Source organism: Dendrobium catenatum, unplaced genomic scaffold (assembly GCF_001605985.2).
Source record: "Dendrobium catenatum unplaced genomic scaffold, ASM160598v2 fragScaff_scaffold_186, whole genome shotgun sequence".
Classification (NCBI taxonomy): domain Eukaryota; kingdom Viridiplantae; phylum Streptophyta; class Magnoliopsida; order Asparagales; family Orchidaceae; genus Dendrobium; species Dendrobium catenatum.
In genome coordinates this window covers 481741-544979 of record NW_021318648.1, presented here as the reverse complement: position 1 = coordinate 544979, position 63239 = coordinate 481741, and the positions used below count along the sequence as shown (strand labels likewise).

At 33.3% G+C, this 63239-nt stretch overlaps 1 protein-coding gene across 1 annotated transcript; it reads right to left on the bottom strand.

Annotated features, from left to right (window-relative positions):
* Positions 1–27078: 27078 nt before the first annotated feature.
* On the bottom strand, positions 27079–34356 carry LOC110096291. Its single transcript, XM_020822162.2, has 2 exons — positions 34132–34356; positions 27079–27606 (listed from the first exon to the last, which is right to left on the bottom strand). The coding sequence occupies exons 1-2, from the start codon at positions 34148–34150 to the stop codon at positions 27290–27292; spliced, it is 336 nt and encodes a 111-aa protein (XP_020677821.1). The 5' UTR covers positions 34151–34356; the 3' UTR covers positions 27079–27289.
* Between the last annotated feature and the right edge of the window lie 28883 nt (positions 34357–63239).

The window sequence follows — 63239 nt, the reverse complement described above, 5'->3', positions numbered from 1 at the left end:
CCAACATAGCTCGAGCGGCTTCTATTAATGTTCTGTTTTTCCTTTCGACTACCCCATTTTGCTGAGGGTTGTAGGTGCAGAAAAATTATGATCAATTCATTTCTCTTTACAAAAATCTTCAAATATCTTATTTTCAAATTCTGCTCTATGATCACTTTGTATAGAAATAATTTCACACCCTAATTTCCTTTGAATCCAAGTCGAAAAATTTCTAAATTCCTCAAATGATTCACTTTTATGAAATAGAAATCTAACCTAAGTGAATCTAGAGTAATCATCCACTATAACAAATCCATATACCTTCACTCCTAGACTTACAGTTCCAACTGGTCCAAAAAGATCCATGTGTAAGATTTCCAAAGGTTTACTAGTCCTAAGATCTTTATTGGACTGAAAAGAGGACTTTACTTGCTTGCCTAATTGACATGCATTACAAAGGTGATCCTTATTAAAGTCTAGTTTAGGTATACCTCTCACTAAATTCTTTTGGGAAATCTTTCTAAGATTTTTCATGCTAGAATGACAAAGTCTCCTATGTCAAAGCCATGACTAATCAGAAATAATTTTTAAATAAAAGGCAGGAGTATGAATGCAATTTAAATCTAGCATATAAACATTATTTACCCTTTTTCCATTCAGCACATCTTTACCATTTATGCTTAATATGCAGCTAGTAGGAAAAAAATTTACACTATAGCCCTTATCATATAGCTGACTTATACTTAGTAAATTATGCTTTAATCCATCAACCAACAACACATTGTCAATAAATTTTTTTTTTCAAATTTCCAATCATACCTGATCCAACCACCTTCTTTGTGGTGTTATCTCCAAATGTCACCTTGCCTCCACTCCTGGCTTCCAGCGTTATGAATTGAGCTGTATCTCCAATCATATGCTTTGAACATCCGCTTCCCAGGTACCATATGCTCCCACGAGGTCTTGTGTGAGAGCGACCCTATAAAAATATTAAATGTTAGATTTGGGAACCCAAACAAGTTTGGGTTCACCTTTTAGCAATTTATAATCAGATGCATGTATGATATGTATAATTTTATGCATCTTAGGTCTCCAAACCGAATAAGATTTCATCTTTAAAGTATAGGTGTGTGTTATATGTCCAACCAATCCATAATTATTACATTTAACATTAGGAAAAGTATTCCTAAGTCTTCTACCATTTGTTTGTCTTCTAAGGGATTCCATATATTTAGGATAAAATTTAGGATTTGTAAAATCTTCAAGTTTGCGGGGTATCCTACTATCCTCGAGAGCTTTTATTATCAACTTATAAAATGAATTCATGTCTTCCAAGATTCAATTTGTATAATTGATTCGATATGTTTTGCTCTCTGATTCATCCTTAAATTTTTTAAATTCTTTTTTAAGATCAGCATAGGATGATTTTAGAATCTCATGATTTTTATTCAGATCATCATATTCATCCAGTAATTTCATGTGATTGTCATTTTTTAAAGTATGATCTTTCCTAAGGATTTCATGTTCTTTTTTAAGCTCTTCCAATTCTAAACTTATACTAGCATGCATCATTTTTATTTTCCTATATGCATCATACATATGTTCAGAAACTTTAAACAACTCATCATAACTTAAGTCACATACCTCTTCTTGATCTGATTGATCAAGATTATCTGCCATCAAGCAAAGATTGGTGACTTCTTTTTCCTTTTCAGTCTTTGATGAATCTGATGCTGAGTCCGTCCAAAATGCTCTTTGAAATTTCTTCTTGCCCTTCTTTACATTTGGTTTCTCCTCTATCTTTTCCTTACTAGGAGTGGCTTTGAGTTTTGGGCAATCAGTCTTGATATGACCTGATTTCCTGCATTCATAACAAATCACTTCATTAGAAACCTTACAATTTCTGTTAAACTTACCTCTATTCCATTGTTGGCGTCTCTTCTGCTTCCTCTTCAGAAAACTTCTAAATTGTCTAGTCATTAATGCAATATCATCTTCATCCTCAGGTTGTGAGTGTTCACTCTCAGACTCTTCCACTTTTAGTGTTATATTCTTCTCCTTTCGTGGTTCACCTACATCAATCTTTCTTTGACTAACCCCTTGCTCGTAAGCAATGTGTGAACCAAGAAGATTATCGATAGAATAAATGTTTAGATCTTTAGACTCTGTAATTGCAATAATTTTAGCATCATAAGCAGTAGATAAATAACGAAGAATCTTATTAACCATTTCAGCATTCGTTAGTTCCCTACCAAGTGCATCGAAAGATGTGACAATTTGTGTGAATCTTGTGTACATATCAGAAATGGATTCATTTGGTTTCATGCGTCATGTAATAAGATATTATGTTATGATTGCTTAACCTCATTAGTCCCCTCATAAGTTATACAAAGTCCATCCCATATGTCCTTTCCACTTCTGCAAGTAGAAACCCGCATGTAGTCTTCGGATTTTAAAGCACAAAAGAAACTATTTAAGCATTTAGCATTTAGTTGTGCTAAGTCACGTTCTTCTATAGTCCAATCTGCAAAAGGTGTTTCTACCCTAACTCTATCAACGAATCTAGTTGGTTTTGTATAACCTTCTTGGACTAAGATCCACATACGATAATCAAGTGACTGTAAGAAAGTAGACATGCATATTTTCCAAAAATCAAAAGGTATATTGTCAAACAGTGGAGGTCTAGTAATAGAGTAACCCTCAGGTGTGTTTCAGTTTCCAAATGTAGCAATCTACGCTAATCAAAAAGTAGTTTAAACTTATGATTTTGAAACAGAGCTCTGATACCACTTGTTGAGTCTAGTAAATAGGTTATTAGACCTAAGTTAATGTCCCAAAGCTACCAAGAGGGGGGGGGGTGAATTGGAATTTAAAATTTTTCCCTCTTTTGATAAGTTTAACCGAAATTAAAATTTAATGAATTTTTATAAAAAGTTTTTCAACCACAATTTTAAAATACTAAATTAAATGTGGAAAATAAAAAATTGTAAAATAAAAGGACACACAATTTATAGTGGTTCGGTCTAAACCAGACCTACATCCACTCCCTAGAGGCACCCTATGAGTATTGCACTAATATCAATAGTGTCTCTCCTTTTGCACCCACAGCAAGGCGGAGAAGCGTTTACAACCACTCTTTTCACTACTGCCCGGTGCGGCAGAGAACCGTCGTCCTTTTACACTTTCCCTAGTGTTGGAAGAGAACCGTCATCGTTTTACACTCTTCTAGTGAGGGAAGAGAACCCTTCGTCCTTTCACACTCACCTAATGTGAGTAGAGAACCCTTCGTCTTTTCACACTCTGCTAGTGTGGGCAGAGAACCCTTCGTCTTTTCACACTCTCCTAGTGTGGGCAGAGAACCCTTCATCCTTTCACACTCTCCTAGTGTAGGCAGAGAACCCGATCTCCTTGACAGATCTTCTCACAATAAATCTAGAAGGAAGAAAGAAAAGAGTGAAGTAATCCCAAATCACAAGTAGAGATTCTTACCTTTGAACACCAAGTGAAGCCCTCACTCTCCAGTGATAGGAATCCTCCTTTGAATGCTCTCTCACACTCTCTCCTCGACTTTTCTTTGAATAGGCATGAAGATCAAATGGCAAAAAGATTGGGTGACAATATAATATGAAGTATATATACAAAAGATAAGAAAAACTGCCCAAAAACTATAAGTTTTCATTTCTGTACGCAGTGGATCGTCCCGTACGATCGTGGATCATCCTGGACGATTTTACTTGAAGTGTCGAAAATGATCCTAATGTATATTTGTACGAACTATGTTCATACACGCTCATCGTCCCGTACGAACTATGTTTGTTCGGTACAAAACAGTTATTATATAGGTCAGTTCCCAAAATTCTACAGGACGTAACCAACTGACGTAAGTCAGTTCAGTTCATCCTGGGATGAACAGATTTCATCCTGGGATTATTTTATACAGAGCGTTTCATCCAGGAACAAAGATTAATTTCATCATGTACGATCGCATACAGAGAGATTTGTCCAGGGACGAAAATTAAATTTGTCCTGTACAATCTCATACAGAGAGTTTCGTCCCGGTACGAACCTTATTTTTTGTCTGGACGAACAGTGCAAGTGAGAATCCCGAGAAGTTCGTCTTGGGATGAACATTAAATTCATCCTGGACGATTAGGACTTAGAAAATTTTCTCCTCGCATGTTCAATACATTGCTCTTCTGAGGGGTTAATTGACATGATCGTCCCATACGAACCAGGTTCGTTCCGTACGATCAGTTCACAAAAATTGTCCCCTAAGAGTGTGTGTTGTGATTTTTCACTCAATTACAATCACTTCCTTTCATTTAAAAACTTATGATTTACAAATGAATAGTTTGAATATTTGAAATCATCAAAATAAAACTTCCAACAAGTGTTAGGAGATATATAAAAACAATAATATTTGAAATCATCAAAATAATACAAGTTGCAAGAATGTAAAACATACAAATAGCAACTCTTTCTACAATTGTTTCCCTCCCTCTAACCTCTTTTAGTGGTATAATTTTTTTTATAAATAAAAATCTTTCTCAAATTAACAACTGGACTTTGTAATTGAGATCTTTTCTATCTTTCTACAATAATTTACCTTATATATAATGTTCAAAGTCTTTATTTTACTTTCAAGCTCTTTGAAATCTTATCATTGCATTTATCATATGATTTTGAGTTTGGTTTGTAGCTTATTCTTCCTTATATTAGAGAGTGAGTTTTTTTTCTCTAATATCTGGAAGATATACTAATAACTGAGAATATTTAAGAGTTTTACAAAGGGATATAGCTTGCAAAAACAAAAAAAAAGTGGCCAATGGCACAAAAAATTAAAAAATACGCAATGATCATTTGCTACTGTTCTGACCTGAGAGAGCCAAGAGGAGAGGGAGAGCAAGGGAGAGAGAGAGAGGATCTTGTGAGGGGGAGTTTGTAAGGGGTTTCACAAAGTTTGCTCCAAGCAAGGATCCATCATTGTCTTCTCCGGTCATCATCCCTAGTTCCTTAGGGGTTCTAGAGAGGTCTACTTCATCATCTAATCGAGGTTCTCTGCCTGCTTTAGGAGGAAGAAAAGGAGTTAGGTTCTCTGCCTACTTCTGGAGAAAGAAGAAGGAGTTAGGTTCTCTGCCTCACTGGGGTTGGAAAAAAGGAGGTTTGTATAGGCTTCTCCGTCTTGCTGTGAGAGTAAAAGGAGAGCAACTAAGTTTAGTGCAATACTCAAAGGGCTCCTCCAAGGAGTAGACGTAGGTTGAGTTGACCAAACCAGTATAAATTTCTGTGTTCTTTATTACCGCTTCCGTATTTAATTTTTGCACTTTGATTTCTATGGTGAATCTTAGTTTTGATTTAAGTTTGTATTTTTGATTAAAAGATTTTTGAAAATACCAATTCACCCCCCCCCCCCCCCCCTGTTTCCCCCCCCCCCCTTCCTGTTTAGCCTTGGGACTAGTTCATTAGGGCTTAACATCTCTATAGAACTTTCAGTGCTATCAGAGCTCTTTCACATGGGAATGATGGAAATTAATAAATAGAAAAAACTTGTTGGCCACAACTACTCAAGTGCTTGGTGAATTTCTAGACATTACAATGTAGTTAATTTCAATGAGAAAAATTATTTTGTAGAGTCCTTTTGGAGAAATAAACTGGTTAATTTGATAAGTTTAGTCTGATTGAAATGGCTAGTAGCTTTGAGTTATTCATGACTTCAATAGTAGAAGTTCGTGTGTGAGTGACTTTAATATACTCTAAGCGAGTATATTAGCCAAAAGTATATATTAGGCAACTTAATGATTAATTTGATAGTTGGTTTTGTGCTGCTGACTAACTAAACTTTGTTCATGCTTGACATATGGATTTTTAACTTGACCCATTTAGTTATGGGGACTTAGGGAAAAGCTTCTCCTAGGCGACTTGATGATTTGACAGTTGGTTTGGTGTTGATGACAAAATGAGGTTTATTCAAGCTTGCAATATGACTTGATTAACATGACCAAACAAATTATGGTAATGAAGATTGATTCCCCAATTCTCTTATCACATTGAATAGAACAAAAAAATAAGAAAATAAAGTCAACATGACCCAAATCAGTTTTGGTGAACCAGCACATGATTTACGGTTGGCGAAATAGTAAGCTCATGTATATCCTTTGATTATGGTTCTTAGCATAAAAGAAACTTGGAATTCATTGAGCTATATGAATACTTTAGAAGTTTCCCCAAATTAATAAGTTTTGATAAAATAAATTTCAAGAGATTATATGTTATAATTTAAACTGAATTTGCTTGAAAGTAAGGTTGAAGCTAGGAGGCAGTGGTAACTATTACCCAAGCTAACATTTACAAGATTGGATATTTTAACTCGGAGAATATAAAAATCTCGCTTACATAATAGATTGGTCATTGGTGATAGTTTGTTAGGGATATTAAGCCATATGAACGTAGTCCCAAGCTAACCAAGAGGGGGGGGAGGGGGGTGAATTGGTATTTTAAAATTTCTTTTCACAAAGAATGAAAATCACATAAACCAAAATCACACCACAAAAATAAATGCGGAAATAAAAGTGTGGAAGTAAGAAAATAAGAACACAGGAATTTATAGTGGTTCGATCAACTCGACCTACGTCCACTCCCCGGAGGCGCCCTCCGAGTATTGCACTACAAACGTGACTCTCCTTTAGCCCCCACAGCTAGGAGGAGAAGCCTTTACAAAGCACCTCCTTTTTGCCACCCCGGCAAGGCAGAGAACCTATCTCCTTTTGCTTCCTCCTGAAGCTGGATATATATAGATAAAATTAAAGAACATATAGTCGACATCAACTTCAATATTTATATGCTTTTATATTAGAGAACGTAAATAATCTTCTGATGCTAAGTGGCTCTAGTATTTTTCAATCTAAAATGCAAGGGGTGATAAAAGTACAATCCATCACAAGTGGTAAAAGTAGAATTCTCACTATCAATAGTGCGCATTTTTATTTAAAGATAATTAAAAGTTGAATTAAGAAAACTAATCATGAGATAGCTAGCTATTGATCATTTAATTGATGAAATGTATATTTAGGACAAGCTGAATTGATATTCATGATGATTAAACAAATTCCCTCTTTTTTTTGAAAATATCTTTAAGAATATTAAGCCTAAGTGAAGTTAACCTTAGGCATAACAAGAGTGGGGTGAATTGGTGAATTTAAAAACTAATTTCTTACTTCAAAAATAAAAATGATATTTTTGGATCTTTCAGTTTTTGAAAAACAAGTAATAAATATCACTTAATGCGGAAAACAAATGAGTTTTTCAAAACATCAAAAGAACGATCATGATATTCTAATTAGTAGAATGATGCATTGATCGCAATTATCACCATGCAGTTACCCAGGAATTAAAATGCAAAAAGTAAAAGTGTGAGAATAAAAAACCAGAATAAACACACCAGATATTTATAGTGGTTCGATCAAACAATGACCTATGACCACTTCCCAGAGCCCACTCCCGGTATTGCACTATCACTATAGTGTCTCTCCTTTTTCCCCCACAACAAGGCGAAGAAACCCTTACACAAATCACTTCCCCCAAACCTAGTGCCTTGTGAGCAAGAAGCTTTGTCACCCTCTAGGTGACTTCAGCAAACCTTCAATCTTTTTATCCATTCTGGATAAGGCAGAGAACCTTGAACTTCTTTCTTACCATCTTGGTGATAGCAAAGAACCACATCCTTGGGATGAAAAATTTCTTCCCAGAGCCACCCGAGAAACCAAGACAAAGTCATGGAGGAACAATGCAAGACACTTTCTTGGAGCAATCAATGAACCCCTCTCACTACTTCTCCCTCAAATACAAGCACTCCCTCTTCTTCCCAAAGCTCTCCTAGATCTTCTTCTCAAATCTTCATATCAAGAACACTAAGCTACCAAAGACTTGAAATAAGATAATGATAGAGATTAAATAAGCCTCACGTGAATCCCTAAAATTTTATTCTACGACTCTGATCATACATTATGATAATCGATCGTTCATTATGATTAGTTAAAGTACTCCTATTAGTACTGTACGAAGGGCTAGATATTGTATGATCAATTCAAAGAATTAATTTAATCGTCTAGGATGATTTAGAGCATCCTCTACTACGATTTGCTCAAACGACTTGGAGTATCATCCTCTATGATTGGCGAAGATAAATTATCATCAAACGAAGGAATCAGGTTATATTGTATGATTTATCAAATCGTTCTGTATGATTTGTCTGGATAAATTAATACATAATCATCCCTTAATCATAAGATTAATTTAAGCAAGATTTAATTACATCGTTCCATATAATACCTATGATATAGTATGATTAGTACAAAATTTGAATTTTAAGATATTGCCTAAATTGTGATTGGTGACTAGGATCCTAATTTTAATTGATCATCCTGTACGATATTCATCATACAGTATGATTAGTTTAACTTGCATTACTTATCACAATTAGCTATTTTAATGATTTTCTAATTAGATAATCATGCAATACGATATGGATCATATAGTATGATTAGTTCAAAAAATTTAACTTTTTATATTATCACTAACTCACTCCCTTTAGTGTTTGTTTCCATGATTACCAAGCTTAGTATCCACCAAATAGATCATTTGACTCAAGAAAAGAAAAATACATAAGAATTTAAAATACAAGCATTTCATGACATAGTAAATCATAGTTTACCCAATCTTGAGCTGATAAAACTTGTAAGCGTACTGTGAACCTGAAATATTAGTGCACAAGAAAAAATAAATATGCAATAATATAAATTAACAAGAGATAGCATAGTAAGGAATTCAATAATATTTGTTATTATGAAAATCATATGACTTTGGTCTAGATTTACAATAATCTCTCCATTTTTTATGATGGAAAATTTTGTTGGTAAATAACTAAAATAGATCTTTACTATTTTATAAACTCCCCCTTATTAGGTGATTCTTTCAGAACTAGGGATGGTTTTTTTGTTTTTATTTATAAATGAAATAATGAATAAATAAAGTTCACACAAAAACGATATCAAATGAAAAGATAAAATTGTGAATTAATCATTCCAACACAGAATGTGCCCTACAAACAAAAATATTAATCCCCCTTTTAATATCACAAAAAATGAGGAAAAAACAAAATAAAAGTCCCCAAAATAAAAATATACATTATAAAGTAGAGGCAAAATTAATACTAACATAAGAGCAAACATATAACAAACTAAAATTTTGAAGGATCTTGACCAGGTGGAGGAGGTGGTGGTGGTGGTCAAAAAAATTGGTGGATTGAAGTGAATTGCTCTCCAAACAAAGCCATATCATTTTCATGTTATTGGTGTTGTTGTGTAACATAGTTATCAAACTGAGCCATGTCATTTTTGTGTTGTTGGTGTTTCTCTGGTACATATGTGTCAAAATGAGCATCTCATTGGTCAAACCTTGAACCAGCATATCATACTAAGATTGCTGGTGGACAAGTGCTAGTGCTGGAACTTTTGCTGGTGCTTGTCCTCCCCCTCCTCCTCTAGTTTGGTGTTACAATAATGAACATTATGGTTAAAGGCACTGTAAAAGATTTAGAAGGAAATATTGGAATATAAATTTGGGAGATGATCTTGTAGTGCAGGGAATTGAAGTTATATTGGGAATTAAGGATGAAGGCAATTATGTGACCTAAGGCAAGATTTGACTTTCTTTTATATTTAAGACCTCTAATGTAAGTTAGATTCTCAAGATATTGGATAATTAAGTTAGCTACAATGTAATTAATTTTGGCCATTATGAAATAGGTAGTTAGGGATAGAAGAGGTATGATATTAATTTGATCCCTAGATTTTGGAATTAAAGAGTTGTGAAGGATATGCTGAATAATTCTCACATTTTGCACTAAGGTATTGACATGAGTAATGTGATATCTAACATTTGATTTCATAAGCATAGTGTTAGAAACGGTCCGTTCATAATTAAAGCTAGATGCTACAAGATGGACTTTTCCACTAGTAGTGGACAGGTGGAGGAATTCATGAAAGATTTAAAAAGGCCTCCTATTTATGTAAGACTGGAGGGTAGTACTCTCATAGTTAATACGGAGGGTAGGAAAGAATCCAAAAAAGATTTTAGAATTGAACGAGTATGTGAGAGTGAGAATGAACGGGAGAGTGGTGCGGGTGAAAAGATTGAGTACCTCAAAGTTGAGAACTTCCTAATTTATTATTTTTGATGGGGTTATCTTGGAAATTTGTTATTGATTTTAAGCCTCTTCGTTATCAACTTTAGCAAATTGAGGATCTACTGGTCGTTAGGAGAAACTTCCTATGAGAGCTTAACAGTGCTTTCCTCTGGAAATTTCAAGGATTGAGATCTTAAAAATGAGGGGAAGAATGGCAGAATAAGAATTGAGTGAAGTAAAGACTGGATTTCCCTCTCCTTAAATTGATTGGGCATATTATACAGTACAATAGATATATCATACAGTACGATTGAGTGCAATCAATTTTGTCTAGTCTGATCAGTCAAAAAGGTGGCCTCATCATACAGTACAATCAGAATTTTACTGGATTATTAGAGAGAAGATGTTATTCCTAAGACGTCAGCTTAGACTATCGTTGACTAATCAGATCATCCTATATAAGAAGGTGTTCATACACTACAATATGATGTTAAAAATCATACCAGCGAAATTCAATTCATGCAACATCTACTACCTCGTGTAAAGTACAATATGAAATAGGTGTTAGTATAATACAATCACCAATGATTGACCAATCAGAGCTGTTGGATATGCTACGAGCAGTGATTTGGTGTTTTTGTGAATATCATACAATATAATGCAAATTCATACGATACTATATAAACAAAATTCATAAAGTGTTATGTGATGATCATGAAAGCTTTATAAAAAAATATAAAATAAATCATAGAAATAAAAGAAATAATACGAACAATCATAAAACAAATTCAAAAGAAAAACACACAAAAACATTTTTTTTTTCAATTTTTAAATCATCCAAATTCAATCATGAATATCCATAACACCTAGTCTAGTCCTTAAGTTACTAAAGGTTTCAAAAGCTATGGTTTTATAAATATATATGTCAATTGATTTACAGTAGCTACATGATGTAGCTATATATCCCCTTTTGTCACATGGTCTCTGATGAAATGGTGCAAGAAGCCTATTTATTTGTGAAAGTTTGTTAGGGATGTTAGGCCCTATGAACTGGCCCAAAGCTAATTAAGAGAGAGGTGAATTGGTAAAAAAAAATATCTTTCAATCAAAACACAAATCAAAACCAATGTCACCACAAAGAAAACCAAATACGAAAATTAAATGTGGAAGTAATAAAGGAAAGAACACACCAGATTTATAGTGATTCGGTCAAACCTTGACCTACGTCCACTCATTGGAGGCACCCTACAAGTATTGCACTAAGCTAAGTGTCTCTCATTTAGCCCCCACAGCTAGGTGGAGAAGCCCTTACAAACTCACTTTCACCTTCTCCGATGTGGCAGAGTCGCCGGGTCCTTTGACACCAAAGAGATCTTCTTCTTTGGTGAACTTCCCTCGAGACAAGCCTTGAATCCGATGGTATTCAGGTGTGAGCTTGCCAAAGCAACCGTGTGGAATCCCCTCCACACTCCCTTGAGTCCCCCCTCACAGGGTCTTCTCCCTCTCTCAAACTCCACCCTTTCCTCACTCCCTTTCAAGCTCTCTCTTGAAGTATCCCCCAAAAGAACGATGCTACAATGGCTACCAAAGACACTTACAAAGTGTCATGTCATAGCTTAAATATAAGATCTCAAAAAGAGCTCATTAATGCAAGTTACCGACTTTATCATCCAGGGTGATACTAATATCGTCCTGTACAATCAAGCAAAATAAGCCCAATCAACCGGGACAATTTGAGACGATCATAAGAAGTTTGTTCAAAATGTCCAGGATGATAATATATCATCCTGGATGATCAGAACAAATCATGGAATATCATCCTGAACATTGCCGTAAAAAACTCTCTGTCTGATGTCCAATCATCCAGCGTATCGGCCTGGACGATTTTGCAATCGTCCAGGATGATTTGATCGTGCAATCAAGTCATAACTGCTTTCCTTAAATTCTAGATAAATTTTGGAAAAATTGCCCTGGATCGTCCTTGATGATATTTTATAGTCCTGGACGATCCTCTGGACAATGTCCAAAAATAAGTAATTTCTAAATAGATCTCGTGTCAAATTCTTTCTGTTTTGAGCCTATCGTTCTAGCCGATACAAAATCATCGAGGATGATGTTTTTTGCATAATAACGGATGCTTTAATGAGGTTGCCTTAATTAGGGTTTCTTCTTTTTAACTGATCATCCAGGAAGATATAAAATCGTCCCAAACAATGTTACCAAAACAGTAAACTCTAGGGAATAGTCAGAAATCTTCCAAGTTACAAAGCATAAGGAGCCACACCAAATATAATAAACTCAAGAAAGGAAAAAGGGTACAAACTGACTAAGACCTAGTCTACCCAATCTTGAGCTAGTTCCAAATTGCAATTTGATTGTGTGGACCTAAAATGTCAGTAGATAAGGCAGTCGTAGAGAAATAAGAGTGTTTGCTAGCATCAAAATCATAAACCATGAAAATAGAACTGCAACAATTTGGTCCTTGAATGTTGGATAGGATTCTTTGATATGCAAATGGCACTGGTATTATCACACATAATTTGAATAGTGCCTATAGGTAGTTAAAGATCTAGGATTTATTATTTTGACAGTAGGACTTGTGCAATATAGCTCCCTACATCTATATATTCTACTTCAGCAGTAGATAGGGATAAAAAAAATTATTTTCTACTATACAAGTCCTATGAATTGGCAAGTTTTAGAAGTATTTTTCCTATCTACTCTATAACCTACAAAGTTTGAATTACAATATCCTATAATTTCAAAAGAGTTGTTATATATAGGATACTACTTTCTTATGTTTTGGGATCCTATAAGATATCTTAGGATTCATTTAATAGCACTTATGTGGGATTTTTTGGGATCTACCAAAAATCTAACATAGAGATAAACACTACACATGATATAAGATCTATTGGCAGTCAAGTAAAGGAGTAATCAAATTATCCCTCCAGACTGCTTCTAATAAACTAATTTTCTATTTGGATCATTATCTAATTGAATTGTAGAGCTTAAGGGAGTATTTATTACCCTAGTGTTATCCATTTCATATTTTTTCGGATATCCTTGATATATTTTGATTAAGGAAGGTTCCGTCATCCTTCTACTTCACACTAAATCTAAGAAAATAGTTAAGCTCTCCCATCATGCTCTTTTCAAACTCCTCGCTCATAGTTTTTGAGAATTTATCACAAATTTTTATTTCTCGGTCCAAATAGTATAATATTAACTTAGTTTTAAACTATGAGTACGTCTTCTCCTTCTTCCTTTAGGAATATGGTGGTTTCTACACTACCCTTAACAAAAGCTCTATTGAATAAGTGTATTATTATATCAAATTATTTAGAGCCCCATTTATTTAGAGCCTAATTTTCCTAGAGAGAGAGAAAGTTCTAGGTTTTTTAAATTTTTATTTATTTTAGCATGGCAAAGGATGATTATCAGCTATCACTGGTGACTATTCTATCCTCTGATAGAATTTTTTCTCATAAATCATTGGTTAGAGATCCATTAGTTATCAAGGATAATCCTGATACAATAATTTCTACTATTATCAAGGACAATCCTGATACAATAATTTCTACTATTATTAATAAAAATTGTTCGGAAACTGGTAAGGGTAAAGATGTTTTAGTTGATGATATAATTTCGTCTCTCAAATATAATGTTGTTGATAGTGTTGATCATTGTAAGAATGATTTTGAGGCTTAATCATTCTATAGTGCTAAATTGAATGTTAATAGATTTATTAAGCATGTCGAAGGTATTATTAGTAATAATGGAGGTAATACAATTTCGTATGCTCAGATTATTTGTAATTCCTTTTCAGATAATTGTAACATTGATTTGGGGTTAATGGTAACATTAACCATGGTTCTTATGATAATGATAATGTCCTGCCTTTTTTGAAGAATTTGAATTCTATTAATTCTGGAGATATTAGTCTTGAATTGTTTACTAAAAATACTAAAAATAAGACTTTTGAGAATTCTAATGTTTGGAAGAAACCTCTGAATATCAAGATTATTAATCCTAAAAATTTGGCAGACATTTCAAATGATGGTCAATCAGTCAAATTGCATCTTGAGAAAGTAAATTCAAATATTCATAGACTCAAAAATTTTATTGTTATCAAGGTGTTTGGAAACATCATCCCTTTGATCAATAATTAGCTTTGAACTGAGAAAATAGTGGAGTCATTTTGGTTCTTTTCTCATCATGAACTTAGGAAGGGAATGGTTGCTTTGTTCATTTCATTCGGCTAAAGTCAAAGATCATCATGAACTTAGGAAGGGAATGGTTGTTTTTTTCATTTCATTCGGCTAAAGTCAAAGATGTTGTTCTTTGTGGAGGATCTTGGTTTTAGGTGGCCATATTATTGGTTTGGAAAGTTTGAGTCCTTAATTCTTTCCTCTTTCTATGAAGAATTTTTTATCGCCTGTGTGGATCCAATTGCCTCATCTCCCGATGTTTTATTGGGATGAAACCAATATTACAAGAATAGCTTCCAAGGTTGGAACTCCTATGTATCTTGATGGTAACATGTTTAACTAGGGTAGAATAGAATTCACAAGGATTTTTGTTTGCATTAAACTTGAATATAACCTTGTAAAAGGAGTTTGGGTTGATGGATATGCTGGAAATTTTTTCAAAAGATTCAATATGAGGATATCTCTTCACTATGCTATAATTTTGGTGAGATAAATCATAATCAACAAAATTGCAACAAAAATGAAAGCTTTCAAAAGATGGATACATCCTTCTCCAGAATATATCAAGAGAATGTTACTAATGGCTTAAATGAGGGGTAGATTGATATGGAAAAATATGTTATAAAAACTACTCCAAATTTTGATCAGGATGCTGATAAATATGGGCCATGGATTCATGTTAATTATGGAAGGGAGAGATTTTATCCTACCAATAGAGCTATACTGGTTGCTAGTTTTGATAAAAATGTAGTTATAATGGAAGGAAAATGATATAAACTTATTTATATTAATATGGTTCCTGCTGTATGAGTTAATTTACAGAGTGGCTCTGATATACCGCCTGATACATCTAAAGAGGCTCCAATTATTGATGCTGTGAAGATTTTTGCTGCTATTTCAAAAGAAAAATCAATAAAAGATGGTAATATGGAGAAGGAAAATGATAAAATTGTTGATGGGAAGAAGCTAGTCACAAATGAAGTATCTTCACTGGTAAAAGTACCAGATGGTGTTATTGTTACAGTCCTAAAAAAAGTGGCTAATGATGTTGATGCAAAATTCAAAACATTAAAGCTTGATGAGCAGAATGATGAGATGATGGAAAAATGATAATTAAAATATCCGTTACAAGATAAAGCTGAAGGCTTTCCAAGTTCAAAGTTATCAAACTTATCTTTCAAAACTAAAAATGGATATTTTGTTGCTATTAATTCTTCGTCCAGAAAGGATAGTTATAAAGATAGAGAATTTTCAAATAATAGTGTTAATAAGAGTCATTTGTCTTCTGAATATGCTCAACATAAGAAAAATTTGAAAGAGGATTTGAATATGTTTGGCCCTATCAAAGATAGCCTTATAGGGAGAAAAATGGAAGTTTTTTGTGAAAGTGCTAGGGGATTTTCCCCATTGATTTCCTAAATGTCATCTTTATTGTTTTGGAATTATGGGTGGGGGGGGGGAGCTAAGAAAAAAGCAAGCTTCCCATTATTTGAAAAGTTTGGTTGCTAATAATGGTGTCTTTTTATTTGGTTGATGGAAATTAAATTAAACTCCATGGATGTTAAAGAAATTAAATAAATAATAGGGCTGGATTGGGATTTTTTTCATGAAAATGCTAGAGGATTTTCTGATGGAATTCTTTCTTTGTTGAAAAGTAATATTTCTACATTCACTATTCTTAATTCTTGTAATCAAGGTATCATTGGTAATTTAAAAGCCCCTAATGGTATTATATGAACGATTACCATTGTTTATGGAAATAAGGACTCACATGAAAAAAGAAATTTGTGGAATATGATAGAAGTCTATTCTTCTATAGATAATCCATGCACTATTGGAGGTAATTTTAATTGTATTCTCTCCAAATATGAAAAGAACTTTAAAAAATATTCATGTTTTTCGAAGGTCCACAAGAGATGATGGATTTCTTATCTAGAAATGATCATCATGATATTGGTTATATTAGACCAAAATTTACTTGGTGTAATAATAAAGAAGGTCTTGCTCATATTTGGAAAAGATTAGATATGGTTTATTTAAATTATGAGGCTTTATATCACATTCCCTTTGCAGTTATCAAGAACCTTCCTATAGACTTCCCCTCATTATTAATCTTTTCAATTCAAAGAATTATAATCAGGAGTTTATCATATTTGAAAATGTTTGGTGTTTCTATGAAGCTTCTAGAGGTGTGGTTATGAAAACTTGCAGGAAAAATGATTTGGCACTGTTGTTGATACCCTTCAAAGGAACATTAGCATATTCCTTAAAAACTTGTTTCTTTGGAGAAAGCATAAATTGAGAGAGCTAAATAAATTAAAGGGGGTCTCCATTTGGGATTATTACTTTACAAGAAGAGGAAAGCATGCATAGCCTAAACCTGGATAGGCTGCTATTGATGAGGAAGAAAGTTCATGAGTTGAATACTACTCTTGCTAGATTGTCAATATCATGGAGTCAACATTCTAAAACCCAATGGTTGGAACAAGGAGATCAAAATTCAAGTTTTTTCCATGCTTTTACATGCACTAAAAGGAATGTGAATATGATCAATCAAATTTTTATTTCTAATGATTTAATTGAGATTGATGAGAAGAAAAATCATCCTATTTTTTTAAGATTTTTTTTTTGAATAAATGGAAAAAGAGGCATTGCTCTCTTAACAAGTGGCCTTTTTTTCATGACAAACATCAACTTAGTAATAATTTGAAGAAGATGTTACTAACTGATTTCCATAAATAAGAATTTTTTTCTACTATAATGAAGATGGAAAATAATAAATCTCTGGGAAATGATGGTACCAATGCTTATTTTTTAAAATTCTTTTGGAGCATTATTATTATTTAAGTGTTGAATGTAGTTGAGAATTTTTTTATCTTTGAAATTATGCCTGATAATTGGAAAGAAACTTTGGTTGTTTTGATACCAAAGTTCCTAATGCTTATGAGGTGAATAAGTTTAGACAAATAAGCTTATGTCAAACTACTTATAAAATGGTAACAGGTATGATTTTGAATAGATTTAAGAACTGTCTTCCAAGGATTATTTCTGAACAACAAAGTGTGTTTATTCCTAGTAGATCTATTTCTCGAAACTGTCTGTTGGCTCGTGAAGTAATAAATAAGCTTAAATTTTTAAAAGCTTGTCCTGGATATATGTTACTTATACTAGATATGGAACAAGCTTATGATAGCTTGTCATGGGATACTTTAAAATAGATTTTACTTCTTATGGGTTATTTGGCTAAATTTATTAACTTAGTTATTCAATGTATAAGCTATCCAAAATTTTCTATTATCATCAATGGCAGGAAGAGTAGTTGGATAAATGCTGAATGTGGAATTAGACAAGGATACCCATTATCTCCTTGTCTTTAGAATCTTTGTTTGGAGATTCTATCTAATGTTTTGAATGACAAAGGCGGTGATCTTGGGATAAAAATTGCTCCAAATACTGTAATGGTATTCTCATATGCTATATATAGATGACGTGTTCCTAGCTGCTGAAGCCTCATGGTGTAATGCAAAGCTTATTATTAAAATTCTGAAAGAGTACTATTCGTGGACTGGACAGAAGATTAATATGCAAAAAATCTATATTTTTTTATGGAACATATGTTATTAAAAGAAGGAAAAGAAAGTTAAATAAATTTTTTACTTAAAGTCAAGTTGTTGAATTCAATTATCTTAGTGTGAAGATGGCCCCAAGGAGATTAAACGCTACTGATTATTAGATTTTTACTAAATAAGGCTATATAGAAGCTCAAGAAGTGGGGATCTCAATCGTTGTCATTAGTTGGAAAGATTTTGTTTATTAAATTTATTTATTCTTCTATTCCTCTATTCATTATTACACACTCTTTGGTTCCAACGAGTATTCTATATGATATTGAATAATTTTGCAGGATTATCTTATGGCATAAGGAACAAGGATGGTATTGTTTGCATTATATCTCATGGAGTAAACTTTGTACTTTAATTAATCAAGTTGGTCTTGGTATTCAAGGAGTGGCTGAGAGATGAGGCCCATTAAGAGCTCATTTAGCTTCGAATTTCATTTAAAATCAAAATACTGCTCTTTGTAAAATTAGTATAGCAAGATACAACTACGATATTTGGATGGAAGATATCAGAAGAAGCTCATCTCCATCTTGGCATATTTTAAAAGATGGGGATAGTTTTTTTAAAACAAATAATTAAATGGAAAGTTTCAAACGGTAGAAGAATTAACATTTCAAGTGATATAAGGATTTTTTATAGATGCTTAAATAAATGGCCAATAATGTGCAGCATTTATCACCTTCAAAGTAAATCAATTTCATATCTCTTAAATTTAAATGGCAGATAGGATGCAGTTGTGCTAAAGAAGCATTTTTTCTGAAGATTTTGCAATTAATATCTGAAATTCAATTGATTCCTGACTCTATTGAAGTTTTACCATAATTATTATCTGGCAACTTGAGAAAACTATTGTTGCATTGGCATTCGAAACTATTTCACTTTGAAATTCAGTTGAAAAGAATATCAGATGGATTAGGAAGTTAAATTTATCTCCTAAGGAAGTCTTATTTTGGTGGAGGCTGATAAATGATGCATTACTTACTAATCTTTGGTTAAATCATAGAAAGATGGAAAATTCTATTTTTTGTACCAGAAATTTTTTTGAAATTGAGGATTCTACTCATATCTCAGTTTGTTGTTTAAAGTCAAATGAAATTTTTGTCACCCTCAAGCAATGGAGTGTTCATCTCTCCATTTTCTATAATTTAGAGGATCATTTTCAGAATTTAGAGATGATGGCATCTTCATTTTTTAGAAATGCTTCAATTTATCTATCTTCAATTTATCACAACTGGAAAGAAAGGAATAATGCTAAGCATAGAGTCAAGGAGTTCTGCGAGATCATAGAGGTTGTTTCTTATTAGCTTATAGAGAGAGGTTGAAGCATTGGGATATTTCATTAATAGAGTTGTTTGTTATTTTTTATTTCAAAAATGTTATTCAAGATTGGATGACGGATAAGCTTGGTATCATTATAGAAGGTGATACAAAAATGTTATTAGTCTTTTCCAAGATTCTTATATGATGAGAAATAATCAGAAGAAGAAGATTCAAAGACTAGATTTCTCTTTTTTAGATGTTTTTCATAATTTAAATTTTTGTTTTGTTTCTAGAGAGAGTAATGTGGTGGCTGATGCTTGTTCTCCCTCCTTGGAGATTTTTACTAGGATGCTTTTATTTTTATTAAACTTCCTTCAAGATTCATTGACTTGATTAGCAAGGATTGTGATAGGATTTCTATCACATGGGTTGGTTTGTAATTTTCTTTTCTAGTTTTAATGCAATTTGCATAGCTTCAAAAAAATATAAAAGCTCTATCTCGAAGGAATGTGCTCAGCATTTCATACCAAGCTCTATGTGCTTTCTTCAACCAATATAATGCATTCTTTAGTTTCAATACATGATTAAGAAATTTAAAGTTCTCAAAACCTGGTGGTCGCTCAACATATACATCCTCTTTAATTACCCCATTAATGAATGAACATTTAACATCTATTTGATATAACTTAAATTCTTTAAAGAAATAAAATGCTAACAACTCTCTAATGTCTTCTAGTCTAGCTACTGGAAAAAAAATTCTCTCCAAAGTCAATCCCTTCAATCTGATTGTACCCCTTAGCTACTAATCTAGTCTTATTTCTCACTACTATCCTAGAGTCATTCATTTTATTCTTAAAAACTCATTTGGTTTCTACAACACTGGTCTTTTGGTCTACTCACCAACTCCCAAACATCATTCCTAACAAACTGATTCAACTTTTCTTGCATTGTTAGGACCCAAAATTTATCAGATAAGGCTAGATCTATATTGGTGGGTTCTATCATAGAGATAAAAGTTGAATAACTAACATCTTTAATAAATCCATGCCTAGTTTATTACCTTCAGATGGGTCTTCTAAGATCAATTCTTTCAAATGACTAGATAAGTATCTCCATTCTCTAGGCAAGAAATCCTGAGGTTCTACTCAATCTCCTAGGTTAATGGCTTTTACCCCTTAAATTATGTCTACTTCTTCTTATGGTTTAGATTCAAAGGTCCTATCTAATTCATTAAACACAACATGGGTAGACACTTCTACTATTATGTCCTCTTGTTGAAGATTCAATAGACCTTACCTGCAGATGAATAACCTAAGAATACTCTTCATTAGACTTAGGATCGAATTTCCCTAAGGGTTATTTTCTATTGATTAGGATAAAACATCTACACCAAAACATATGTAAGTGAGAAAGATTTGGTGTCATACCCTTAAGGAGTTTATAGGGTATCTTATTTTGTTTGGATCTAACATTTACTCTATTCAAAACAAAACAAGCAATATTTACTACTTCTACCCAAAAGTATCTAGGGAGAAAATGTGCAACTAGCATGGCCCTAGCAACATCTACCAAAGTTCTATTTTTATTTTCAGCTATTTCTTTCTACTTAGGGATCTTAGGGGCAGAGAAGTTATGTTTTATCCCTATCTCTTGACAAAAAGATTTAAATATCTCATTTTCAAACTCTCCACCACGATCATTATGAATGATCAATATTTTACATCCTAATTTTCTTTATATCAAGTTAAAGGAGGTTCTAAACACCTCAAACAATTTACTATTTTATGTTAGGAATATAATCCAAGTGAATCTAGAATAGTCATCAACAATTACAAAATAATATAACTTCTTTCCTATGCTTGTAGTACTAAAAAGTCCAAATAAGTCCATATGGAAAATTTCTAGTTGCCAAGAGGTGTTGATGTCCTTAATTTAATGAAATGTGTAATTAACATATTTTTTTAGTTGGCAGACATCGCATAGGTGGTCCTCAGTAAAGTCTAACTTAGGTATGCCTTGTTTGAATAGTTGCTATTTGAATGAGTTATATTTATGCAACTTATGTAGTTTTGATGATTCCAAACATTATTGTTCAAATGTATAGTTATCTCCTAATAATTTCAGAAGATTTGCACTTTAGACTCAACATGCCTCTAACGAGATTTTTTTGTATAATATTCGTAAGGGTCTTTATGATTGCATGACATAGTCTAACATACCATAGCCGAGATTCATCAATTAGAGTTTTCAAACATAAGGAATAAGAATATTTAATGCAATTCAAATCAAGCATGTATATATTATTTATTTTTTTTTCTTCTTAAACTAATTTTCTATTTAAGTTAATCATGTATTTTGTAGAAAGAAACTTTATAACAAAACTTTTCTCACATATTTTGTTAATGTTATGTAGATTATTCTTAAGGCCATTAACTAATAAATTATGTTCAATTATAAACATGTTAGAATTGTCAATTATACCTAATCTAACAACTTCCATAGTGGTATTATCTCCAAGTGTTACATTGCCTCCTAACCTGGCCTCTAATGTGATGAACTGCTTCAAATCACTTATTATATGCCTAGAGCATCCACTATCAAGGTATTATTTCTATCACTAGGTCTTTTGTGATGTCACCCCTAGAAATTCATTTAAACATTAAATTTGGGAACCCAAGTGAGGTGAGGTTCCACCTTATGCATTGATGAATGAGATCTTTGCATGCTTTGTTATGATTCATGTAATTTTGGCCTCCACATTAGATGTGTCATATAGTGTATAGTGCAAGTGCGGGCTATGTAATCTAGCATGCCACAAAAATAACACCTAACACCAGGAAAAGAATTCATTAATCTATGTGTGTTATGGTGCTTCTGCCTAAGGGTATATGAAGCATACTGTGATGAGTTATGAAATTGTGCGAATATAGGTAATGGTTTATTATTTTGAAGTACATAAACTTTTGCTTTTAGAAATTTGTTATCACTTTTAAACCTTATCACTTCTAATTTCAATTCATGATTACTACTATCTAATTGTTATGCAAGTGCTTCCAATTCTTTAAATGCTTCTTCCAAATTAAGACACTTTTTTACCAAGGATTCATTTATAATAATTAGTTTAGCATGCTTCTTGTTTAATGCATCATATTCATCAAATAAAGACTTGTGATCATTATCTAAAGTAGAATGTTCAATTATCAAACTAGTATGCTCTTTTTGTAATTTGTAAAAGTTAGTGTTTAAGCTAGCATACATCTTCTCAAGTTTCTTATACAAATCATGATTTTTTTTAATAATAAATAATTCATTATATGAAAGTTGACATACCCCATCTTGATCTGATTGATTAAAATTATTGTTAGCCATAAGACACATGCATGTTACCTTATGCTCTACTTCTTGTTTTGATGATTTTGAGGCTAGGTCAGCCCAAAATGCCTTCTGTGTCCTATTATTTCCCATCCTAAATTACTCCTTTTCTTCACCCTTTTCCATGATCGGGTGAGTCTTCATGTTGGGGCAATCTTTTCGGTGATGTCCTAGTTTCCTACATATTATATTGTGTCAGATGACGCTTTGAAATTTCTATTAATTTTACCTTTGTTGCACTATTGTTGATGATGTCTTTGCTTTCTCTTTTGAAAATCTTCAAATTGGTGGGTCATCAAAGCACTGTCATCATCCTCCTCCACAATAAAACTATCACTATCTGAATTGTACATTTTCAAAGACACAATCTTCTCCTTCTTTAAATCACCTGCACCATTTAGTATTTTACTCATGCCTTGCTCATAAGAAATGAGTGGCCCAAGCAAATTATAAATAAAATTGATATTTAAATCTTTTGATTCAGTAATTGCAATAATTTTAGCATCATACGCACTAGACAGGCAACGTAAAATGTTATTAACTTTTTTTAGAGTTGGAGAGCTCTACCAAATGTATGCATGGACATAACTATCGGTGTGAACTAGTGTACATTTCTGATATTGACTCGCTAGGTTTCATACAAAATAGTTTGAAATCATATAACATAATGTTTAATCTATAATGTTTTACTTTACTTGGTCTTTCATTATAATGCACAATCTATCCCAAATTTTCTTCCACATAGTACAGGTTGATATAAAGATATAATCCATGGATTTCAAAGCATAGAAGAAACAATAAACATATTTAGCATTTATTTGAGCAAATTCTTTATTGTCTTGACTCCATATAATATAAGGAATATCAATTTTCACAACAATAATAATGCATGATGATAAAGAATATCCAGATTGAATCATATGCCTCATCCTATTATAAATAGATTGTAAAAACAAAGACATGTAGATTTTTCAAAAATTAAAGAGAATATTCTCAAACATTGGTGGAAGGGTAATAAAGTAACCTTCAAATAATGACCTACGTCCACTCCTTGGAGTCCTCCACTCCGAGTATTGCACAATCGCTATATTGTCCCCACAAAAAAAGCAGAGAAGCCCTTCCACCAAGCCCAGTGCGGCAGAAAGCTATAAGCTTTATCACCCTCTAAGTGAAGGAACTATACCTTAAATATTTTTTCCCTCTTTGAGAAGGCATAGAAACTTAAACTCCTTTCTCAGCCTCTGAGTGATGGTAGAGAACCATGTCCTTGGGCTGAAGAATTTCTTCCTAAATCCACCCAAGAAACCTAAATGGAATCAATAAGGCAAGATAATTGATTTGAGAAACCGTGAGAACCCCTCACACTACTTCTCCCTCACACGCAAGAACTTCCTCTTCTTTCCAAAGCACTCCAAGATCTTCGTCTCAAAGCTCCCTCTCATGAACACCTAGCAACCAAAGACTTAAAACAAGTCAGTGAGAGAGATTAAATACAAGGACTTATATAAAGCCCTAAAATTTTGCTCTGTAACTATGATTGTACAGTACGATCATGGATCTTCTAGTTTGATTAGTTCAAAGTACTCTTGTTTGTACTATACAAAGGGCTAGATGTTGTACATCAACTCAAAGAATTGAGTTGATCTTCTAGGACGATTTAAAGCATCATAAAGTACGATTAATTCAAACCACTTGGATTTTTATCTCGTATGATTGGTGATGTTAAATTATCATCCCATGCTAGAATCAGTTCGTATAGTGTGATTTGTCCAATAGTCCCGTACTGTATGTCTAGATCAATTAATCTATAATCACCCCTAATCACATGATTAATTTTGGCAAGATTTAATTGCATCATACTGTATGATATCTATCGTATAGTACGATTTGTAAAAAGTAAAAATTTTAAAATATTAACTAAATTTTAATTGGAGGTTGGGATCCTAATTTCAACTGATCTTCTTATATGATATTAATCAAATAGTATGAATAGTTCAACTTGCATTAATTATCACAATTAGCCATCTTAATGACTTTCTTTATCATATCATATAATACGATATGGATTGTACCATATGATTAATTTAGAAAATTCTACTTATGATATTATCACTAACTCAATCACAAAAGTGTGTGTGTGCGTGGTTACCAAGCTTAGTATCCACCAAATACATGATTTAACTCAAGAAAAGTAAAAACACATAAGAATTGAAAATACAGACATTTCACAACAAACTTACCCCTACTTAACCCAATCTTGAGCTTATTAAACTTGGAAGTGTACGGTGGACCTAGAATGTTGGTGCACAAGAAAAAATAGATGTGCAATAATAGTAATTAATAGGAGATAACATAGTATGGAATTCAATAATATTTGTTATCATCAAAATCATAGAACTTTGGTCAAGATCTGTAATATTTTTTTACTTCTAAACCATCATTAAAATTAAAATACAATCCAAATGCTATGATTATTGAATGAGGATATTATCCAATTGCTTCTATATTTCACATTGAAGAGGTTTTGCAATAGTCGAATAAACCTTGAAAATTCTCTATTTTATTTTTCATATCAACCTGTCAATGTTCAGCTTATGATATGCAATGTAATTAATATCAAATGCGAGTATTTCTGCAATAAACTAAGCCAAAATAGACAATCTAATCTTTAGAAAAGGGCATTAGAAAGTTCATCTTTGTACTTTAGATCGATTGATATGATCGTTTAGAGGGTGTGAGTTTGTTTGTCTTCAAACATGATGCTTTCCTCAATCATCTCAAAGGTTTCAAGTTCAATTCAACTCTTTCAACTATAAGTTGTAGTACCTCCTCTAGCATGGTTTTGCTTTCCTTCTTATAACATGCTCGAAAATATACCAAATTTCATAAACAATTATTTTTCACTCTCCTCCACAAAATTTGAGCACTATATGTTAGGTTGAAATTGTAGTATCAAAAGAATTGAGTGGCTAACTATAATTTGTGTCATAGGTTGTTGGGACTAGAGACGAGCAAAATTTCATAAACAAACATTGTTCACTCACCACCATGGAAATCTATGACAATATGGTAGGTTTAAACTATCATATCAAAAGCATTAAGTGGTTAACTATAAATTGTGTCATAAGTTGATGGGATATTGATCATAATGAATTTAGCCTTTCCTAAAAATTATTGACCACCTTTACCCCAAGGGATTAGTAGTACAATCAATCTTTTTATTTCCCACGTTTACACTGAAAGGCGTAAAATGGTTTTGAATTAGGCACCAACCAAGAGGGATATATTTGCATTTGATAGAAAGGTCTTTTAAAATTTATGTTCATAGAACTTCTTAAGTCAATGAGAATGTTGTCAATTGAATAGTTGACAATAAGGGTTGGGAAGAAAATCTCATCATTGTAGAGATTTATTTTTGTTTATTGGATGATCATTATCGATGAAGGCAATAGACACCACCACCAGAAAAATTCCTAAAGTCAAGACAGCATGTACCATTCTTGAACGAAATCAATTAAATTTTGCTTTCCTTGATGCTTGGATTTCAAAAGAATCGTTAGTAAGATTCTTACTATACGAATTGCCTAGTCTTGAATAGAATCGTTTTTGCTAGCCATCCAAAGGTGTTTTCTAATCATTGCCCAAGATATGTAACAATATCTCTACTGCATTGTCCTAGTTACTAAAAGATAGACTTCATAGATCTTAGAGAAGTCATCAAAGAATCATCATTGAACTAAAATCTTATTATTGAGAAGATAATATTATAAATGCTATCATAAAATTAATGTGAATTTAATTTTTTGTTCAATAAAATTGACCATCATTCTTAGATGCTACAAACTAAGTGCTTATTTAAACGTACATCAAAGTCCTTGTAATAGGTTTTGCTTGGTACTAGCAATCCATTGGAGCTTAGTTAAATAAGATGAATTATATTGATAAGTAGTACTCTTGGATGTCATAAATGGTTATTTTGGTGAGTTCTTCCTGCGATTTAATTTTGAATTAATGGGAATTTAGCTTTGGCAACTTGATGACTTCAATTACTAAGTTCCATGGCCGAGTAGATCTTTACTCTTGGTAACTTCAGTACCCTCTTAAGGCAAAAACATTTTTCATCGTGTACTCAAAAGGCAATTCGATAAGGTGATTTAGCATAAATTTTCCCATTGGCGACTTGAAGATTTAATGAATTGTTTAGGCGTTGGTGACTTGAAGAAGCTAATTCAAAATTGTAATATGATTGATTAAATTGACTCAATTAGCTAAAGGTAAACATAGAGAGAGAATAAAGTCTTCCATGTAACATAGGCTATGAAAATCCAAGAAGTTACTGAGATGATCATTAGTTGTATGAATAAGGAGCACATTTTCAATTTGCGTGCCATGAAATCAATAATTTAATATAAAGATGTTAAGAATGTTGCCACTTGAAAAGAATTTCTTAGACAATAGCAAGGCAAACAATATTTCAATTCGATTTTTTGTTTTCTTTTCTCATTCGATACTTCGTTCAAAAGCACAAACAACAAGTGAACATTTGTAAAATAACAAAAAATAATAATAATAATAATAAATAAATAATAAAAAACATAACAATTTGCAGCTTTTCTAAGTATTGCACGTTCAAGAAAAACATCAGTCATTCAGAACCGCTGCAATTAATCCCTCATTCCATTTGATGGCGAGCAGAACTTGCTAAGTCCTTTTCCAATGGATTCAAAGAAGCCCCTACCATTCTCCTCATGATGCTCATTGCCATGCTCCTTCTTTGAATGAACAGAAACAACAAGGGCATCAAACTCTTCCTTGGCGCGCTCAAAGACGTTCGGTCCTTTAACCTTTTCAATAGGTGTGTTCTCATCAATGTCATCACTCATACCATGAGTTTCCATATTGTGCGTCTTCTCTCTATGCAGGACTGCTTCAATTTCTTCCTTCACCCTCTCCAGCAAATTAGGAGCTTTCACATTTTTTTCTAACAATGAATCAAAATCACAGAGAATGAATCCATTAAATTCACAATAAAGTACACAAAACCATTCAAACAAACAACGGCATAATATGACTCCAATACTTAAATCACTTCCTACGTCAAGACTATTCTTCTATGATTCAAAAATGTTCCATGAAGAACTCCAAAATCTCTCTTTTTTTTATTTTTGGAAATTGTATTTTGCATTAGAAATGAAAAGAGATAGAAGCAACTAATGATAGTAATCACATTCCTTCTTCAATAAAAAAAATAAAAAAGGAATGTCATTACCAGAAAAACAATCAAAAGTAAAACTACTATCTAAAGCTAAACTAGCACAACAATCTGCTACTTTATTACAATTTCTAGAAATCAAATGAAAGATAACATTATTAAAATCCAATCTTAAGATTGCTGCGATTTCATCTTCTTCAAGAAATCTTGAAGTCATTTCATCACATTGTGATTATCGCCTTCAATAATAACTCCCTTGTATTGGAACATCCACCATTGCAAGTGTTCTCTAAGTAAATAAACAGCATGTAGTTCAAGAGACGCAATATCCCAATGCTTCAACTGCTTACCAAAAGCACAAAGGAATCGCCACTTATGATCTCTAATAATAACTCCAATGCCTGCATTATATGAATCCTTTAGTGTATCATCTACATTGATCTTTATCCAATCTAGGGGAGGAGGACGCCAAATATCATCAAACTCCGATCGTAGATCAGCATCCCATATTTCTAGAATTGGATTAGTTGACATCTGTATAATGGAACTTTATACGTTTGAAGCCAAAAAATGAACTGATGAAGTATCCATTCCAAGTTTTATTTGATTTCTTCTTTTCCATGAGAAGTAAACTATTGTATAGTAATGTTTCACTATGTTCAAGTTAACTCTAAACAATCTCTTCAACTCCTCTAAGCACTCAGAGTAGGAATCAAATATAGGAACTTGAAATCCCCATTCACGCAGCTTATGTACAATTTGAAGCAGTTGATTACATAACAGCCACATGCTCCTGATTTTTCACATCATTACAACCACATGGACACCTACTTGATTGCATTAAGTTTCTATAATTAAAAAAGGAGTTAGTAGGAAGAACATTCTTACATAATCTCCACCAAAACAGCTTAACTTTAGGCAGCAATTTGAATTTCCTGAAACAGTTCAAAGTTTCATTCGTGTAGTTTTCCATCACTCTGCATTGTCCGTGACCTTCCATACTGGCTTCAAACGAAAGTGCAGTTATTGATTTCCCCGAATGATGTTTAATAAGTTCAATGCTATCTTCATTCAGATATGGAGATAACTTTATTGATTTGATAATTGAAATCAAGTCTTCATTAAAACAACTCTGCATTTGCAAACAATTCCAACTGCCATCTTCAGAAATACGTTTGTGGACCAATTCATTATAAAGCTCATGACAATTAACATAAGTGGGCCATTTGTTAAGAGGTTTATCATAGATCCAAGTATAAATCATGATACTCACTCTGATGCCATTCACCAACTTCCATCTAACAACATTTTTTAGATATTTTTCTCCATCCACCAAAATTTTCCAAGTTGAAGAGTTTCCACTTCTAACCATACCGCTCCACACATCACTACCATATTTAGAAATGATAGCACGATTACACAATGAATTAGGATTTTGAATAAATCTCCATGTAAGTCTTGACCTCAAATGTTCAACTTTAGTAACTGAAGAGTGAAGGCCCAATACACCAAGCAACTTTGGTTTACAAAGGTCTTCCCAAGATACATAGTAATCCTTTCCTATCTTTATCTTTATGCCATAAGAAATCTCTACACATTCTATCCAACTCATACAAAATTCCTTTAGGAACCAAAGAATGTGTAGATAAAAATATTGGAAGTGAAAGAAAAGAACTTTTGATCAGTAGAACTCTTCCTGCCAAAGAAAGATATCTACTACCCCATACATTTAGCCTTTCCCACGTATGGTCTAAGATAATTCTGAAATCAAAATTCACAAGCCTTCTCAATGTCATCTTCACTCTCAAGTATTGCATCTCTTTCATTATCTTGAAGCCCAACTTCTTAGCAATTCTCTTCTTACACATTTTCTTCACTGATTTTCCAAATAAAATTTGAGATTTCATGTTGTTTACTTTTTGACCGGTCCACCCACAAAAATCCTTTAAGATTTTCTTGAAACAAGAGACTGGTCTCATAGAAGCATTATAAAATACGAAAACATCATCAGCATTAAGTAAATGTGTAATTTTATCAGATTTAGGGGATAAGTATTAGAAAGCAATTGTGAGCATTAGAAAGCAATTGTGAGCATAGGATATACAAATATGGGGATAACGGGCAACCTTGCCTAAATCCGCTTTTAGCTTCTATCCTATTCATTCTCCTACCATTAATGAGTGTTTAATATCTCACCTTTTGGACACATTCCATAATAAGCATAATGAATATTGGAGGAAACCCAAACCATTTCAAATAATTTTCAAGAATAGGCCAATACATGCTATTATATGCTTGCTCCATGTCCACTTTGACCGCCATAAGTCATTTCTTGTAGTTAGAAAATCTTAACTTGTTGAAGATTTCTTGAGCCAATAAGCAATGCTCCGACATACATCTTTCAATAACAAAAGCAAGTTGAAACAATATTTCACACGATTCATAATCATTCTAGCAACCACCTTGTATATTGATTGACATAAGCTTATTGTTCTGAACTACGATGGTTCTAATGAGTTCTTCACCTTTGGGATTAACACAATCAATGTGTCTTTCTATTCAGGATGCATTTCTCCACAAGTTAAAAATTCATTCACAGCTCTCCACAAGTCTTCTTTAATAATACTCCAATAGAACTTGATAAATGAGACGGCTATACCATCCAAACAAGGTGATTTGTTATTCCCCAAGCTCTGTACAGCTTCCAGCATTTCGTCTTGAGTAAAATCTTCATTAAGCATGCTCCATTCAGCGTTGTCAATTGTTTGTTGAGTCCCTATTTCAGGTCAACCCGAACTGGAGCACTCCCTCTGCATCCATTTCCGATTGAAGAATTTAAAAAATGTTGTTTCAACTTTGTCTTGATCGACCACAAGACCTTCATCTTCATCATTAATTTGATTAATTAGCTTTCTATTCCACCTAGCTGAAGCATAGTCATGAAAAAATTTGGAAATGGTGTCTCCTTCTTGTATCCATCTAGTCTTAGCTCTCTGATTCCACCAAGTAGATAACGAAGCTAATGTAACATTAAGTTCTCTCACTTTATTTCTTAATACCATCAGATCTTGTTGATTAAGGTCGTCTTTAGAGCTTTCCTTAATTTGCAACTCCATAATCTCCTTCTTCAAAGAATTCTTCAACGTTGATAGCTCATTTACATTGTTTTTGTTCCAATAATACAAGGCTTTGAGAGATATTTTCAGCTTCCTGTTCAGGATTTCAGCATTATTACCGAAATCATTCCTTCTCCATGTCTTGAGTACAACATTCCAAGCAGTAGGGTAAGATTTCCACATATCCTCAAGTCTAATGTGTTTGTGAACCGGCCTCAAGGTGTTATTAATTTGAAATAAAATAGGAGAATAATCGGAAGCCACTCTTGCCAAATGTCTCACATAAGCATTGGGGACTTGCTGAAGAGCTACAGAGTTCAAGAAGCATCAATCCAATCTTTCCCAAATCCTCGAGTTGCCATCTTTATTATTACACCAAGTAAATCTTGGTCCAATAATACCTACATCATGCAAATCATTATTAGCTAAAAAAGATTTCAGCTCTTGCGGGCCTTGGAAGAAAAAAAAAATACCTCTTTCCCCCTCTTTTGTCTTCCTTGGACAAGATGCACTTAAAGTCCCCTCCTACTAAAGAAGGAACATTACCATCCAATACCTTATCAAGACTAACCCACAAACATCTTCTAGCCCATACATCATTACTCCCATAAACCATTGCAACATTCCAACTTCCTGTATTAGAAAAATGGAATTTCTCAAACACAACCTGAGAAGAATCAAAAACAACTTCAAAACTACCCACACCAACCTCTTCCACAACACAAGAATACCCCCATAAGTGCCACTAGCACGATGATTAAAAAAATCCCACTACTCACCAATAATCTTATTCACATCATTTCTATTCAAACAAGATAACATAGTCTCCACTAACCCTATGAAAAACACCTCATTATCCCTAACCAACTCCCTAAGATAAAGAGAAGCCTCTTTTTTCCTGGCTCATCTACAATTTCTAAACAAGAAAGAAAACATTATGAAACTAATGGGGAATGGCCCCCCAGCACCAAGAGTACGGCCACCATCACCTCTTCTTCTTCTCGGAATATCACCAACAGGCCCAATAGATTTATTTTCTTTAGCAAGCTTGACCTTATTTTTGTTACAGGATGCATCCATAACACCACTTGAAGGAGACACATGTATATCTGGTTGCATATCAACCTTATCCTTATCATGACAATCTACTTCAGGAGCAGTAGAAGTATCATTCACAAGCATACTTTCCATCATTTGTTGAGCGGTATGATTTTCCAAAAATATAGACCTTGATTTCAAGCTATTATTTGTTTCAATAACGTCACATTCCGCTATTTCATTAATCTGCAGATTATGATTATCGGTATTTTGATTCACATATTCATTGCCCTCTTCTTTATCATCAATATTTTCAATAAGCAAACTAAATTTGTTTGCATTTACCAAACCGCAAGCCAACTTGTCATGCTCACTATCTTCTTCAATTTGAATTGCATCAGATTTGACTTCAACATCAACTTGAGAAGGAACATCTTGTTTTTTCATGTTGAATTCTTTGCTTCTAACAAATTTTCTTTTCCTATTATGAAACTTCACATGAAACCACGGCCCATACTCAGATTTATCATAATGTATATTGTTCAAGGCGATCTTATTGACTTCCTTAGAAGATTAAGTTGTGTTACTTTTATTAAGATGCTCATTCTTATCTACCTCAACTTCTCTTACCGGACACAAGCTTTTATGACCAATTTTTCCACAATTAAAGCAAAAGGAGTATCTTTTTTCATAATCTATTCTCTGGAAAAATCTACCACCCAAACCATCAACCCAAATTCCTCCGAGCAATTTCTTATCTAGATTAATTTGTACACAAGCTCTTATGAATTCTTTTCTTCTCCATTTGAACATGTTACCATCAAGGAATAAAGGGACACCAATCTTAGAAGCAATCTTAGTAATATTCATCTCATCCTAACAATGCAGCGGGAGAAGAGGCATTCTTATCCAAACCAGAGAAGATAATCCCTTCAAGGAAAGGGGAGAAACTAGGTGTCCATCTATTAATTCCCATAATGTAATCACCCACATACCATGGTCCACCACACAACACATCTTCCAACGGTTCAGATGAGTGAAATGAACATAAAATCCAATCTAATCCCAAAGAAGTTAAGTGAAAAGCACCAAACTTGCTCTATTGCTTCCTCAATTCTAAACAAAAAAAAGGAAAAGGAACATTGTCATCTAAGACTTTCACCATCAGCGAATTCTTCAACACTTGGGCATTTGCAATCTCCTGCTCTGCATTAAGCTTGACAGCAACTCCATCATCAGACATTTCAGCAATAATAAAATTAGGATTTACTTTCAAATGAGGATTGGTATTCCATGAGTTTGGCCGATTTGAAATTTTGCCATATTATCCACCACAGTCATTGTCGTCGCTTCGGCCAAATTATTCAAATCAATTTCCTTTCCAATCATCACCGGTTTGGATGGCACAGATGAAACAAAATCTTGATTAAAATCCTTTCCAATTGTTGAATCAGAAGAATCAGAGGCATTATGAGTAATAAATCTGTTAACCTTCAACTTTAAACCAGAAGATGAAGCTTTGACATCATTCTGCCGATGAATCGGACTCAACAGAACCGGATTAGAAGATTTGGGTGTTACCTGCTTATCTGCAATCTTCCTTTTACCTTAAATAACAGTAGATCGTTGCACTGGTGGACCAAAACCTTCTCGAATTAGCAAAGCTAAATTCTTAGGTTGAGCATTCTGCGTTCTTCCTTCTGGCAGTAGCGTCCGATCTTTAAAGCTTCGAAAGCTTCCAACAAATCCTTGTGGATTGGATGAAGATTGACGAGTGAAGGAGGAACAACAGTCGGCGATTGCCGGCGGTCCTCCTCCGCCATTAGAGCCTACCCGCACAAAAACAGAAAAACGGAATTTTGAAATCCCTTTCTCTCACTAGAAAACACTCAGACGTTCTCTCCAAAATCTCGCTTAGAGAGCAAATACATGATATAAAAACCCAAACCAATATCCATAATTCATAAAAAAGTTCTCGAACGCTCAGCGCAGCAATAGGTTAAAAAGAATACTCTTACCATCTCCACCAATTGGATGAGATACCACCAAACAATCAAAGGAAAAGAAATTATAAAAATAAAAAAATAAAAAATTCAAACCGATGAAAATCAATGAATGCCTAGAAACCATCAAAGTTTACCATCTTTCGATTCTTCCATATCTGGACTTTTTAAGGTGGGAAAACACAGCAGATATGGGAAAGATGATGATCAAGAGAAGAGAAGAGTTTCGGAAAAGCGAGCGCTGCGATGCTTATTTTCTCCTGACCAAGAGACAACCGAAGCGTTGCAGCGCCTTGCAACGCCTTGCCACTAGGGTTGGTTGCTTTACCCTGTAATGCTAATGATTTTGAGCTTGTCATATAAATGATTTTGAGCTATGTCATATATATATATATATATATATATGTGTGTGTGTGTGTGTGTGTGTGTTAAGCTTATTCAATTAAAATCATATTTTCTCAAACTCAATTACAATAAAATTACAAACTTCAATTTAAATCACACATTATTTATTTGAAATGATTTCCAAAAAAAATTCTTGAATAGACATCTTTTATGGTGTTTTTGGTTTGACGAAAAGTAAGTACAAACGTTCCATGTGCTAGGATATTAAGAATTTTTTTGTCTTGATAAAAAGGAATGTAAAGAATTTTAGCGAATTTCAAATTCACATGATTGTTCATTTTAAATAAACTCAAATATGCTCTTTTTGTCGAATTCTAAAATTCAAAACAAACTAATTTTGTGATTGGCGCAAGCCATTGGCTGCAACTGACATATGTTTTTGCTATCTGCCAGCCACCTATGTTAGCTACTACTACCCACCACTACTGTTATACCCCAGCCAAAACTAGCACAGCTCCCTATCGCCAACATTGATTGCAAGTGCAATGAATAGCCATTAGAATCACAAACTCCTACAATAGGTCACAACATGTACCCTTCGCCACCACAACAACCAATATTTGTTGCCATCACCACAGGACATCACAACCATTGAGCTTTGAATTATAATATATATATATATATATATATATATTAAATACATTGTGTACGAGTTGGCAAAATGGTAATTAAGGCTGTTTGATTTGCCAAAAAAAGTCATACATAATATGGTGCAACACACACACACGTACACAATGTAGTTAATATATATATATATATATATATATATTAACTACATTGTGTACGTGTGTGTGTGTTGCACCATATTATGTATGACTTTTTTTGGCAAATCAAACAGCCTTAATTACCATTTTGCCAGTTTGTGAGATCGAGTGGAGAAATAGTTATAAGCATAGTTCATACATACCGACAGCTCTATTGCGGATCTGTTTTCATGATTTATGATTTTGTTGATAGCAAACACTTCTATTTCTCTACGACGGCCTTATTTACTAACATTTCAGGTCCACACGATCAGACTGCAATTTGGTACCAGCTCAAGATTGGGTAGACTAGGTCTGAATCAGTTTGTACACTTTTTCCTTTCTTGAGTCTATTGTATTTGGTGTGGCTCCTGATGCTTTGTAACTTGGAAGATTTTCGGACTGTTCCCTAGAGTTTACTATTTTTGGTAACATCGTCCGGGACGATATTTATATCGGCCTGGACGATCTGTTCAAAAGTAGAAACTCTAATTAGGACATCCTCATTAAAGTAGCCGTCATTATGCAAAATACATCGTCCTGGATGATTTTGTATCGGCCAGGACGATAGGCTCAAAACAGAAAGAATCTGCCATCAGATCTATTTAGGAATTACTTATTTTTGGACATCGTCTAGGACTACAAAATATCGTCCAGGAGGATCCAGGACAATTTTTCAAAAATTTCTCTAAAATTTAAGGAAAACAATTACGACTTGATTGCACGATTAAATCATCCTGGACGATATACTGGACGATTGGACATCGGACATATCTTTTTTAGGGCGATGTTCAGGACGATATTCCACAATTTATACTGATCGTCCAGAACGATATGTTATCGTCCGGGATGATAAGAATAAATTTCTTCTGATCGTCTCTAATCGTCCTAGCTGATTGGGCTTAAATTGCACTGATCATACAGGACGATATTAGTATCATCCTGGACGATAATGTCAGCAACTTTCATTAATGAGCTCGTTTTAAGATCTTCTATTTAAGTTATGACTTGACACTTTGTAAATGTCTTTGGCAGTCATTGTAGCTTCGTTTTTTTGGGGGAAACTTAAAAAGAGAGCTTGAAAGGGAGCGAGGAAAGGGTGGAGTTTTAGAGAGGGAGAAGATCCTGTGAGGGGGGACTCAAGGGAGTGTGGAGGGGGTTCCACACGGTTGCTCCGGAAAGCTCACACTTGAATACCGTCGGATTCAAGGCTTGTCTCGAGGGAAGTTCACCAAAGAAGAAGATCTCTTTGGTGTCAAATGACCCAGCGACTTTGCCGCACCGGGCAAGATGGAAGTGATTTTGTAAGGGCTTCTCTGCCTAGCTGTGGGGGCTAAAGGAGAGACACTTAGTTTAGTGCAATACTTGGAGGGTGCCTCCAAGGAGTGGACGTAGATTAAGGTTTGACCGAACCACTATAAATTCGATATGTTCTTTTCTTATTATTACTTCCGTATTTAAGTTCTGCATCATTGATTTCTTTGTGGTGTTTTGGTTTGTAGTTTTGTTTTAAAAGATCTTTAACCACCAATTCACCTCTCTCTTCATTAGCCTTGGGCTAGTTCATAAGGGCCTAACATCCCTAACGAACTTTCAAGTGGTATCAGAGCCATTTTCAAAAATTATGTTTTTAAAAGCTTTTGAATTTTGATCCATGGCTAATTTTTCAAATCATAATATTGCGGAAGGTTATTCAATCACCAGACCTCTTTTATTTGAAAATATCTCATTTGATTTTTGGAAAATTTGCATGTCTATTTTTTTCAATCAATTGATTTTCACATATGGCATGTGATTTTAATTGGTTATTCATTACCATCATGTATTTTAGATGGAATTAAAATTGACATTTCTTTTAGTCAATGGAATAGAGATGAATGAATCGATGCTCAATTGAATGCAAAATCTTTAAATTGCTTTTTCTGTGCTTTAAATTTTGAAGATTTTGTGTTAGTATTCACGTGCACTACTGGTAAGAAAATTTGGGATAAACTACACAGCATATACGAAGGCACTAGTGAAATCAAGCAATCCAAGTTGAATATGTTAATGCATGATTTTGAATTGTTTTCCATGAAACCTTATGAGACGATCTTAGATATGTATACTAGGTTTATTTAAATTGTGACATCATTGCATACTTTAGGAAAACAATTTTCAAATTTTGAAAAAGTTAACAAAATTCTTCATTGTCTACTAGATAAGTTTGATGCTAAAATTATTGTTATTTGTTAATCAAAAAATTTGAATGATTATTCTATTGAAAATTTGATTGGCTCACTCATTGCCTACGAGCAAAGTTTGGGTCAAAGACTTTTGGATGCAGGTGAAATGATTGTTCTAAAAGATGAAGATACGGAAAAATATTGCTTAGTTAGTGATGAAAGCAATGACTTGACAGGCAATATAAAAAGCTCACCAAAGCATAAGCATCAATAAAAATGGAAGAAAGGTAAAAATGGTAAGGATGTTAATATTTCTTCTAACATTATTTGCTTTCAATGAAGGAAGCCTAGACATACAAAAAATTACTGCCCTAATTTAAGAATTCTTCCTGCGAAAGAAAAGGTTAAAGCGAAGCAAATTTTAAACTGGGGAAATAATAAAAAGCAAAAAATCTCCTGGGCAGACCTGGTTTCTGAAGCATCGGAGTAGGAGCAAGATGATGCTTAAACCTTTTTTTGTTTTTTGTTTTGTTTTTTGTTTGCATGTTTTGTTTGATCTTTTGCATGTATTTTTTTTTTATCTTTTTCTTTCTTTTTTTTTGTTATTTTTTTTCTCTCTGATCAACACACACGATCACTTTCTAAAAAATGAAAAATCTATCTCCTGTATTTTTCTTGAATTCTTATGAAAGTTATGGTTGATTTCTCTAAAAACAGTTAGAGGAAGGCAACTCATGATTTTGTTTCTCTCTCTCTTCTTAAAGAGGTTATTTTACTTTTGATTCAAAATCTTCATCATATTTTAAATTGAATTTTGGAACAAATTTTTTTCATCTCCCTATATTTTTTCTATCACATAAGAATCTTTTGCAAGATAGTTGAATCCACCATAAAATTTTCTTAATCAAGTTGTTCGTGTTGTCAATAATTTGGGTTTACTTTAGTTTTGAAAATATAAGAAAGAAAGCATATTTTTTGAAAATAATTAAAAAAAAGTGGCCAATGATGCCAAACCAAAAGATGCGCAATAACGCCAATTAAAAAAAATACACAAAGTGTATTAAAATCTAAAGATACTCAAAGAGCCATTCAAGTGATAAATGGCATAAAATGAGCCCACAAAAAATATACTTATTTTTTCTTATACTTCTTAAAAGCTTAAGAAAACCCTTGATACTTTCGATACTTGATTTTGAAAAACATGATTCCTGATTCAACAATTCGTGCATTAATCTTCTATTAGATATATTTTATGAAAGGAGTTTTGAAAAATTAGTATTTCTTTTTCTAATTTATTCCATGATTTAGATATTGAATTAAAATTTTTTTAGCATTTTTAAAGAACTTGAGTTTGGATTATCAAATTCTGAATTTCTAACCTTTTCTGGGCTATGCATTGTCAATCCAATTCTACTAAGTTTTTGATTAAAACCAAGAGGTAACTTACTCATTTGAAGAATATTTAGTTTTTCACTAGATCGGGGAACATTTTTGCCTTTTGTTCGTTTTGTTCTTTGTTTGTGTCTCCTCTCTTTTTGATAATGTTAAAGAGGGAGAAAGTACTGTTGTTGAATTTTGTACTGTTTGTATCTCTTTTCTCAAAAAATTAAAAATAATAAAAATATTTTTATCTCTCCTATTTTTTAAAGTGTTATTCGAGTGAGGGGAGATTAGGAGAAAATGTTCTTTTTTATAAATTCAAACTGAAATGTTTTCCATCATCAAAAAGGGGGAGATTGTTGCGGATCAATTTTCATGATTTATGATTTTGATGATAGCAAACACTTCTATTTCTCTACGACGGTCTTATTTACAAACATTTCAGGTCCAAACGATTAGACTGCAATTTGGAACCAGCTAAAGATTGGGTAAACTAGGTATGAGTCAGTTTGTACACTTTTTCCTTTCTTGAGCTATTGTATTTGGTGTGGCTCCTGATGCTTTGTAACTTGGAAGATTTTCTAACTGTTTCATAGAGTCAAATATTTTTGGTAACATCGTCCGGGATAATATTTATATCGTTCTGGATGACCTGTTCAAAAGTAAAAACCCTAATTAGGGCATCCTCATTAAAGCAGCTGGATTATGCAAAACACATCGTTCTGGATGATTTTGTATCGGCCAGGATGATAGGCTCAAAACAGAAAGAATTTGTCGCCATATCTATTTAGGAATTACTTATTTTTAGACATCATCCATAACTATAAAATATCGTCCAGGATGACCAGGACAATTTTTCCAAAATTTATCTAAAATTTAAGGAAAATAATTACGACTTGATTGCACAATCAAATCATCTTGGACGATCGCCAGATCGTCCTAGCCGATATGTTGGACGATTGGGCATCAGACAGCTCTTTTTCGGTGCAATGTTTAGGATGATATTCCACAATTTATATTGATCGTCCAGGACGACATATTATCGTTCAGGATGATAAGAACAAATTTCTTCTGATCATCTCAAATCGTCACGGCTGATTGGGCTTAAATTGCACTAATCGTACATGACGATATTAGTATCGTCCTAGACGCTAATGTCGGCAACTTTTGAGATATTCTATTTAAGCTATGACATGACACTTTGTAAGTGTCTTTGGCAACCATTTTAGCTTCGTTCTTTTGGGGGAAACTTGAAGAGAGAGCTTGAAATGGAGTAAGGAAAGGGTGGAGTTTGAGAGAGGGAGAAGTTCTTGTGAGGGGGGACTTAAGGGAGTGTGGAGGGGGTTCAACACGGTTGCTCCGGCAAGCTCGCATCTGAATACCATCGGATTCAAGGATTGTCTCGAGGAAAGTTCACCAAAGAAGAAGATGTTTTTGGTGTCAAAGGACTCGCCGACTCAGCCGCACCCGGCAATATAGAAGTGATTTTGTAAGGGATTCTCCGCCTAGCTGTGGGGGCTAAAGGAGAGACACTTAGTTTACTGCAATACTTGGAGGGTGCCTCTAAGGAGTGGACGTAGGTCAAGGTTTGACCAAACCACAATAAATCCGATGTGTTTTTTTCTTATTATTGCTTACGCATTTAAGTTCCGCATTGTTGATTTCTTTGTGGTGTTTTGGTTTGTAGTTTTTTTTTTTTAAAGATCTTTAACAACAGATTCACCTCTCTCTTAATTAGCCTTGGGCTAGTTCATAAAGGCCTAACATCCCTGATGAACTTTCAAGCTCGTGGTATTCATTGCAATATGGTTAGGATATTTCTTGCATGCTTTAGCAGTCTCCCAGGCGATTTTGAGGCGATTTAGGATTCTTGTTCATATCTTTGCTTTCTTCGCTTCTCTGGCTTCCTCATTGGGCTTTCTATTTCCTTTTATTGTTTTTTAGCTTGGCTTTTGTTCCTTTGTGCCTTTATTTTAAGTTTTCCTTGCGGTTTTTCTTTGGGAGATGACGACTTCGTTGTCATCTATCCCCCCAAATGCGTCTTCTCATTCTTTTAAGGATGTGGTTTCGGGATCTTCCTTGTCTACTACTTAGCTTCATTTTGTTCATTTGTCTTTTAAAAGATGTCCAGTGCTTTTGTTTTATGATATTGTTGTGTCACAACTAGCTGCTTTGTTTGCCCTTACCCTTGTTGGTAAATTTTTGCAGCGTCGTCCGAATCTGGACATCATTCAAAAATTTTTTGTGAGCTTGAAATTGGCCAGAGCTTTTCATGTCGATTTGCTAGATTAGAGACATATTGCGATGCAGTTGATAAATGAACTTGATTACAGTTGTATTTTTGTTTGGAGGTCTTACTATATACAAGGGTGTGAAATGCGTCTCCTCAAGTGGAGGCCTAACTTTGATGTTAGGGAAGAATCACCCATAGCTCTGGTTTGGCATTCATTTTTTAATTTGAGATTGCATTTCTTCAACTCGCAAATTTTTTTTGTCCTTGCTTCAATCTTTGGAAGACCTTACAAATAGTTCAGGCCACAGCTTCTATAACTCGCCCATTCGTAGCTAGCGTTCTTATGGAACTTGATGTTTCAAAGAAGCACCCGGGAAAGGTGTGGTTAGGTTCTGAACTTAATGGATATTTTCAAAAAGTAGAGTTTGAGAATTTACTGATTTTTTGTTCGCATTATAAAATGCATGGACATGGTTTTAAAGAATGTTTTAGGCTGCATCCCCATCTTAGAAAAGAAAAATCTGTTTCCAAATAATCTCAACCTAAGGATGATAATGAAATTTTGCAATCTTTAGAGAAGGAAGGAATTAATGCTAAGACTGATGATGAGCCATTGAATGTGGTGGATAATCCTGGAAATGCTCAGACCGACCCCCATCCTCCTTCGGATATGGCCATTTTGGAGTATTTTCCTACCAGTCAGCTTGATAATGTGGTTGATCTTGGGTTAAATGATTTTTCTTCTATAAATAAAACTACTTTTGCTTTACCTATTATAAATTGTGATTTAAATATTAATAAATATGTTCTTGTTGATGAAGTTAGCTGCTCTGTTGTCAATCAGGAAGATCTTGATATTAATGGCCGAGCTAATATTAACTGTAATGTGGTACCTAGTGAAAAGGTTTTAGTGGAAACTGAAAAAGCTGACCTTGGCTTATCTAATGTGGTGATTGACTATGAAGAAGTTTTTGAGGAAGGTGAGCTTCCTCATTTGGGTAAGGGCAAATATATTGACTGTAAGTCCTCTTCTTCTTCTTCCCATTTTGATTCTGATGCTTTTACTGATAAAGAGGATTTACAATTTTCTTCCAAATGTTATACTAGAGATGACAATGATTTAAGAGTTATGAAAGCTCAAAGTAAAAGTTGTAGGAAAAGTAAAAACCTTGTTTTATAATCGGGTAGAAATACTCGTTCACAATCTACTCGTTAAGTTCTATTTTTATATTTAAATTCATTATTTGGAATGTTAGGGGAATTGGGTGTGCTTCATCTCATTTGCGGGTTAAGAATCTTTGTCGTATTCATAATTTTTCTATTTTAGTTTTACTTGAACCTCTTATTAATGTCTCTAATTTATCCACTACTGCTAGATTTCTTGGTTTTAATAATGATACGGCTAATTGTGCTAATAAGATTTAGGTTTTTTGGAAAGATCAAGTTAAAATTCATGTTCTTGGTAATTTCAAACAAGTTTTGCATTGTAATATTGAAGTTTCTAATGTTAAGTGTTGTTCTTCTTTCATTTATGCGGCTTCCTCTCGTGGTATTAGAAAAATTCTTTGGGAGAAATTAACTGATTTTTATGACAAGTATCTTAGCCCGTGGTTGGTTGGAGGTTATTTTAATACCATCTCTAATCCCTCTTAGTGATCTGGGGGTTGTACTCCCAATCTTCATTCTATGGATGATTTTAATAATATGATTATAGATTGCAATCTCATTGACATTGGTTTTTCTGGTAACCAGTTCACTTGGAATAGAGGTCGGTTAGGGCAAAGGTTTGATCGCATTTTATTTAATGATCAATGGATTAATTTTTTTAGCTCTATTTCTGTTGAGCATCTTAGTCGTTCTCTTTCTGATCATTCCACTTTACTGCTTTCTCTTAATATTAGACATGTTAATGTTTTTCCTTAATTCCATTTTCAAAATATGTGGCTTCAGAATGATTCCTTTTTTAGTATTGTTCAAGATAATTAGAACGTTGAAATTGAAAAAACTCAAGCAGTTTTTAAATTGGTGGAACCATAATGTTTTTAAAAATATTTTTACTAATATTTTATATGCTGAAGAGATGGTCAATTCTATTGATATGGATTGACAAGGCTCTCCTTCTGATGCCAATTTTGTTTCTCTTAGAAAGGCTAAGGCTAATCTTTTTAAACTTCATGCCCAAGAAGAAACCTATTGGAAACAAAAGACTGTTGCTAAGCATCTTTTGGAAGGGGATAGTAATAACAAATACTTTCATGCCTTGGTTAATAGGAAACGTGATTTGAATTCGATTCATAAAATTATTCATTATGATGGTATTGTTATTGAGAAGGCTGAGGAAATTGCCATGTCGTCGGTTAACCATTTTCAGGATAGGCTTAATAGGTGGTCAATTCTGGTAACATCATTAACTTTTATATTATCCCCTCTCTCATTTTTGTTGAGGATAATGAGCGCCTTGTTGGGATCCCTACCATTGAAGAATTAAAGAATATTATTTTTGATATGAATGTTAATTCTGTGGCTGGCCCTGATAGTTTTACCACTAATTTTTTTTCAAAATGCATGGAATATTATTAAAGATGACCTTTTAGCTGTGCTTTTGGATTTTTTTGCTAGTAATTTATTGCCTAAATTTTTTTCCTCTACTTATATTGTGTTGATTCCTAAGATGAATAATGCTAGTAATTGGAATGACTTTAGACCTATTAGCTTGTGTACTTTTTTTAATAAATTGCTTTCCAAAATTATTATTGTTAAGATAGTTGCTATTTGCATGCTTTACATTTTTGCAACTTATGAAGTTTTGATGATTCCAAACATTATTATTCAAATGTATAGTTATCTCCTAACATTTTTTAGAAGAATTATATTTGCTCTTGTGTGTACTAACATTTCAGGGAAAACGAACTCCAGATTACGATGACTTCAAATTGAATTCAGCATGAGATACTCTGTAATATTTGAAGCTTGTACTTTTCTTTGAAATAAAAAATTGAAAGGGAGTGATTGTAACTTGAGTGAATAAAAACATACACAGGAATTTTATCATGATTTTGATGTCAAGGTTAGAGGTGGTAATTCTATTCTCAAGTTGGATATTTCTAAAGCCTATGACAATATTAGTTGCTAATTCATTTATAAGATATTACATTTATTTGGCTTTAATTTCTCTTTTATCAATCTCATTAAAAATTACATTGAAGGTTCTTATTTCTCTCTGATTATTAATGGTAAGAGTCGTGGTTTCTTTAAATCATCACATTGCTTAAGGCAAGGTGACCCTATGTCCCCTGCTCTATTTATTATTGTTGTTGATTATCTCTTTAGATACATTGCTAACATGATTGAAAATCAACCCAATATGTTTTTTCGCACTAGGGGTGGGCTTTCTATCTCTCATCTGTGTTTTGCCGATAACTTTATAATGCTTCTCATAATAACATTAAGAAACTGATGGATTTTTTAACTATTTCCATTCTATCAGTGTTTATCTTTAAACAATCATAAATGCTCTTTCCTGGTTCCCAATAATATGAAAGCTGATCGTATCTCGGCCATTAAATATCAAACTGGTTTCATGTATAGTCATTTACCTATTAAGAATCTTGGCATAACTTTATATAAAGGTACAAAGAGATCATTTTTATTTGATGAATTAATTACTTCTATTCATAATAATTTGCAATCTTGGGATTCTAACTTTTCGAGCTTTGGGGGTAGACTTACGGTTATTAAAAGTGTGCTCTCTTCGTGCCCTATCTACTCTTTTCAAATCTTACTCCCTACTAATCTGTTGTGCAAAAGAATTGACATTATCCTTAAAAAGTTTTTTTGGAAATGAGTTGGTAGTAACAATAAGATTACTTGGGCTTCTTGGAACAAATGTTGTGGGGTGCGTGCTGAAGTTGGTCTTGGTTGTAAAAGCATAATTGGTTTGGCCCATGCTTTTTCTTACAAGCTTTGGTTTACATTCAACGCCAATCTATTTTTGTGGGCTAAATTTATGTCTTCTAAGTATTGTATGGGGAAGCACCCTTCTTTGAGTTCTTTCAAAATTGGTGATTCCAAAGTTTGGAAGAGAATGTGTAAGGTCAAGTGGGAACTGGAGCCTCATCTTTCTTAGGGTCTTCGAGGTGACAACATCTTCTTTTGGCAAGATCAATGGTTAAATTCTCGTTCTATTGACTCCCTTATTATCTATACTTCTAATTGTGTGGTGAAGGTTAGTAATTTTATTAATGATAATTGCTGGGATTATGATAAGCTTGCTGATGTTCTCCCTGATTGTATTATTCAGAAGATTATTAATCTTCCTATCAATTTTGATTCTAATGATGTGTTGTTATGCAATTTGTCTAAGGATGGTTTGTTTAGATTAAAAGAAGCTTGGCATTCTTTTAGACCTAAGAAAGAGGTTAACTTCATTTTTTCTAAGATTTGGCACAAAAGCACCCCGTCTATTATTTCTACCTTTATTTGGAGAGTTTAACATAAATTTATTCCAACAAATGACATTTTAATTAAAAGAGGCTTCATTATACCTTCTAAATTCCAATGATGTTTCCACCTTGAGTATATGCATCATGTTTTTGTGTATGTTCCTATAGCTGTTAAAACTTGGTTTTATTTTGATGAAATCTTTAAGTTAAACATTTTTAAGGTTAATATGTCCACTTATGGCATTCTTAATACTTGGTTTGTGAATCCTATTAGGCATATTAGAAATGTTACCTCCTCTCTTATTTTATGGCTCTTGTGGTTGGAAAGGAACAACTCTTTGTTTAATGGTGTTAAAATTGTCTCTTTGAGGGTTATTAAAAATGTTAAGGACAAATTTCTCAGACTGTTTTTCGTTAATTTAATTTCTATGAAAAGTTTCGAGAAATGCTTTAATGTGGCTCTGGATTTAGGTATTTCTTTGATGTTCCCTTTGCTTCCTACTACCTCTCGTCTAGTTCATTGGGTTAGACCTACGTTGAGTGGTTTTAAGATGAATGTTAGTGCAAAACTTGTGCTTCATAATTTGGGTTGTTGTGGCATCATTAGATATGGCTTTGGTAAGGTTTTAATTGGCTTTACGGGGACCTTTAATGGGAACTATTCTTTACGTATTAAGATATTGTTTATCCCTTGAGACTGATCTTAGTTTTCATATTCAATGTTTATTTAATGAGTTGGACTTGATTTGTCACTCGGAGGCCTTTTATATTATTAGAGACATCAAAAACTTGATGAACTCTAAATGCTCAGAATTCCTTTATCCGTAAGGAGGCCAATGCCTGTGCTATTTGGTTAGCTCGTTTTGGAGCTGAGAAGGCTAATTTTATTGATTTCGTCAAAAGCAATGCTCCTGCTATTCTCAAAGGTCTTATTAATTTTGATAAAATCTCCTTTCCTTATGTTAGAATTTAATTGTCTTATGTGGTTGTCTCCTTTTTTATTCAGGTTTTTAGTCAGTCTACTGGGTTGTGTTGGTCTTTTGGGTTACAGATATTTTTTGTTAATGTTGGGCTGCCAGATTTTTTTTGGGATTAGCTTTGATGGGTTCTTTCTTTTTTGGGCATACATGTTAGTGGCTTTCCTCCTATAGAATCTGGATATGCAGGATGTTATTTGCTGTTGGAATTTTGATCTCTCTGTTAGCTGGAGGGGGTTCTTGATTCACCTTCGTCTGTTGGATTGGTGCTTTTGAATTCCCCATATGGGTAGTTCTCTCCTCTTTATGAACTCTTCTCATTTTATTATCATTATTGGTGGTTGTTTGGCCTTGTGCTGGGTTATACTGGAGCATCATTAGTTTATTGTTTAGAAATTTTATGGTAATTCCTTGGTTGGTTTTCTTGGCATTGAGAATTTGGGTTTTTTTAGTTTTTAGGAGTGTCTTTATCCTGGGTTGAAGGGGAACCTGCTGGATCTTTATTGTTTCTTTGTTTGGAGTTGTGCTGGTGCTATTCACTTTTCCAGCTGTTTACTTTAGGAGCTGAGTGTTATTTATTTTTGGCTCTTAAGTGTTTGTGATTTGCTGGTTGATATGGGCTGGGTGTGCTTTCTGGGTCTGTGTTATCTGGTGGATTTGGCTTCTCGGCTGGGTGATGTTATCTAGTTTTATCTGCTTTGTTGGGTTGGTGTTGTGGGGTTGGAGGATTTTTACCTAGGCTCCTCTAGGCTGATCACTGCTTGTATTAAATGTTTAAGTTGGAATTTTGGGAATATTTTTTGGTTATACATTCATCTCTTTTGAAATAAGTTGGATACTTGGTTGCTCCTATATGTGATTAGATGGTATCACAATTATGGTTTGGTTCCTATTTATTGTGGTATTGCTAGTGGGAATGTTGGGTGTTGTGCTTTTTGGCTGTACATTGGGGTGGTTCTTAGTACCAATGGAGTGTGGGGGTGACTTCTTTTTGATTAGGTGGCTCCTGGTGCAGTCTAGTGTGCTCGGAGGTTATATTTGGGCTGGTATTGCTAGTTTTCTTTGGGTTGTGATTTGGTATACTAGGAGTTCTCTGATTTTTTACAGGAAGAACTTATTCTTGAGTCATTAGTGGTACTTTCCTCTCCAGTGTAGGTGTTCTTTTTTGTCCTATTTTCTTGCTATTTTTTTCTATATTTTGTAGGATGCGTTTTGTGCAGAATATTGCTCTACTCAGTTTTGGATCCTCTAATATCTCATTTTACACTATTAATTTAGACGAAATGTCCCATGCATCCCTAGACGATGTCCTCTGATTTCTCACCTTGAACTATTTGTCCAGATGAAATGTCTCATTCATCCCTGGACGATGTTCTCTGATTTCTAAAATTAATAGTTTATCCAGATGATTCTGCCCATTCGTCCCAGGATGATGTCCTCTATTCCTTAACCTTGTGGACCATCCTGCAATTATTTTTCAATGAAGCTTGAAAATAACTGTTCGTACCGAACAAACTATGTTCATACGGGACGATGATCAGGTATGAAGTAATTTCGTACCAATGCACATTGAGTTTGTACGCAACAGTTTTTACACTATTCGTACGTACAAATTACAATCGTACGGGACAATCAAGTACGTACAAATTTTAAAAATTGTAGCTTTTTGAACAGTTTTTCGTGTCTTTCATATAAAAGGCCCACTTAAAATTGTCTTGTAATCTTTTTGTCCACTGGTCTTCATGCAAACTAAAGAGATATTAAAGGAGAGAGTGTGAGAGAGTGTTTGATGGTGATTTCTTACTATTGGAGCGTGAAGTGCTCACTTGGTACTCAAAGGTAAGGATATTCATTTGTGAATTGTGATTACTTCACTCTTTTCTCTTATCCTTCCATATTTCTCATGAGAAGATCTTGTTAAGGAGATTTGGTTCTCTACCAACTTTCGAGGAGTATGAACAGCGGGAGTGTTCTCTTTCTATACTTGGAGAAGTGTGAAAGGATGAAGAGTTCTCTGCCTACACTTGGAGAAGCGTGAAAGGATGAAGGGTTCTCTGCCTACACTTGGAGAGTGTGAACCGTGGGAAGGTTCTTTGCCTACACTTAGAGAGTGTGAACAACGGGAGGTACTCTGCCAACACTTGGAGGGTGTAAAAGGACGATGATTCTCTGTCACACCGAGTAGTGGTGGAAGAGAGTTTTTATAAAGGCTTATCTACTTTTTTTGTGGGGGAAAAAGGAGATACACTAAGTGGTAATAATGTAATACCTAATGTGGAAGACTTCAGGGAGTAGATTTAGGTTGTATTTGATCGAACCACTATAAATCATATGTCTTTTTATTTTTCAGCTGCATTTTTTTACTTTAATGTTTCTATGTGATTTGTGGTTGAAAAATCCTTTTTTTTAAAAAATTATCATTAGTATTTTATCGGTTTAAAATTAAAAAAGGGTGGTAAAATTTTTAAATTACCAATTCACCCCCTCTTGGTTTGCCGCTGGGACATAAGCATAGGTCTAACAACTTAATTCATATTTAACAAGCTTCAACAAGTGGTATCAGAGCTTAGTTTCAAAATTTTAACTTTAGACTACTTTTTGATTAACGACCATGGCTACATTTGGAAACTAAAACACACCTGAGGGTTACTCTATAACTAGACCTCCATTATTTGACAATATTCTATTTGATTTTTGGAAAACACGCATGTCTACATTTTTACAGTCACTTGATTACCATTTGTGGATCTTAGTTCATGAAGGGTATACAAAACCAACTAGATTAGTTGATGGAGTTAAAGTTAAAATACCTTTTGCAGACTGGACAGTAGAAGAACGTGACTTAGCACAACTTAATGCCAAATGTTTGAATGGTTTCTTTTGTGCTCTTAAATCTGAAGATTATATACGGGTTTCCACTTGTAAGAGTGGAAAGGACATATGGGATATACTTTATATAACTTATGAGGGAACTAATGAAGTTAAACAATCCATACTTAATATATTGTTGCTTAACTATGAACTATTTCTCATGAAACCCAATGAATCCATTTCAGACATGTACACAAGATTAACACAAATAGTCACCTCTTTACATGCATTAGGTAGGGAACTAACGAATACAGAAATGGTTAATAAACTACTTAGTTTCATACCTACTGCTTATGATACTAAAATAACTATAATTACAGAGTCTAAAGATTTAAACATTTACTCTATTGATAATCTTCTTGGATCACTTATTGCTTACGAGCAAGGGGTGAGTGAAAGAAAGATTGATGCAGGTGAACCATGAAGGGAGAAGAACATAGCACTGAAAGTGGAGGAGTCAGAGAGTGAACTCTCACAACCTGAGGATGAAGATGACATCAAACTGATGACTAGACAGTTCAGAAGATTTTTGAAGAGAAAGCAAAAGAGACGCCAACAATAAAATCAAGATAAATTTAATAGAAATATCATCAAGGTTTCAAATGATGTTATTTGTTATGAGTGCAGGAAACCTCGACATATTAAGTCAGATTGCCCAAAACTCAAAGACACTCCTAACAATGAGATGGTAGAGGAGAAACTTATTGTGAAGAAGGGCAAGAAGAAATTCCAAAGAGCTTTCTGGGTGGACTCAGCTTCAGACTCATTAGAGACTGAAAAGGAAGAGAAAATCACTAATCAATGCTTAATGGCCGATAATCTTGATCAGTCAGATCAAGAAGAGGTATGTGCCTTGTCTTATATTGAACTTTTTGATGTCTCTGAATGCATACATGATGCATATAGATAGTTAAAGAAAATTCATGCTAGTTTGAACTTAAAATTTCAGGAACTACAAAAAGAAAAGGAGATCCTTAGGAAAGATCATACTTTTATTGATAACAAGCACATGAAATTGCTTGATGAGTTTGATGATTTGAATAAGAACCATAAAAGTTTAAAATCATCATATGCTGAACTTCAAAAAGAAATAAAAAATAATAAGGTTGAATTTGAGAGAAAAATGTTTCAAGTAAAATGTACAAAAGTTTAAAATCATCATGTACAAATCATATCTTGGAAGATATAAATTCATTTTATAAACTGAAAATAGAAGCTCTCGAGGATAATAGGATACCACCAAGACTTAAAGATTTCACAAATCCTATTTTGTATCCTAAATTTATGCAATCCATAAATAGACAGAGAAACTATAAAAAATTAAGAAACCCTTTTCCAGGAGTCAAATGTCATAATTGTGGATTGATTGGACATGTAGCTTACACCTGTACATTGAAGAAGAAAACTCATTTGGTGTAGAAACCTAATATGCATAAACCTAGACGTATCGTACATGCATCTGTTATAATTTGCAAAAAGGTGAACCTAAACTTATTTGGATTCCCAGGTCTAATTTTTGATGTTTTTACAAGATTGCTCTCACATAAGGCCTCGTGAGAGTATATGGTACCTGGACAGTAGTTATTCAAAGCATATGACTTAAGATACTGCACAATTCATATCACTGGAAGCTAGGAGTGGAAGCAAGGTTACACTTGGAGATAACACCACAAAGAAGGTGGTAAGGTCAGGTATGATTGAAAATCTTAAAAACTAGTTTATAGAAAATGTTTTATTGGTAGAAGGCTTGAAGCATAATCTTCTGAGTATTAGTCAGCTATGTGTTGAAGGTTATTGTGTAAATTTTTTTCCTACAAGCTGCATATTAAGCTTGAATAGTAATAATGTTTTGAATGACATAAGGGTAAACAATGTGTATATGCTAGACTTGAATTGCATTAAAATTCCTACTGCTTTTTGTTTAAAGACTATTTCTAATGATTATGGCTTTGGCATATGAGACTTTGTCACTCTAGCATGAAAAATCTTAGGAGGATTACCCAAAAGAACTTAGTGAGAGGTATACCAAAACTGGACTTTACTAAGGACCACCTTTGTGATGCATGTCAATTAGGAAAATAGGTGAAGTCTACTTTTCAATCTAATAAAGATCTTAGAACTAGGAAATTATTGGAGATTTTACATATGGATCTTTTTGGACCAGTTGGAACTATAAGTCTATGAGAGAAGGTATACGGATTTATGATTGTGGATGATTTCTCAAGATTCTCATGGGTTAGATTTTTATTTCATAAGAGTGAATTATTTGAGAAATTTAGAAACTTTTTGACTTGAATTCATAGAAAACTAAGATGTAGATTATGACTATTCAAAGTGATCATGGAGAAAAATTTGAGAATGAAAAATTTGAGGATTTTTGTATGAAGAAAGGAATTTATCACAACCTTTCTGTACCTAGAACCCCTCAGTAGAATGGGGTAGTCACAAGGAAAAACAAAACATTAATAGAAGCTGCTCGAGCCATGTTGGCAGAATATTCACTTCCTAAATATTTATGGGTTGAGCTGTTTAACACTGCATGTTATATTCTGAATAGGGTGAATGCGAGATCTAACTTAAATAAAACACTCTATGAGTTACTAAAAGGGACAGCACCTAATTTTTCATATTTGTATGTCTTTGGATGTAAGGTGTTCATTCATAATAATGAAGAATCTGCCTTAGAAAATTGATCCAAAATGATATGAAGGAATTTTTTTTGGATACTCAAGTGTTGGAAAACCTTATAGAGTATTTAATAAAAGAACTTTGGTAATTGAGGAGAACACACATGTTGTATTTGATAAATCTGGAAGTTTGGAAGAGCCAATTATTGAAGAGGATGAGATAGATATTATCTCCCAAAAGATTGAGAAAGTGAATTTGAAAGAAAATTTGGAGGTAGAAAACCAAGTGCCTAGAAATTTGAGATTTTCTAAAAATCACCCAAAAGAATTGATTATAGGAGAACCTGGTGAGGGTGTTAGGACTATGCATGGACTGAATGAACAAGTCAATCATTCAGCCTTTATTTTAATGATAGAACTCACAATATTGATCAAGCACTTTTGGATGAATTTTGAATATTGGCTATGCAAGAAGAACTAAAACAATTGGTAAGAAATGAAATTTGAGAATTAATTGCAAGGCCAAAATATCAAAGTGTAGTTGGAACTAAGTGGGTATTCAAGAACAAAATGAATGACTCAGGAGTAGTCATAATAAATAAGGCATGATTGGTGGCTAAGGGGTATAATCAGATTGAAGGGATTAATTTTGAGGAAATTTTTACCCCTGTAGTTAGATTTGAAACTATTAGAGTTTTGTTAGTCTTTGCCTGTTTTAGAGGATTTAAATTGTATCAAATGGATATTAAAAGTGCCTTTTAAATTGGGATAATTTAAGAGGATATTTTTGTAGAACAACCTCCAGGTTTTGAAAATTCTAAGCAACCAAATCATGTTTTCAAATTGAAAAAGGCATTATATGGATTGAAACAGACACCCAGGGCTTAGTATGAGAGGTTGACCACCTTCTTACTTGAGAAATCTTTTTAAAAAGGAAGTGTGGATATAACTCTATTTTTGAAGAAATTGGGAGAGGATATACTCATTATACAAATTTATATTAATGATATTATCTTTGGATCTACAAATTAAAATCTTTGTGATGATTTTTCTAAAACAATGAGTAGTGAATTCTAGATGAGTTTAATGGGAGATTTGAGTTATTTTCTAGGCTTTAGCATTAAGAAAATTGAGGAGGGCACATTTCTTAGTCAGTCAAATTATATTAAGGTCATGCTCAAAAAGTATGAAATGGATAATGTTAAACGTGTTAGTAAACCTATAAGTTCCTCAGTTTAGTTGGATAAGGATCCTAAGAGAAAATATATTGATCAAAAGAAATTTAGAGGGATAATTAGATCTTTGCTTTACTTGATAGCTAACTGACCCGATATCATGTTTAGTGTTTACTTATATACTAGATTTTAATCAGATCTAAAATAATCACATTTGACAGCAGTGAAAAGGATTTTAAGGTATCTGTTAGGAACTCAGAACTTAGGAATTTGGTATCCTAAGTTTAGCTATTCATTTGAAATAATTAGATATTCAGATTCAAATTTTGTAGGTTGTAGGGTTGATAGAAAGAGTACTTCTGGAATATGTCAATTCATTAGAAATTCTTTAGTCTCTTGGACAGTAGAAAACAAAATTTAGTAGCACTGTCTACTGCTGAAGCTAAATACATTGTATTAGAAAGTTGTGTGGCACAAGTACTTTGGTTGAAATAAGAGTTGATTGATTTAGGATTAATAATAAGCTTTATTCCCATTTATTGTGATAACACTAGTGCTATTTGCATTTTTAAAAATCCTATTCAACATTCAAGAACCAAACATATAGACATCAGGCATCATTTCATAAGGGATCATGTATTCAAAGGAGAAAGTGAACTCATTCATGTTACAACATAAAATCAACTTCAAGATATTTTATAAAACCATTTGCCTTTGATACTTTCAGTACATTAAGAACAAGGCTTGGTGTGATTGATTTGAATGCTTAATTAAAATGATTCTGCAACATTGATGTGTGTTTTTTTAGTGTGTTGTGTGTCTTTTGATTTTGTGATTTTCTTTTTATGTTTTTTTATTATTTTGTTCGTGTTTGATTTTGCAAACTTTTATCTAGTTTTTTTGTGTTCTCTTACATCTAAATTCATAATTATGAATGTTGACTTGGAAATTTGAGTGTATATCATCTGTATGAAATTAATTTCGTACGAGACAAAGTGTGTAGCGTATTAATTATCGATTTGAACGGTTTGCATGCAGTTTTTAGTTTTTGTATCATCATTCGTCTGTACGAACTTCATGATCATCCAGATGGTGTATAATTAATTGTATGTACGCATGTAGACAGTTATACAGATAAGATCAGTTTCTTTATTTCTGATCGTATGTACGAATGTTCAGTTCGTACATACGAATATGTGGAGATTCAATGTGGGGGATGTTTCAAACCGTCATAAAAATGATCTTAAATAACTGATCATCTCAGACGAACACCTATTCGTCTGTACAATCATTTGGTCAAAAGTCTGTACGAAATGATGCCTCATAACTTTCATGTTTATGAAAAGCCATTTCTTTTTGGACTCATACATTCATCCATACGAAATATTTTTTGTACGTACGAACGCAAAATCATACGGGACGAAAGTTTTTTGTTCGTATAAAACGATCATTTTCTCTTTAAAATTGAAGATTTTGAACTCAAATTTCATCCCCTCAAAAATCACTTTTAATCTTCGATTCTCTTAGATCTTCTCCACAGGTAGTTCAAGCAAAAGAGAAAGGCAAAAGGTTCTTGCTAAGGGACCCCCTAGAAACTCAGGAGAAAACTTTCTATCCAAAGCAAATGAGGAGTCCTTCCCTAGATTTGTATCTGCCAAAATCACTCCCTCTAGAGTCCTTCTCCAAGAACAACTCACTTTCAAGGTAATGCACCTTTTTGCTTCCACCCAGTTTGATCATATTCTCACTCTGATCCATCTCTATAATAAGGAGACCTTTTACTACTTCCTTACCAATATGTCCTTCAACTCTGACCAAACTGTGATTAGATCGTACATTTTTAAGAAGAAAGTGGAGATCACTAAAGAAGACTTAGGAATATTTTTGAACTTAAGGACTCAAGGGATTAGAGCACACACTTTCACCTCCTCCACAAACTTTGACTGGACTGCAATAAATCAAGTCATTAGAGGATGTAATGAAGTAGGCCATTTTCCTAAGGTAGCCTCTCTTAACCATAATGCCTGTATCATCCAGCATATTCTTTGCACTTCCTTTATTCCTAAAGCGGGTGATAGAGTAAATATCACACCTCTTCTTTCTATAGTGACTTATTTGATTATAACAAGCCAACCAATAGATGAAGCCCAACTGATTATTGACTACTTTTATGAACTTTCTGATATTGGCCATGTCTCCCACAAGAGGAAGAAAAATATAGCCTTTGGACATCTTGTGACCTATATTTTAGAGAAGAAATATAACCTAGTCCATCTAGTTCAAAATCTATAAGAGCCGATCTACTATAATGATGGATCTTTCTGAGAAATCTTTAATAAAGATCCACATGTAATAAGTAGTTACTCATAGGAGGAAAGAAGAGGACATCGACTTGAACCATCCGGTACTCTAAATTTTCAAGATATTGTCCAGCAATTTGATCAGCTTGAGAGTCATTTTAATCAAGGTTTTGATCAAATTGAAACTCATCTTCAGCAGCAGGACTATCAACATCAGCAGGATATGGATTGGGTTAGAGGTCAGTTTGATTCAGTTAACAAAATATGGCTATTATGAGTAACTACTTTAACTTCTTCAACCCTCAGCCTCCTCCAAATCAAGATCCTTCAGAGTGATGATTATATTTCTATTTGATTCTCTGTACCAGACGTGATGTGGTGTGATTGTTAGCTGTTATGTTTTTATGTTTTATGTCATGTTATGTGATGTTTTGCGTTGTTAGTTTTTATTTAGTGTTTTCAAAAATGTGTTTATTGATATTAATTATACTTGATGTAATATCCTTTATTATGATATCAATAAAAATTATCCTGTTTTGGTTTAATGTTTTTTATTTCATTTCAAAAATGTGTGTTAGCCAATATGATCATCCTTGAAATATTTGATCTTACAAGTGCTATATCTCGAATTGCAACATAAAATTGAATTCATTAGAAAAATCTATTTTTTTTTTAATTTATGTTGTGATTATAACTTGATCTAGTTAAGAATGTCAATCTCATATCTCTTGTTAGACTAATATAATTTTTATATTATTATTACAATTATGATGTTTTCTGGTTTTGTATTTCTCTTATCAATATAAATATAGTTGTACTTAGAAAAATTTGAGATTTTAGATTATTGATTTTGGAAAGATCAAGATTACACTTAAAAATATACAAATGTATAAAATATCAAAGAATACGCAATGGTTCGCCAATTGAAAAAGTGGTACAAAATTAGACCAAAAATATAAATGATGCACAAAATGTGCCACAAATATTGAAAATATGCATAAAGTGGTATTTGATTCTTTCCTATATCTTTCAATCTTTCAATTCAAATTAATCTTCTGTACGATCTTATTTGATATTGAAATTTGAAATATACAAATTTTATATTCATCTAATTTGTAATGATTTTGTTTATCTCATTGTCTAAATTGATTCATATTTTTGATAATTTTTTTCTTGTCTATGTTATATCACTTATTAAATCATATGAATCCTTCTATTTTTCTAATGAACTTTAATTTTATTTGTACATATATCTCAATCTCTTTCAAAGGATCAATTATCTAAGGCCTTTCACATGACTTTTAACATTTCTTTATTTGTTCTTTTTCTTCTTCTCTTTTTATTATTGCAAAAAAGGGGGAGAAATATTATTCGTTTATTTTATCATTGCATTTGTGTTCAAGTGATTGTGTGTTAAAAATTTTAAATAATTTTTTTTATGTTCAAATGCCCCTTATTCTCACATGCTTATTAATTCAGGGGGAGTTTTGGAGATACTTAGGAATTTGAAAATTATACAAACAATAATTATTTTGCCTTCATCAAAAAGGGGGAGATTATTAAGAGCGTTGCTACTTAGCTTTTGCATGTTTTATATTCTTGCAACTTGTTATTTTGATGATTCCAAATATTATTATTTTGATTACTTAATTTCTCCTAACACATTTTGAAAGAATTATTTTTTGGCTCTTGTGTGTACTAATATTTCATGGAAATCAAACTCCATATTGGTGAAGACTCCAAATAAAGATCTAACTATACTATTTTGTAATTTAGAGTCTATATTTTATTCATTTTTAGTCAGAGAAAGTGTGATTGTAATTGAGTAACTTAGTACATACACACTGGGGGAGATCTTTAAAAGATAAAATTTCTCATACTGATCATACGGGATGAACCATATTCGTAAAGGACGTTCAGGTTAATTATACCCCTCAGAGAGCAATGGAATGAACAGAAAGTGAAGAAAAATTTTCTAAGTCCTGATCATCTAGATAAAATGCCCTATTCATCCCTGGATAATATTCTCTGATTTCTCACTTTATATTATTTTTCTAGGCAAAATGTCCTATTCATCCCTAGACGTTGTCCTTTGATTTCTCACTTTGCATTATTCGTCCCTGGACGATGTCCTCTGATTTCTCACTTTACACTATTTGTCCAGATGAAATGTCCCATTCGTCCCTAGATGATGTCCTCTAATTTCTCACCTTGAACTGTTAGTCCAAACAAAATGTCTCATTCATCCCTAGATGATGTTCTCTGATTTTTGAAATCAACAGTTCATCCAGACGATTCTGCCCATTCGTCCTAGGATGATGTCCTCTGTTCCTTAACCTTGTAGACTGTCCTACAATTATTCTTCAACGAAGCTTAAAAATAACTATTCATACCGGACAAACTATGTTCGTACGGGATGATTATTGAGTACGAAGTAATTTCATATGAATGCACATTGAGTTCGTATGCAACTATTTTTACACTATTCGTACATATGAATTACGATCGTACGGGACGATCAAGTACATACAGATTTGAAAAATTGCAGTTTTTGGACAGTTTTTCGTGTCTTTCATATAAAAGGTCCACTTAAAACTATCTTGTAATTTTTTTGTCCATTGGACTTCGTGCAAACTGAAGAGAGATTGAAGGAGAGAGTGCGACAGAGTGTTTGAAGGAGATTTCTTACTACTGGAGCGTGAAGTGTTCATTTGGTACTCAAAGGTAAGGATCTTGGTTTGTGAATTATGATTACTTCACTCGTTTCTCTTGTCCTTCCAGATTTCACATGAGATTCTGTCAAGGAGATCAGGTTCTCTACTTACACTCGAGGAGTGTGAATAGTGGGAGGGTTCTCTACCTACACTTGGAGAAGTGTGAAAGGTGTTTGAATAGTTGCTATTTGAATGATTTATAATTGTGCAACTTATGTAGTTTTGATGATTCCAAACATTATTGTTCAAATGTATAGTTATCTCCTATCAATTTCAGAAGATTTGCACTTGCTCTTGTGTGTACTAACATTTCAGGAAAATCAGACTCCAGACTACGAAAACTTCATGAAGGGTTCTCTACCTACACTTGGAGAGTGTGAATAGCGGGAAGGTTCTTTGCCTACACTTGGAGAGTATGAACAGCGGGTGGTACTCTGCCTATACTTGGATGGTGTAAAAGGATGACGGTTCTCTGGCACATCGGGTCGTGGTGGAAGAGTGTTTTTGTAAAGGCTTCTCTTCCTTGCTGTGGGGGCAAAAGGAGAGACACTAAGTGGTAATAGTGCAATACCTGAAGTGGATGACTTCAGGGAGTAGATGTAGGTCGTGTTTGATCGAACAACTATAAATTTTGTGTCTTTTTATTTTTCCACTACCATTTTTACTTTACTGTTTATGTGTGATTTGTGGTTGAAAAATCCTTTTTAAAAAAAATTATCATTAGTATTTTATTGATTTAAAATTAAAAAAGGGTGGTAAAAATTTTAAATTACCAATTCACCCCACTCTCTTAGTTAGCCGCTGGGATATAAGCTTAGGTCTAACAACCTAATTCATATTTAACAAGTTTTAACAATACTCTACAAAGGGTGCACTTCCTAAACCAAAAGCTAGGCCAAATAAAAGGAATCAAACGCACAACTTAACAAGTCATGGCATTTGTTTTTATTAATCTGAATTTGTTTTTTTATCTATTTAATATAACCTTCATTGCATCTCTCAGATCCCTACAAAAAAAGGTTGAAAAGGAAAATATAGTTTATTTTGAAATATTATTAATATGGTGGGTCAATTCTCTAAGATTTTACTTATCTTTTTATTTTGAATATGGATCCAAATACTTTGATTTTGATGATAATAAGCATTATTATTTCTTCACAGCTAATTTTATTGAATATCTACTTTATTTTTCCTGCTTTCTAACCTTTCAAGTCCACAAAGATCACTTGTAACGCAAATAAGCTCAAGATCGGGTAGATTAGGGTTGATTCTAAATGTAATTTCATATCAATGTATTTTTTATATTTCTTAAGTCTAATCTTAAAAATGGTGGACCCCAAGCCAAGTAACCTTGTACACACACACTCAGGGGAAGAATTTTGGTGAGTTAGAGATTTTTTTTTTGACCAAATCGTATAAAATGAAATGAGATCATCTTAGATGATTAGTTAAAAGTAAAAACCCTTATTAGGGCATCTAACTAATTACAAGTAATTAAACTAATCATTATTGATAATTCATATCATATATGATGATCAACTTACATGACGAAAATAGCCACCATGCACAGTTTAGGTAACGTTTTATTTTTCAAATTTTGTTCGAATCATACAAGACGATATATATCATCTTGGATGATTTTCGATAATCATACCTAAATTGATCTGGTGATTAGGAGAGTAATTATGATTAACTTATTCTATCAAATCATATAGGATGATGCATCTGGATCGTACTAAACCTTTTAGTGTATTTCATGGATAATTCTTTATTGTCTAAGATGAAAAACTATATATTTATTCTAATTGTCTAGGAGGATCATCCTGGACATCCCGAGACATTTTAGGGATGATATAGAGATTGCCACCCATCGTCCAATGTCATACTGGAGGACTAATATGGTATTTTAAGCTAATCGTCCAAGATGATCGAAAGATCGTACTAGACGATATGTACAAATACTTATACTGATCGTATAGAGAAAATGTGATCGCCCTGGCTAATAAGGATATTTTATACTAATCATACAGGATGATCTATCGATCATCCTGGATGATCAGTTACATAGAATTAAATATTAAGGCTTCTTTTGGAGGCTCTCTATTTAGCAATGGTATTATCCCTTGGGTTAATCTTTTATTGTAGATTTGATCCAAGAGGGAGCTTAGTGAAGGAAGAGGGAGAGATTGAGAGAGATCTTTATGAGGGGGAGCTTGTGAGGGAATCACTAAGCTTTCTCTAAGCAAGGTGTTCATTATCTTCTTCGAGTTGCTCCACTAGTTCTTTAGTGGCTCCGGGGAGTGTTAAGATATTTGCTATTTAGTTTTGTATGTTTGATATTCTTGCAACTTGTATGTTTTTGATGATTCCAAATATTACTGTTTTGATTATTATTTCTCCTAACATATTTTTGGAAGAATTGTTTTACTCTTGTATGTACTAACATTTCAGGGAAATCATACTCCGAATTATTGAAGACTTTAAATCAAGAATAGTTTAGAGTGTATTGTAAATTAAAGTTTATATTTTTCATTTTATTGAGTATGAGAGAGTGTGATTGTAATTGAGTAACTTAAAACACACACACACACTAGGGGAGAGTTTTATAATTCATATTTTTTAATTGATCATACAGTACAAAATTAGTTCGTACGGGATGATCTGGTCAGTTATTTTCCCTAACGAGCAATGAAACTGACAAAAATGTCAAATTTTTTTTCTAAGTATAGATCATACAAATAATATTTTTGGATTATACCTTTATGAACGACTATGTTTTGTCCTAATAAGAAGATTGTACAGATGATAATTTTTTATCGTACAAGGATGATCGACTCTATTTTGCTAACATAAGAAGTTCGTACGAATGATAATTTTAACTTTACCAGGATGATGGCCTCTGGTTCTTCCTCTAACGCAGTTCATACGAATGAAAATTTTGATCATATCGGGAAGATAGCCTCTAGTCTGTCCTCCAACAAAGATCGTACTGATGATATTTTTTTATCGTACCGGGATGATAGGCTCTGGTTCATCCTCGAATAAAGTTCATACATATGATATTTTTTTATTGTACCGGGACGATGATCTCTGATTCATCCTCGAATGAAGTTTGTACAAATAATATTTTTTTATCATATCGAGATGAAGGGCTCTAGCCTATTTTTGTTCATTTCATCCTGACATTTCTTACATATTAAGTTTGAAAATTTTTTGTTCGTACCGGACGAACAAAATTTGTACCGAATTATGATCATGTACGAAATTATTTTGTACGGATTCACAAAGAGTTCGTACGCAACAGTAATTGAACTATTCATACGTATAAATATATGATCGTACGGTACAATCTTGGATAGTTAAATTTAAAAAAATTAATTTTCTGGACGGTTTTTCGTGCCTTTTGTATAAAAGGTCCACTAAAAATTATTACTTAATACTTTTGTCATCTGGTCTTCGTAATTTGTAAAGGGAAACTGAAGGAGAGAGTTTAAGACAGTGTTTGTAAGAGATTTCTTCTTAGTGGAATGTGAAGGGTTCACAAGGTTACTCAAAGGTAAGGATCTTTGTATGTGTTTTGAGTTTCTTCACTCTTTCTCTTATCTTTTTAGATTGTTCATATGAAGATCTTTCAAGAAGATCCGGTTCTCTACCGATATTTAGAGAGTGTGAACAGCCGAAGTTTCTCTGCCTTCACTGGGAGGGTATGAAAGGATGAAGATTCTTTTCCTACACTTGGAGGGTGTGAAAGAACGAAGGTTCTCTACCACACCAGGGATTGGTGGAAGTGAGTTTTGTAAAGGCTTCTCTGCCTTGCCGTGGGAGCGAAAGGAGAGCCACTTTGATAATAGTGTAATACCATAAGTGGAAGGCTTCAGGGACTGAATATAGGTCGTGTTTGATCGAAACACTATAAACCTTTGTATCATTTTTTATTTCTGTTGCTTTAATTTCTAAAAGTTTATTATTCCGTGGTTGAAAAACTATTTTAAAATTTTAAACTCAATTTGCTATGAATCATTAATTGAATTCTCACTATTTTAATCCAAGAAGGTTAATTTTTTAAATTTCCAATTCACCCATCCTCTTTGTTAACCTTGGGACATTAACATAGGTTTAATAACCTAATTAAGATTCAACAAGAATCAACAAGTAGTATTAGAGCTTTATTTCAAATTCATAAGTTTAGACTACTTTTTGATTAACGAGCATGGCTACATTTGGAAACTGGAACACACAGGAAGGTTACTCTATAATTAGACCTCCTTTGTTTGATAATATTCCTTTCAATTTTTAGAAAACATGCATGTCAACATTTTTACAGTCACTAGATTATCGTATGTGGATCTTAGTTCAAGAAGGGTATACAAAACCAACTAGATTAGTTGATAGGATTAGAGTTGAAATTCCCTTTGCAGAATGGACAGTAGAATAACGTGACTTAGCACAACTCAATGCAAAATTTTTAAATAGTTTCTTTTGTGCACTTAAGTCTTCCACTTGAAAAAGTGGAAAGGACATATATGATAAACTTTGTATAACTTATAAAGGGACTAACGAAGTTAAGTATCTAGACTTAATATCTTGTTACATGACTATGAATTATTTTGCATGAAACCCAATGAATCTATTTCTGACATGCACATAAGATTCACACAAATAGTCACTTCTTTACATGCATTTGGTAGGGAACTAATAAACGGTAAAATGATTAAAAAGATTCTCTGTTATTGGCCTACTACATATGATGCTAAAATTACTATAATTATAGAGTCTAAAGATTTCAATGTTTTTTTTATTGATAATCTTCTTAGTTTAATAAATGCCTACGTGCAAGGAGTGAGTCAAAGAAAGATTAATACAGGTGAACATCGAAAGGAGAGGAACATTTCACTTAAAGTGGAAGAGTCAGAGAGTGATCTATCGCAACCTGAGGATGAGGACGATATAACTTTGTTGACCAGACAATATAGAAGCTTTCTAAAGAGGAAGCAAAAGAGACACCAATAATAGAATAGAGATAAGTTCAATAATAATGTTAAGATTTCTAATGATGTAATTTACTACGAGTGTAGGACACTTGAACACATAAAGTCAGAATGCCCAAACTTAAAAGCTACTCCTAGCAAGGAGAAGTCAGAGGAGAACCCAAAAGAGAAGAAGGGAAAAAAGAGATTCTATAGAGCTTTTAGGGCGGACTCAACTTCAGAGTT